General features: G+C 36.2%; 2 pseudogenes; both read left to right on the top strand.

The window, feature by feature from the left end:
* Positions 1 to 15,364: 15,364 nt before the first annotated feature.
* On the top strand, positions 15,365 to 57,323 carry LOC149255145 (2-oxoglutarate and iron-dependent oxygenase domain-containing protein CP2-like; annotated as a pseudogene).
* A 4,476-nt stretch (positions 57,324 to 61,799) lies between these two features.
* LOC149255144 (2-oxoglutarate and iron-dependent oxygenase domain-containing protein CP2-like) overlaps positions 61,800 to 72,089 on the top strand; it is a 42,757-nt pseudogene continuing 32,467 nt past the window's right edge.

The raw sequence follows: 72,089 nt of genomic DNA, 5'->3' as shown, positions 1-72,089 counted from the left end.
TGTATTAGTTTAGGAGAAATTTGTGTGATGTATTAGTTTAGGAATCACACTTGTGGTAATTCATGCATCAAACTTGAATGACCAAATTTGTGTAGATCTTTATTTGTTTAAAGAAATATATATTTAATGTTTTTAAATTAAATTATTAATTACTTGATTTGATTGGGTAATTATTTTTCATATAGCTTAGAAAATAATAAAAATAATGATTTCATCACAAAAATAAAACAAATAATAAAATATTGTTGAATGCTAGCATCAAAAATTTAGAAATATGATTAACTAATATTATTTATATTAATATATATACATTTAGATATATATGTTTATTTTATTTTTATATGTGTCTTTTATTTTTTATTAATATATATAATTTTTTATAATTAAATATATCAAAATATGTTTTCAATATAATAATAAGTCATCTTAAATTGAAAATATAGATAAAAAAACTGGAATTCATGAAATGGAAATAATAGAAAAAAATCAAAAAGTTAAATAAAAAGAAAATAAACTAAACACAAAAAATTAATAACTAATAGAAATAGAAGTTACTAAATAGCTCATAATAAGACGGCAACAAATCACCTTACAAATAAATAAATTTAAATAATAATAAATAAATAAACAAAAATCAAATTCTCAATGTTAAATTATGGATAAGCGGGTAGAAATTTTTGGTCAAAGACAAACTAATATGCACTCAAAGAAAAATTGAATGTGTAATGCCATGGCTACGACACGTATAATAAATAGAAAGATTAAGATATAATGGGCGTGATTTGTTATTCATTTTGAATCCAAAAAGTTTATAAAAACAAATATTATATGTAAATCATTTTCTTAAATATTAGAATAAAAAATTTATTTTATTAATTTTCTATCTCATTATATCAAATGGTATCTCTCATTATATCAAATGGTATCTTAGCAGTTTACTCCTAGCATCTTCAACTACCACATGGGATTTGTTCCCTTCTTCTTCAAGCTTCCATAGCCATTACATGGATTTGTTTTGCGATATCATTTGGAAATCATTAGGAATTCATTCCCTTTATTTACAATGATTTTTTTCTTGCATTTTTGCCTTTTATAGTCAAGGCAAGTAGAGGACCCAACCTCCTTCTTATTAAGAATCTACAACTAAGATAACAGGGACAAACTGCTTTATAGTATTTACAATGGTGGCATTCCCTGTCCTAAAACTTTGGCCACTTTAAATGTTCATTACCATTATAGCTCCTTGGCTTAGAACAACTATAAGATGCAACATGTTATCACTTATTGACTATTTGTTCCTAGTATGAGCTTTCCCTAAAATTATGATCTATATTGTTGAATATTGATAGGGAGGGTGATGATCTAAGTGAATATTAATGGCCATCCACCTACTCTACTAGACCAAAGCACAGTTCTCCATCTCGACCATTTTTCGGGTCCAAAACTTATGGGGCCATTTTAAGGCCCTCAATAATGTTTTTATTTGACGTGGTAGAGACCCAGGATATAGTCATAGTAAAATCCTAGGTCAATCCAAAATGTGTAATTCTTGGCTAGACCTTTCCAACTGGCTACTGAGTGCACAAAGCAAATATTGTATGCAAAATTTATGAACACAGAAAGTTGATGTACCAATTAACCCCAAAGGGGCCCATAACCCTTTCATTGTTTCATCTCCTAGGGTTAGGTTTTTGGATGTTTAGGGTTTCCTCATTGCTTCTATTGTTAAAAAAGGGCCTTTCAGTCTCATTGTAATGAACTTTGGCGAAGGTGAGTAGTCGTCACATCTCTTCTCAAAAATAAGTTATCACCATTCAAGTTGTTTGTTTTCATTATCTATTTTCATAATTCTCTATTTTCCATTTATTAATAGAATTCAGTTTTCATTGTAGCTCTGTGTTTTGGTTATAAAATTATATTTCATTTTGTTTCCTTGTGAAATATGGATCAATGGTATCAGAGCAGTATACTCTTTATATTTTTTTTTTGTTCATGTCCTCAATGAGGTTGTGGTATAAGGATTTGGTACTCGAACTTCTTGAGACTTTACAAGACCATCCTCACGTACCTTGACGAACTCCCATGGTAGAAGAAAAGAAAGACGAGGGATCAGGACATCCTATTAAATTGTTGCTCGAGGAAGCCCTCCTGTGACAAAGGAATGAGATGATGGATATTTTTTCCCAAATATTTTGACAAATTCCAATAGGCAATGCATCTTCATCAAGTGGTGGCTTTGGAGGCACCGCCCCTTTCAACGTAGAATTTAATTTAGATATTCCTATATCTAAAGGAAGATAGATGTAGATGCTCTATACAAATGGTTAAATCTACTAGAAGGGTATTTTTCGATCCTGTTGTACTATTCAACAACCCCCCCCCCCCCCCCCCCCCCCCCCCCCCATTTATTGATTTAATAGTTAATATTCTATTGATAAATGGGGACCCTTTATAAATATTATCCAAAAAACCTAGAACTTAAGCGCTTATTTTTAAATTATTAGAAATAAATTTCTAAATAAACATAAGATATTAAGTCAAAATCCCTTTGTGACTATCTATTCTCACTTTATCGCATATCATTGGACCATGTGTGTCAAAGGTTAATTAACAATCGAGATCTACGAATCACAATAATAGGGACCACCATAATAGACTTATGGTATCATTAAACTTCCCATTAAAACTAAGGTTTAAAGTATTTCTTATTAAATAAAGTACCTATCGCAATCGCATAGCAGCATTCACAAAAGCACAAACAAGCAAAACCTTTAGAATACGCGATTTGCGATATTGCAACATAACAAGCCAAACACTCATTGCATCGTTGCGTTACACAAAGGCCAATCTTGTGAACATGAAAGGTTGCGAAATGTGATATGACCCGGACCTGATGGAAGTATGTGATAATTGTTATAACTTTGGTTAGGTCCGAGGCATAGTAAAAAGTCACGTTATGCAATAAGTATTCATTCAAGCAAAATGTGCTCAAACGCAAAATTCTAAATAACTTCGAAATAACGCATAACCGAAAGTGCAATTTTGTGATTTACGATATTGTGATAATCTTTATCACAATAACATAATTGACATCGCGCACTTCAAACTCATCAACTTGAATTTTTTCTTACACATTTGCAATGTGATGGCTTAAATGAATAATAAATGAAATAATAAAAGATATTAGTGCGTATTTAATGAGTTTTAATGGAATTTATGTTTAAAACGACTCAACATGATTTGATATCTTTCATCTGCATTTTCAAATAAAAGCTTCTTCCTTGTCACCTTTCAGAATTAACTATATCATTGCATTTTCATTGTCATTTTTGCTCTGTATGTTTATTCGATAATCTCCATTTCGCAATTTCAGGAATGCTCTGAAGGAAACAACATTTGAAAAGATGGCGAAGAAGGGAAAAGCTACTGCATCTAAGAAATTGTACATGATACCACTCTTCTCTGATACCACTTGCAACAAAGACGGAGGAACCACATCATGGGAAGCCATGTATAACCTACTGGAAGAAGAGAAACCCATGCCACTAGAAACGAAGGCAACAGCTGATGTCGAAGAATCATCTGACGCTTCCTACTTTGAGGCAGCATTTGCTTTTACACAAAATAGATACAAGACCTAATATATTACCATACACAGATATCGTAAATGGGGTGATTGATAATGTGAATATGTCAGATAGAACTTTCAGGGTTGAAGGACATGAGGTGATGGTGTCTTTCATGCCAAAAAAATTGCATCATATGTAACATCTACCAAAGCCCCAAAAGCTCTATGAAAAAGATTTCCTTGAGCATTTTGCCAAAGAGAACAAGGAACCATTGGACGCTACATAGACTTGGAGGTTAGGATCGAGCAAATTCAAATGGGAGAAATCCAGTATGTACCCAATTGCATCCCTCTCGGCCCCACATAATTTCACGGCTGGGATGATGTGTAGATTATTTGGTAAAGTTGATAATACCAAATTTTCTATAGAATGGCTTTCATTGATTGATGTAGTGGTTAACGCAATGATTATGAATTGGAGTCTGATTTTATCAAACAATTTAGCTATGGCTATTAGGGAATATAGGCAAAAGAAAAGTATTTCCTCAAGAATTATTCCCCCTTTTTATATGAGCGCTTATGTAATGGATGCCATTAATTTTTTCTCTCAATTTCCAAACATGGGTTGGAAGTGGACTATACATAACCTTCTCCCCATTCATGTGTATCATAAAATCTTGTGGGAATCCTAATTCAATTCCAATTTTTACAAAATTTGTCAAGGTATTATGTTTCCTATTTATAAAACCATTTTTTGATAAAACGACCCCCAGGCTTTCTGAAGAAGCCAAGATAGACATCTTTTCAGTCACAAGATGGTTCGATGAAGAAACATTAACTTATATCTGAGTTCTTGGGAGCATTGCAGCTCCACATGTCCTCCCATATTATGTTCCAGACAAGATATTGGCAAGAGAGATAGCTTACGAGATAGTAGCAGATGGTTTAACCAAAGCCTTGAAGGAGTAGAAGAAAGCCATTTGGCCAACCTTCCCATTACAATGTGGCACTTTCACACTACATGACTATGGGCATGTAGTAAAAGAAGTAGAGAATATTACATCTCTAAAATTGGCCACAGTTCCAAGGTGATAGTATGACCCAAATCAAGTTGCTAAAGACTTCACCACCATGGTTAAATTCAAACAGTTTACTCATGAAGAGGATCCATTTGATGACCTCTTTCAAGGAGCTGAATCATTTGCACAGGTCCTACATTTAGCATCATTACAGTTAAGCCCAAATGATATTAATTATTTTCATGTATATAGGAATAAAATATTGTTAAAGGTCCCATTAGACCTATTACAAATTGAACCAATAAGAGAACCTACTCCTAGCGTGAGCTTCGAGGGAAGTTCAAAGGAAAAATCTGATGAGGAAACACAAGAGAAATCAACTCACGAGTCAGAACAATCAGATCAACAATCTAAAAATGAATAAGGGAGTCCTAATAAATATTCTAAGAAAGATACAGAAGGAAATACTGAGGAAACAACCGAACAGGCCTTCGCAAAGAAACAAACATAGGTCAGCTCCACTTTAGCTCAAACAGGGAAGATTCCAGTCATTGACCTAGACAAGGAATGTGAGCAATTCAATCAAAAGCTCCAAATAGGCACAAGTCGTGAGGAAACATTTAGATTTCAGACCCCCAAGTAGACTTAGCACAAAGAAAAACTAGAGACAACGGAGTAAGAGACTACAAGCGCTCAAGATATTAAGGTTATTCAGCTTTTCCCACTTCTAAAATTGTATTAAAAATTGAAGAGATACCTCTACTCGACATATTTTACAGCCCTACACATAAGGCTGTGGTTAAAATACAAAGAAAGAAGAGGAAATTAGACACCACGGCTGTTGCAACTCTAGAGAACGAATCAATGGAAGTTGTGTGGAAAGACACTCATGTTGACCCATCAGAAAACCTTATGAAGTTGTCACAGTTTACAGGTGCCTATGCCACAATGAAAATTGATAAAGCAACAGAACTTTGACTGTTGCTAAAAGAAAAAGAATAGATACTTATTCTACTTGAACAAAAATTAGAATAAAAAAAAACGAATCAGAAAGCAAAACAGCAAGTAGCTCAGCTTCAGAGGGAATTCGAGCAAATGAGTTTACAACACTAGAAAAGCATATTAGAAAAGGACTCACAGATTTTCCAAATGCAGGCCATGGTAGATAGATTTAAAGATAACCCTCAAATAGATGATTGTATCAAAGAAGCAATCAAGATAAATTCCCTATTGATACATCAACAAGAGATGTTCTGCCAAAAAATCTCATAGATCAATCCTTATTGTGAGAAAAGTGATAAATTGACAAACCAAGTGATTGATATAAGGTTTGAATATGAACAAATCCATAAAAACATTTCTGAATTTATTACCTAGAAGGAATCTGATGAGGGAAGAAAAGTTGATCTACCAAAAATAGAAGAATCCAAAAAAGACATTCTATTTGCATATTGGGATACACCGTTAAAGAAGGCAGAAAGGGTAACAACAAAAAGTGCATCAAACAGTATAATCGAGGTTGTTAATGAAAACCTCTGCAGTGCCAACCTTGTCAAAGAATGCATACCAGGGGCTCTCCCAAATATCAAACAATTGGAACAACAGTGGAAACAAAGAGTTCAAACCAAAGAAGAAGCAATCAAACAGCTGACCAAACTGGATTGGGAGACATACTGGCAGTATTTGGTAAAACCACATAGCCAGTGGATGACTTTGCGATGCTTAACTACCTCTGCAAAAAAAATGGTGTCAGCTTTGTCAGATGCCATATTTGCAGGACAGTTAAAATCCACAATCGGCCAGCTGCCCCAAGTCATACCAATGATCGACATTTTCAATCTCAAAGATCATGTTAGTCAACTAAGATAATTCAAGTTGAAAGACGTTTTTCATTAGTTTAATTCTATTTTTAGTTTTATTTTTGCTTACTCTGAGGAAGGTTGTTTGAACATCCTCAGCTTTTTTTGTAATAATCTATTTGTGAGGTATGTATTATAGTATTTAAACCCCTCTCATGCATTCAGAGATCGGTCCAAAATTTTATGAAAAACACTTTACAAGACATTACACTTCTGTATTTTTGTGAAGGTTTTGATGAAATTATTGGAACATGATCTATTTTTCTTTGAATATCGAGTATACTCTACTGAAATTGCATTGTTGTACTCTTAGGGTGTATTTGATTGGAAGAAATTGGATGAATATTGTTGAGCCCATGAGCAGGACCTTTCATGTATGGTACTTTTATCATATGGTCATGTTTTATTTATGCATTAATGATACTCTTTCTTTGATTGTCTTACATATGAAAATCTGAGTTATAGTTCTACATTATTGCACTTTTGTGTGATGTTTTAGCTCTGATTCTATATTGAATACATGAACAATTATTATATGCGATAAAGTTTTCTCAATTGTTTTGTCTAACTATTTATCCAAAGCAATTATCATTAATGATTTCCTTTCTTTTGGCTGTTGAATGATCTTTATTACCAATTTCTTTGAGACATCTCTGTAGATCACATATTTCATTTTATTCCTAAATATATTATAGTCAGATAATGTTAGATTATGATATATGCATGTGTTTATTATTTAGATTAGATTATACTGATTTGAATCATTCTCCATTATATCTTATATCATCCCAACAACATTATCAAATCATTCGTCTCTGGGAAAATGGTCCCATTATCCCCAATCGGAGCCACTATACCAAACGGAAAAGTAGTTGCTTTTAAGGTCCAAACCGGGTGGTTATCCCCCATGTTGTCGCAATGAATTTTGAGGCTTCAACATTTTGGCGCTAGAAGGAGGACCTGACTGTGATTGGCAAGCAAATATAAATCAAAAAGCCATTCTAAGAGTAAAACTCCCTCACCATCACCTCCGACTTCTCAGTCACACTCCAAATCCACAAATCCTAAACATGAAGTTGTGAAGAAATATTTACAATCCACTAGTGTTTCTCCAAGGAAATCAGATCAAACTTCTTCTGCAGAAACTCCCGAAGTTTATTCTTTAATTCACAAGTTAAAAGGGATTTCTTTGTCTCAAGAAGAATATGAAGTATCTCAAGCCAGTGTTTCTTCTTGTTATCCTTCCTCTCGAAGATTACTAGATCACAAAGTGAAAATTTTGGAATTCCTCCATTTGAATTTCCTCTACCTCCTCCTCCTCGAAGGAAAACTAAGAAATCAGACTCTAAAACTCATCGTGAGATTCTTTCGTCATCACCACAAACACCCTCATTCATTTCATCATCTTCATCACAAACTCAATCATCCACCTTACCATCTCAGATCATGATTTACATAGGTACAGGAGCACAATCTTCCTCTACCCAATCACCTTCAACCACTGGTGCATATCCTTCCACATAGATACCCATAATGGCTCAAACACCATGGAAAAATCCAGGAGTTTTTCAAATGGCAGGACCATTGCATCCATTACCTGCTCATCCATTGAAATGGTTTCCAAGATTCAATCCTGATGATGGACTTCCTGCCGAAGAACACATAATAACTTCATGTTATCCAGAAACCTAAATGGAGTTGTAGAAGAAGACTTACTTGTACCATTATTCCCTTATACTTTACAAGGATCAGTAGGATCCTAGTACTTTTCATTACCATATTGTTCTATTGATACTTGGAATGCATTTCAAGAACATATCCTAACCAAGTTTGAGACGACCGCTCAACGACTACTCTTATTAATGATCTCTCCAACTTGAAAGCTGAATCTAAAGAGTTTATTAAGGACATCAAATCCCATTTTAAAAAAATATTAAACAAAATTCCAGTGGCATCCAGGCCAAGCACTGAAGTTCAGAATTAATGGTACATTTCTGCTCTTCCCTCAAATGCATTTATTCTTTCAATAGGGCTACCAAACCAATTTTGGTTGAAAGCATGAAAGAAGCCATAGCTGTGGAGAAACACATTTTAGCTTTAGAAAAGAAGAATGCATTAGAAGAATGAAAATCCAAGAAGAAAGCACCTAAATATCCTTTTGATCTTGAAGGTCTACAAAAGGTACTTAAAACCATGTCCAATGAAATGGTCAACATTAAAAAGCAGGTAGCTAAGACTTCTTCTAGGAAATCTTTTAGACCTTACAAAAGAAATCCCCCCTCTAATCCTAAACCTCCAAATACAATATCAAATGTTGAATCAGATGTGGAGGAAGAAGAAGTATCAACAGCTGAAGAACAAACTGATGACGAAGAGATAGTTGAAGTACAAGGAATGTGGGATTTCATTCTTCCTTTGTTAGATAATGAAGAATTAGAAGAAGCATTACCTGTCGCTACTAGAAGCAAGAGCATTATTGATTTGCCACAAAAAAATCAAAAACAGAAATCGTCAGCTCCTACTCTCAAAGATAAAGTAATAGGTAAGAAATATTCTCCCAAATCCACTCAAATGACTCCTCAACAATCCAATTCTTTACCTCCAGCTAAAACCTGCTAGTATCTGATGAGATGGAATACAGCATCGTCCAAGACATGAAGAAGACTAGAGCTAATATCATGTTCCATGAGTTTAGAAAGCTAAAACATCAACAGAATATATTGCTCAAAGAATTAAAAGCAGTCCCCACTTCCCCTCTTCTTGTTGCTATAATTTCATAGGCTGCTCAAGAAATGGGTAGACCTCTGAGTACTTCATCAGAAAAAATGAGTTCAACCGATGTTGCTTTAATTGGTGGTAGATATAAATCCCATACTCCTCCTTTTCTTTTGACTTTTGAAGTCTTCAATAAAAAAATTCACAATTGTTTAGTAGACTCTGGAGCCTCATCCAACATTTTTCCAAAAACAGTTTGTGCAAAATTAAATGTCAAACCCAAAAAATCTATTGTTCGCATTGTACAGTTAGAACCCCAGAAATCTATTGTTCACATTGAACGTTGAACCCCAGAAATCAATCAGGTTACCATTAGACTATCATCAAACCCGAAAGTATGTCAAGTGATTGACGTGTTTGTGGCCGATATCCCTAAATTCTACGGTTTGATCCTTAGTAGAGATTGGTCTGAAAATATTCATGGCTATTTCGCAACAGACTGGTCCCATATGTGGCTTCCTTATAATGGTAAGCCAAATCAAATAAGGATCTACTATGAGAATTATTTAAAGTATATCATCACAGAACTGGAAGGAGAAAATGAGCCCATCACATACAATAGTAATATCATTGGAAATTATTCGGTCAAATCATTTTTGGGAAATTTTAATGCCCATACATCACCCCTTTTGGAAAATTATGCTACATCACAAAACGAAAATTATTCACAAACATATTCTTCTAAATGTGTTAATTTTGTAGATAAACCTGTAGTCAATTTTTTATTTTGGAAATTATTTTTTGATGGATCTAAATCTAATGATGGAGCTGGGGCAGGTTGCATATTGGTTAGCCCTGAAGGAGAAAAAACTATGTTGGCATGCAGACTTGAATTTGAATGCACGAATAATACTGCAGAATATGAAGCATTAGTTCAAGGGTTGTATAAATCCATTGGCCTAGATATTAAATACCTTCAAGTATTTGGAGATTTGGAAATTGTAATCAAACAGGTGAGGAAAACTATTCACTGTCTTTCTAAACATTTGAAGCATTATCAATCATTAGTCCTGGACCTCACCTCACAATTCCTAGCATTTAACATATCCAATTCCAAGACTTCAAAATGCAAGTGCCAATCTTTTGGCTAACTTTACATCCAAGATCATACCACCAGAAGCTTATAGTCCTGATCGATTTTCTGTAGAATTAATTTTTAGGCCTTCTATTCATGATAACATCACCAATTGGCGAGTTTTTAATAATGATCCGGATATCATAATTTTTATAACATATGAAGGCTCTTATGATGACCAGATAATAGATGAAGACCAACATGATAGCCATCTTAAGCAAGAAACAAGTGTAAATCCCATACCTAAATCTGTGGTTAAGCTGGAAGATCTGTACGATCTTAAAGACAGATTCAAGAAACCAACTAACTCAAAACTTCAAAGTTCTACATTGAGGTTTGAGTTAGTTAATCTTGGAACTGACCTTAAACCTCAAAATATTAATCTGGGTCTTGGTCTTACACCCGATGAGAGATTAGCCTTTATTCATTTGTTGAAGAGATACAAAAATGTTTTTGCTTGGAATTATGAAGATCTTAAGACATATGATACTTCCATCATTCAACATACCATTCCTATGATATTTGATGAAAAGCTTGTACAATAGAAGTTGAGAAAGATTCACCCAAACTTAGAAAATCAAATCAAATCTGAATTGAATAAACTTCTCAAAGCCAAAATAATTTTTCCTGTCAGACATTCAAGGTGGGTTTCTAACCTAGTTCCAGTCAGGAAAAAGAATGGTGATATTCGAATTTGTATAGACTTTCGCAATCTCAACAAAGCTTGTCAGAAGGACAACTTTCCATTGCCTCCTATGGAACAGATACTGCAATCAGTTGCAGGCTCAGAGTTAATGTCTTTTCTGGATGGATTTTCAGGTTATAATCAAATTCTCGTACATCCAGATGATCGACTAAAGACCACATTTAGAACCAAATGGGGAACATACGCTTATCAAAAGATGCCATTTGGATTAATCAATGTTGGTGCAACATTTCAGAGAGCCATGGATATAGATTTCAAAGGTTTGGTGAATAAAACAGTGGTAATTTATTTAGATGATATAACTGTGTATTCAAAAAAGTGCAGTAATCATTTAAAGGACTTAAAACAAATATTTGAACGTTGTCAAAGATATGGAATTTCTCTAAATCCAAAGAAATATTTATTTGCTTTAAGTGAAGGTAAACTTCTTGGATTTATTGTATCTAAAGATGGAATTCACATAGATCCTGATAGGATAAGAGAAATTTCTGAAATCTCTTTGCCTCACAACAAAAAATCCATGCAATCTTTCCTAGGTCAGATAAATTTTGTCAAAAGATTTGTCCCTGACTTTTCACAAATTGTTTTACCCCTCCAATCTATGATCAAGAAAAATTATGTTTTTAAATGGGGACATACCAAGCATGAATCTTTTAATCTTATCAAACAAGAAATTATAAATGCTCCCTCTTTAGTAGCTGCGAATTTTTCCAGTCATTTTATTTTATATAATTTTTCTTCCGAAACATCATATGCAGCTATTTTGACTCAATTCAATAATGAGAAAGTTGAAGCACCAATTTCTTTCTTTAGCTCCAATTTGCAAGGCGTTGAATTGAATTACTCGGATGTTGAAAAACAGGCTTTTGTTGTTTTCAAATCAATAAAACATTTCAGACATTTCCTTCTTAAAACTCACACTAAAGTAATATTTCCATTCTCATCAGTGAGAAATTTACTAATGCAAAGAGAATTAGGTGAGAAAAGAACAAATTGGGTAACAACACTGTAAGAATATGACATCGAGATTAGACCAACTAAAATTGTTAGAGGTCAAGGTTTTTGCAAAATGTTAGTTGGAGCATCCAAACTACCAGCACCAGAAGATTCAGGTGATGATATACAAATATGTGAGGTAAGCCTCAACGATACTGAATCTAAATATGTTGATATCATCTTTTATTTGAAAAATGGATATGCCCCAATGCAGCGCAGTTACAAAAGAAAAAGGGCTTTGAGATTAAAATCTAGCAATATGAAATCATCAATGATGTTTTTCTTAGGAAGAATTATGATTCTATTTTACTTAGGTGCCTTGAAAAATCTAAGGCAGGAAAGGTTTTGCAGGAACTCCATGATGGACTAGATGGTAGACATTTTGGAGGAGACACAACAGCGCATAAAATCTTGCATGTTGGCTATTATTGGCCAACCTTATTCAAAGATGCACATGAATATGTAAGGAAGTGCAAAATTTGTCAAACAACTGCTGGAAGACAAAGGAAACCCGCATTACCATTATAGTCAGTCAACATTGAACAACCATTTAAGCAATGGGGACTAGATATAATAGGTGAGATTGTTCCTCACTCTTTAAAGAAACATAGATATATCCTTACAGCAACTAATTACTTCACTAAGTGGGTGGAAGCAATTCCACTCAAGGTAGCCAATTCTGGAAACATCATTGAATTTATTGATCAATTCATTATTACTAGATTTGGCCTACCAACTGCCCTCATGTTTAATAACGCATCCTATTTCACAGGCAATGTTATCACAATGTTTGCTCTTAAAAGAGGTTTCAAACTTAAATATTCTGGTAACTATTATCCTCAGGGAAATGGTTTACCTAAATCAATGAATAAAAATCTCATAAGAATCATCAAATGAACTATTGATCAGAGTCATAGAAACTGGCATAACTCTTCAAGATTCGCTCTATGAGCAAATCGAATAACACAAAAGGCCTCAATAAGCACTTCTCTTTTTAATTTGGTCTATGGGAAAGAAGTTGTTCTTCCTTCAAATGTAGTTATTCCCTCTCTAACCCCGTTCAATTTATTGAAGAAACTCCTTCCTCTTCTATGCAATTAAGGCAATCACAAATCGTCAAACTCAAAGAAGAAAGAGATAAAGCCAAGATCATACATCCACATCATCAATAGTTAGTCAAATCTTCATTTGATGCAAATTATGCAAGTCTTAAATATTTTCAACTCAGAGACCTTGTATTGAAGTGGGATAAAGCACATGAGGAAAAAGGTAAGCATACCAAATTCCAAAGAATGTGACTTGGCCCATTTCAGATTGCAGAACAAATCAACCCATGAACGTTTCTATTGCAAGATTTATCAAGCAAGAGAGATTCTCTGCCTATGAATGGGCAGATTTTTAAGAAATAGTTTACATATAATATAACCTCTTCTATCCCTTGTACACTATTTCCTTTACTTTTCCTAGGAAAATAAAAGTTAAATAGTATTTACTTTTGGCCTTACAATAAAAAAATATCTTTAGATATTTTGATTTTTCACTTGTATAAGTAGAGATTGTTAAGAAGATAATTATGACATTTGAAAAATAAGCTAAGTTCTATTTATCTAAAGTTTGCTTGTTTCCACCAAAATTATTTATTCTTTGTGAAACCCCAACTTTATAAAGAGACCTTTGTTCTATTATCAATCAAGAAAATTATCTTTAACAAAGCAAAGACTCTTTGCAGATAAGCACCTTTAACTCTATAATTGTCATCTAGAAACTCTTAAGGATTCAATGATTCTCCCCATCTAGTAAACGTTTCTCTTTTTAGAGTGTAATTCTAAAATATACTAAAACTTAAAAGATAAGAGGTCTCATTAAGATCCGGCTTACCATGTTCATAGGGAAATAATAAACCGGCATGACCAATACTTCATGTCAAAGCAGGGTAATAGCTTGAGATTATTTTAATCAAAATACAAGGGGTCTCATCACAAGCCAGCTTGTTTAGTTGAATTAAAACCAGTGAATGGCATTGCCACTTTTTGGCCATCAAACCAAGACAATGACTTTTAAGTAGAAAAAAGGAAAATTTTAGAAGAAAAATAAATTGTTTAAAAAATAAAGAGAAGAAATAATTATATGAGTATGAATTTAGCTCTAAAAACTGCACTTTTTTCTGGATGGGATACTGAATCATTGATGGTTAAAAGGTAACCCTGTCAAGGCTATGGATGCCTATTGGCAGCAGAGGCTCTACCTGCGACAAATGAGTACATCTAAAATCAAATCTGCAAGAGCCCCCTACTATCAAGTGGATGATAATTAGGTGAGTTTTTCTTTCTTATTAAGAGAAATGTTACTTATCTTAAAATTCATGTAATTCCTATTTTCTAAACTATATTTATTTTGGAAGTTTTAGAAGTTTCAAAAAACTATTAGAGATAACTAGTTCTTCCATTGAATCTTCAATTGTTGTACTATTCAAAAACCCCCCCATTTATTGATTTAATAGTTAATATTCTATTGATAAATGGAGACCCTTTATAAATATTTTCCAAAAAACTTAGCGCTTAAGCGCTTATTTTTAAATTATTATAAATAAATTTATAAATAAACATAATATATTAAGTCAAGATCGCTTTGTGACTAGCTATTCTCTCTTTATCTCATATCGCTAGACCATGTGTGTCAAAGGTTAATTAACAATCGGGATCTGATAAAGGGGACCACCGTAATAGACTTTATGGTATCATTAAACTTCCCATTAAAACTAAGTCTTAAAGTATTTCTTACAAAATAAAGTACCTATCACAATCACATAGCGGCATTCACAAAAGCACAAACAAGCAAAACCTTTAGAATACGTGATTTGTGATATTGCGACATAACAAGCCGAACACTCATCGCATCGCAACACTTACACAAAGGCCAATCTTGTGAACCATGAAAGGTTGCGAAATGTGATATGACCCAGAGCCGATGGAAGTATGTGATATCGCATAACTGAAAGTGCGATGTTGCGATTTGTGATATTGCGATAATCTTTATCACAATCGCATAATCGGCATCGCACATTTCAAACTCATCAACTTGAAGTTTTTCTTACACATTTGTGATGCGATGGCTTAAATGAATAATAAAGGAAATAATAAAAGATCTTAGTGCATATTTAATGAGTTTTAATGGAATTTATGTTTAAAACGGCTCGACGTGATTTGATATATTTCATCTGCATTTTCGAATAAAAGCTTCTTCCTTGTCACCTTTCAGAATTAACCGTATCGTTGCATTTTCACTGTCATTTTTTCTCTATGTGTTTATCTGATAATATCCATTGCTCAATTTCGGAAACCTCCGAAGGAAACAACATTTGAAAAGATGGCAAAGAAGGGAAAAGCTACTTCATCTGAGAAATTAGACATGATGCCACTCTTCCCCGATACCACCTACAGCAAAGACGGAGGAACCACATCATGGGAATCCATGTATAACCTACTGGAAGAAGAGAAATCTAGGCCACTGGAAGCGAAGGCAACAACTAATGTTGAAGAATCATCTGACGCTTCCTACTTTGAGGAAACATGTTCTTTTTTACACAGAATAGTTGTAAGACCTAAGATATTACCATACACAGATATCATAAATGGGGTGATTAATAATGTGAATATCTCAGATAGAACTTTCAGGAATGAAGGACATGAGGTCATGGGGTCTTTCATGCCAGAAAATTTGCATGATATGTACCATCTACTAGAGCCCCAAAAGCTCTATGACAAAGATTTCCTTGAGCATTTTTCCAAAAAGACCGAGGACCCATTGGATGTTACACAGACCTCGAGGTTAGGCTCAGGGAAAATTAAACGGGAGAAATCCCGTAAGTACCCAATTGCATCCCTCTCGGCCCCACATAATTTCACAGCTGCGATGATGTGTAGATTATTTGGTAAAGCTGATAGTACCAAATTTTCTAGAGAATGGCTTCCACTGATTGATGCAGCGGTTAATGTAATGATTATGAATAGGAGTTATATTTTATCAAACAATTTAGATATGGCTATTAGGGAATATAGGCAAAAGAGAAGTACTTACTCAAGAATTATTCCCCCTTTTTATATGAGTGCTTATGTAATGGACGCCATTTTATTTTTTCTCTCAATTTCCAGACATGGGTTGGAAGTGGACTATACAAAACCCTCTCCCCATCCATGTGTATCATAAAAGTTTGTGGGAAAACAAATTCAATTCCAAATTTTACAAAATCTTCCATGGTATTATGTTGCATATTTATAAAACCATTTTTGATCAAACGGACCCCAGGCTTTCTGAAGAAGCCAAGATAGACATATTTCTAGTCACAAGATGGTTTGGTGAAGAAACATTCACTTATATCAGAGTTTTTGGGAGCATTGCAGCTCCACATGTCCTCCCATATTATGTTCCAAACAATCTATTGGCAAGAGAGATAGCTTACCAAACAGTAGGGGATGGTTTAACCAAAGCCTTGAAGGAACAAAAGAAAGTCATTTGGCAAACCTTCCCATTACAATGTGGCGCTTTCACACTACATGACTATGGACACACAGTAAAAGAAGTAGAGAATATTACATCTCTAAAATTGGCCACAGTTCCAGGGCGACAAGATGACTCAAATCAAGTTACTAAAGACTTCACCACCATGGTCAAAGTCAAAAAGTTTACTCATGAAGAGGATCCATTTGATGACCTCTTTCGAGGAGCCGAATCATTTGCATGCGTTCTAAATTTTGTATCACTACAGTTAAGCTCAAATGATGTTAATAATTTTCATGCATATAGGAATATAATATTGTTAAAGGTCCCATTAGACCTATTACAAATTGAACCAATAAGAGAACCTACTCCTAGTGTAAGCTTGGAGGGAAGTTCAAAGGAAAATTCTGATGAGGAAACACAAGAGAAATCAACTCACGAGTCGGAACAGTCAGAGCAACAATCTCAGAATGGAGAAGGGAGTCCTAATAAATATTTTGAGAAAGATACAGAAGGAAATATTGAGGAAACAACTAAACAGGCCTTGGCCAAGAAACAGACAGAGGTCGGCTCCACTTCAACTCAAACAGGGAAGATTCAAGTCATTGACCTAGACAAGGAATGGGAGAAATTCAATCATAAGTTCCAAACAGGCACAAGTCTTGAGGAAATTTCTGTATTTCAGACCCCCAAACCGACTCAGCATAGAGAAAATCTAGAGACAATAGAGCACGAGGCTACAAACAGTCAAGATATTGAGGTTATTCTAGCTTTTCCTACTTCTAATATTGTCTTAAAATTGAATAGATATCTCCACTTGACATATTTTACAGTCTTGCACATAAGGTTGTGGTTAAAAGACAAAGAAATAAGAGGAAATTAGACACCATGGCTATTGCAACTCCAGAGAATGAATCAATGCAAGTTGTGTGGAAAGACACTCCTATTGACCCATCAGAAAACCTTGCGAATTTGTCACAGTTTGCAGGCACCTATGCCACAACGACCATTAATAAAGCAACAAAAGTTTGACTACTGATAAAAGAAAAAGAACAGATAAATATTATTCTTGAACAATAATTAGAACAAGAAAAAACCAATCAGCAAGCAGAACAGTAGGTAGCTTGAATTCAGAGGGAATTCGAGCAAATGAGGTTACAACACCAAGCAAGCATATCAGAAAAGGACACACATATTCACCAAATGTAGGCCATGGTAGATAGATCTAAAGATAACCCTCAAACAGATGAGTTCATGAAAGAAGAAATCAAGTTAAATTCCCTATTGATAGAGCAATAAGAGATGTTCTGCCATAAAATCTCACAAATCAATCCTTACTGTAGAAGAATCCCAAAAAGACAATCTATTTATTGATTGGGATACACGGTTAAAGAAGGTAGAAAGGGCAACACCAACAGAAGCAAGTGCACCAAACAATATAGTCGAGGCTGTTAATGAAAACCTCCACAGTGCCAACCTTGTCAAAGAATGCATACCAGGGGCTCTCCCAGATATCAAACAACTGGAACAACAGTGGAAACAAATAGCTCAGACCAAAGAAGAAGCAATCAAACAGCTGACCAAACTGGATTGGGAGACATACTGGTAGTATTTGGTAAAACCACATAGTCAGTGGATGACTCTGCGATGCTTAACTACCTCTGCACAAAAAATGGTGCTAGCTCTGTCAAATGCCATATTTGCAGGACAATTAAAATCCACAATCGGACAGCCACCCCAGATCAAACCAATGATCGACATTTCCAATATAAAAGATCAAGTTATCCGACTAAGATAATTCAAGTTGAAAGAAGCTTGTCATTAGTTTAATTCTATTTTTAGTTTTATTTTTGCTTACTCTGAGGAAGGTTGTTTGAAACCTCCTCAGCCTTTTTTGTAATAATCTATTTTTGAGGCATGTATTATAGTATTTAAACCCCTCTCACGCATTTAGAAAGGGGTCGAGGATTTTATCAAAAACACTTTACAAGACATTACACTTCTGTATTTTTTTGAAGGTTTTGATGAAATTATTGGAACATGATCTATTTTTCTTTAAATATCGAGTACACTCTACTGAAATTGCATTATTGTACTCTTATAATTGTATTTGATTGAATGAAATTGGATCAATATTGCGGAGCCCATGAGCAGGACCTTTCATATATGGTACTTTTATCATATGATCGTGTTTTATTTATGCATTAGAAATACTCTTTCTTTGAATGTCTTATGTATGAAAATTTGAGTTATAGTTCTACATTATTACACTTTTGTATGATGTTTCAGCTCTAGTTTTGTATTCAATACGTGAGCAATTATTATATGTGATCATTTTTTCTCAATTGTTTTGTCTAACTATTTATCCAAAGCAATTATCATTAACGATTTCATTTATTTTGAAAGTTGAATGATCTTTATTACCAATTGCTTTGAGACATCTCTGTAGATCTCATATTTCAGTTTATTCCCTGGTATATTTATAGTCAGATAATGTTAGATTAAGATATATGCATGTTTTTATTATTTAGATTAGATTATACTGAGTTGAATCATTCTCCGTTATATCTTGTATCACCCCAACAATAATATCAAATCAAGCTTCTCTGGGAAACTGGTCCCATTATCCCCGGTTAGAGCCACAATACCAAACGGAAAAGGAGTTGCTTTTAATGTTTGAACCGGGTCATTATTGCCCATGTTGTAGCAACAAATTTTGAAGCTTAAATAGGTCCACAAATTTTCTGATAGAGAAAAGATTACCTTTGAACTCCATAAGGCTTCCCCCCATGTCAAGGATTAGTGGGATACTTATTGTGAGCAAACGACCATAGAGGAATCTGTATTGTTTATAGTTGTGCATACTTGGGACTCTTTTAGGGATGCTATTAGGGAACAATATTGTCTTGTTAGAAGCTACAAAGACCAATACATTATTGAGCATGTTTATATTTTTTGCGTGACTACCCTCATGCATGGTATGTTGTATTGGGTGTAGCAAGGGGGTCATGCGGGGGAGATATACCCCCCTCCCAAGGGGTTTGTAGGGGGATGGTAGCCCCCTACATAGGGCTGGGAGTAGCACCCCGAAAAGAAAAAACAATGGTGAATTTTTGCATCCCTATTTTTTCAAACACATGGTGGTTTTGCACATGGTTTTGTAGATCTCGTCAAAGAAACTATAGTAATATTCTAATCCTGGGTTAATGGATTGGGTTTTATGAATTCTATGGAATGTATATAATGTATTATCACATTGTAAAGGAACATAATGAAAAATCAATATACTTTTCTCAGTTTTCGGTTCTAAGAGAAAATTCTCTGTGTAACGTTTCTATGATTGCCATTCTATATTTTTTGTTTTTTAAGAATTTGTTTGTAGGTATTATCTGTATAGAGTTAAAACATGCATACATGAGATGAACCACACTATGGTAGGAGAGGGACCAAACATTTCCACAGTTCAAAAATATCTTCCATACCTTGCACCCCAAGCTAGGTATCGAAGATTTTGAGCAACATTTGGTGCTCATGTGCTGTGGTTTTTTGTAAAAATACATCCATACAGAAGTTAAGTTCTTAAACATCTCCTTACTTGGCACAACATACCAATATGCTATCAAAATCGAGAAAAAAATTTAAACAAAATAGGTCATACTTTGGATTTGGAAATCCCTCGCAATAGAAGTAGGGTAAGGGCATCCCCAAATCACAAAACAAAGGAAAGAGCTATGGTGGACCACCCCATGAGAACCCATATAATTCATAAACAAATAATGGTAATGGGAAGACAAAGAAAGACACAGGAAAGTGGTGTGAATTCCAAAAGATCCCCTCCCATAACACCAATCAATGTCGTGAAAGGCATTCATTGGTGGTCGAGCTGAAAGGCTCAAATTCGGATGTGGGTTCTGAATGTGAGTCAAACCTAGGAAAGGGGAAGTAGATCATTGATGCATAATCTAGTGCCACTGTTTCCACCACCAAGGTCCAACAAAGTGAGCCCAAAGATCTGAAGGAAGGTGAGCACCTCTTCCACTCACATATGTGGGTGAAGGGTGCTTCACTACATTTCATTGTTGATAGTGGAAGCAAAAATAACCTCATCTCAGAAAAGGTCACCAAGAAGTTAGACTTGTTAACAAAACCACACCCATAACCATACACCATCAAGTGGCTCCGTCAAGGGCGAGATCTCTGTGTCAACCGATAGTTTCACCCACCCTACAACACCAAGCCCTTCAAGGATGAGGTATTGTGTGATATTTCTCCCCTTTAATTTTGTGATGTTATTTTATGCCAACCATTCTTGTGGAAGTGTCATGTTGTATATGAGTCTAGACCTCATATTTTTATTATTATTTTGGGTGGGTAACTATGCAAGATACCGTAGGTAGCTTCACCTATGATCGTTGGTATCTGTTATGAAATAAAATAAGGTCATCTCCTAGATTTGAAAATTTGTCCTCTCCTTCATTTTCTCTCAAATTAAGGAGAAGATTTTGACCACATCTGTGGCCTCCACATGGCAGAAGAAAGTGGACAAGGTCAGGGAAGAATACAAAGACATCTTCTCCTCACCCATTTGGGTACCTCTATGTTGTCAAGTCAAGCATTCAATTGATCCAACCCTAATGCACCTCTACCCAATAGGCCAATATATCGTTGCTCTCTTCTAGAAAATGAGGAAATCAAGTGCCATATCCACGAGCTGCTCCAAAAAGGGAACAACTGACCAAATTCTTCACCTTGTGGAAGCCCAATTGTACTCATACAAAATAAAGATGGACCTGGCAACTTTGAATTGATTACTAGGCCCTAAACAAAATCACACTTAGGAACTAGTAATCAATTACCCATATTGAAAACCTTCTTGACCAGCTCAATGGGACCAAGTACTTCAGTAAGATTGATTTGAAATTTCGCTACCACCAAGTCCCAAGAACCAATTGATATGTGGAAGACTACTTTCAAGTCCAAGGAGACTCTTTTTGAATGGTTTGTCATGCCCTTTGGTTTGAAAAATGCCCCAACAACTTTCATGAGGCTTATGTATGATATTTTGTGTCCTTTCACCAATTCTTTTATGGTTTTATATTTGGATGATATCCTCATCTTCAGCAAGATTTGGGTAGAACACTTGCATCATATGCAATAGGTCCTTCACACACTGTGGTAGCACAAGATATGTGATACTTGGAAAAATGCTCCTTCTACATGAATAAGGTCCAATATAAAGGCTACATTATTTATGAGCAAGGTGTGCATGTGGATCCATCCAAGATCCAAGTAATTTGGGATTGTCAAAACCCTACGACTTTAAGAGATATTAGTAGCTTCTTGGGCCTTGTTAAATTCTACCAAAGGTTCATGATGTGGTTCTCTTATATCACTTGACCCTTAATTCAAGTGACAATGGGAGGATCAAAAGCAAATCTTTTTTGGTTTGGGTCCAAACAAAAGGCATTTGATGATTTGAAACACCACCTTTGCTCTTCATGAATGCTCACCCTTCCAACCCTACAACAACTATTTGGGATTGAGACAGATGCCTCTAACTATGGTATTGGTGTAGTCCTCACTCAAAAAGGACATCTAATATTGTCTGGAGATACCCCATTGATCAAGTGCTCAAAATTAGGCTCAAAACTCAAAATGTCAGAATATTGATAAAATTAGCTTCAGATCGAAGAGCTCATCATTCTGATTCCAACAGTGCGAATGAAACATGAATCTAAGCTCATATGAAGAACTTAGAGCAATTAAAAGTTCAGGTTTGACTTGGACAGATGGCAGGAAAAGATGATGTGGCAAGGCCCTTGAACAAATGGGGAAGCACCAAGTGGCAAGCCACCATTGGCCCTCGCATTTCAAAAATCACATATCACAAGCGGGTCATGTTAAAGAATTGTCCCCAAGCAAGGTCAAGATTGCATTGCGATAAATCACAATCACACTTAGCAACAGAGAAGGCATTGTAGAAATCGGCCCCCAGCATACCCGGGTTGCGATGTGATAATCACAATCGCACACCAGAGAAGGAAGAGTCCCGCATTATGTTACCTATCAATTCTCTATCGATTGTGATTTGCGAAAGGATCCCGGATGTGATGCAACTAAGGGTTACAGTTAATAGTATCGTCGGGTTCGCCATATCGCAATCACACATCACCCCGCTGCATTCACAAACCATAAAACCATCGGTTTTCTACCATTTGTAATTTGCAATGGGAAAGTTGGTGCCAATAGATTATGGACTGCAGCGCGGTGACATTTTCACTCAGTTAGTGCTTTTGGGAGCTAATTTGTAGGATCATATTAGATATCATTTTTTGGGATTCAACTGCGTTAAGTAAGTCATTCAAACGTATGACCATTTCCATGAGAGGTAGTCCTAACTGACTAATTTCTCATGATTTTTGAATAGTTCACTTAGCACTCATTGCATCGGGTGATGCTCACAGGGGTGAAGAAGTGGGATTGAAACTAGTGAAATGTGGAGAACGAATCACATAGCATCAATCATCACTTCCGGGGCTTGCACCCGGTAACCAGGACTTCCCAGGAGATCACCCATCCCAGAACTCCTCTGGCTCAAGCACGCTTAATTGTGGATTTTTTCCCCAGAGTTGTAGGATCATGCTAGATTTGGAGCAATTTGTGGAGCGAATAGTGGGAAAACTAGGAGAGGTCATAACTTCTTCATTTTTCCACCAAATTGGATGCAAAAAGAGGCTAGATGGAAAATTTTGGACATTATGAACTCATTGGAGTAGGTCTCAAAAGCATTTGAGAATTGTAAACACAAATATTTACATTTTTGATCATAATAGAGAGGCCCAAGCCATTGGAAGCTAGACCAAGGAGACGTAGCCCAGGAAGGGTGAACTCCATTATCATGTGCTTGTTGTAATGTGTTTTTGATGATGTTTTGTATATGTTTATGTTTATGCTTCTGTTCACTCTCTTATTTATGTTTAATTGCTCATAAAATTAACATAAAATCTCATCATTTCACTTGCAAAAATTCATGAATCCTTAAGCACAATGGAAGCATTTTGTTTCTAATCTGAGGAGGATCTTAGCACAACAATATAATATTCTAAATAAGATAATTTTGGTATCATAGCTCTAGGTTTGCTTTGTGAAAGAAGGATTTAACTATTTTCAAGTTTATGTCATGCTTACAAGGTTAAAACTGAAAAGAGGGGAAGGGAAACTAGTTGGAAACCTTGAAGTTGGGTCAAGGGGAAGGAGAACAAGGTTGCCACAATCTCCAACACCAGTTTAGCCTTGAGTTGCAGTTAAGGCTCCAAAGATCATGTCTCATGAAGGATAACCTAAAAACATGACAAAAGATGATAAGACCTTCAGAAAGACTTTCTTTGATATGACAAAGATGGTGAAGGTCCTCTATGAAGAGAGGAATACTAGGTTGCAAGGGGAAAGTTCCAAACCTCCAAAAGGAGAAGGTTCTTCAGGAGGAGGTAATGGAAATGGAGACAAACCTCCACCCTCTCCGCCATCTTATAATTCATCTTCTTCTTCACAATAATCTTCACCCTCTTCCACTAACACAACCCTTACTCATACTCATCATCATACTTCAAAAGGAACTTGTAAATCACCTTTTTTAAAACTTGATGTTAAATTTGAGCTGCCCATGTATAATGGTGAAGTGAATGCAGAGATTCTTGGTAATTGGATTCGTCAGTTGGAGGTCTATTGCGGGATTCAAAACCTTCAAGAGGATGACATAATATTCAGTTAGCTTCCTTGAGAATGGAGGGTGCAACACTAGTATGGTGGGGATCAAAGACCCAAGAGGAGATTCAAAAACATGGTAAGATCTCAATTTCTTGGAATGATTTCATTTTTGCAATCAAAATACAATCTTACCCTCTAGCTTATTTGCAATCATAGGAAACATTGCCAAAGCACATAGGGGGTTTACACAGTTACCTTAGGCATACTATCTTAATATTTAATCCAAATCATCTAGATGATGTGTGTGTGAAAGCCACCCATCTTGAGGGAAGAGGGAAAATCACTCCAGAAGAAGGTAGTAAAAATCCATTTAAGAGTAAAGGAAAGGAAAGGGCTTTCAAAGGGAAGGAAAATAAAAATGCATCTATCAAAAAATAAGGAGATAAATTTACATGCAAACATGGTTCCAGAGAGGGTCACAATGAAGCTCATTGTTGGAAGCTTCATCCTGAAATGAGACCAAAGAAAAACAGCAACAAGGGAAAACAAAAAACAACTGCAACCACTCAACAGGATTTGGGATCTGATTCAGGTGATGAAACTAAAATCACATCCATTGAGTTAAGAGGAAAGGAATCCATTGCTAGCACTAATTCTTCAAACTCACAAAATAAAACTCCAAATGAAAAAAAGAGAATAGAACTTTTTCACATAAGGGTGATATCAAAACACAACAAGATTGATACGTTGTTCGATAGCATCTCTCAAGCCAATCTTATCTCTGAAAATTTTGTCAAAAGTTTAAATTTGGAAACTGTTCTACATCATCAACTGTATCCACTTGGATGGGTGTGTGACAATGTGCAATTGTAGGTTACGAGAAAGTGTAAACTGAAATTTTCCGTTACTGCAAATTTCATAGATGAAGTGGAGCTTGACGTTGTGTCGTTATATATCTGTGGCATAGTTTTGGGCAGCCCATACCTGTATGACAGAAAATCTATCTTCCATGGACATGAAAACAAATACCATTTATTCAAAGGTGTATTAAAATATATTGTGAGAGCTCATAGCAAGAAAATTAATCGTTAGCTTGTAAATGCAAGGCAGATGAAAAGACTAGTGAATTCGAGCAAGAATTTTGTGCTTCTAAGGATCAAACCCAAGGATGATGTTTATAATGAAGCTTTTAAAGGTTTTGATTAGAATTTGAAATCTGAATTGGTTGACTTAGCTAACCAATACGACGACATGTTTCAAGAACCAAAGACGTTATCTCCCAAGAGAGGAATCCAACATGAGATACAGTATTGTCCTCTTCCTAACATTGGGATGTACAGGATGTTAGTGATGGAAAGCGTAGAAATTAAGAAGAAAATTCAAGAGTTGTTGAGCAAAGGGATCATCAGACCATCTTCCTCGTTGTGTGGTTCACCTATTACCTTTCTTCCAAAGAATGATGGAACATGGTGCATGTGTGTGGACTTTCGTGCATTGAACAAAATTACCTAAAGAACCATTACCCACTACCCAGAATAGATGATTTACTTAATCAATTGAAAGATGAAAAGTATTTTACTAAGTTGGAATTAAGAAGTGGCCACCATCAAATTAGAATAGCTGAAGGAAAAATTTGGAATACATCATTCAAAACAAAACAGAGTTTATTTGAATGGCTAGTTATGTCATTTGGTTTATGTAATGCTCCTGCTACATTTATACATGTGATGAATGATGTGTTGAGACTATTTCTTGATGAGTTTGTCATAGTCTACTTAGATGACATCTTAATTTTCAGTAAATATTGGGATGAACATGTCATACATGTAATAAAAGTACCCGATGTCTTGAAAAAAGAACAGTTGTATCTTAAGATGTCAAAGTGCGAGTTTGGAAAAACTTCTTTAGTTTACTTGGGTCATATTATTGGAGGAGGTGAGTTGAAAATAGATCCCTCCAATGTTGATTTCATTCTGAATTGGCCAAGACCCAAGATAGTTACAAAGGTAAGAAGATTTTTGGGAGCATCCCAATATTGGAGGAAATTCATTGCTATTTTTTTCTCTTATAGCAGCTCCTTTGCATGCGTTGACAAGCGTGAAAAAGCTTTTTTCAGTAGGGAGGCAAACAAAAAAATTCCTTTGATGCATTGAAGGAAATATCAATACAACTCTAGTACTTTCACTTCCAGACTTGAGATACTCGTTCAAGATTCATATTGATGATAGTGACTACGTTATGGGTGCAGTCCTCATGCAACATGGTAAGCCTATCTGTTTTCATTCGGAAACTTTTAATGGTGTAGTGATTAATTGTCCTACATATGACGAGGAAATATATGCATTGGTGAAAAGTGTGAAAAAATGGAAACACTACTTGATGGGTAAAGAAACAATCATTCACATTTATCATCAATCATTGCAATACTTTCAATCACAATCAAATTTGCAGCAATCAAGGCACTTCCGATGGATGGGTTTTCTTCAACAATTCCACTTGGTAATCAAGTATAAGAAAGGTATCTACGGTAAAGTTGTCGGTATGCTTTCTAGGCCTATTGTTAGTGCAGCTAATTTACTCAAGCATTATTATGTTTTACATGAAATTTATATTGATAAATATGCATCAAATAATGACTTTCAAGAAGTTTATGTAAGCTTGAGTCAAGGTAACCAAGTAGAGGAATTGGATTATCATTTGCATGATAACTTAATTTACCATCTTGCCAAGCTTTATATTCTATAGGGAGAAAGAGTTAACATCATAAGAGAGGCAGATACTTCTCTTATTGCTGGCCATTTCGGTGTAAGTAAGACGGTGGCTCATCTACAGAGGTATTGTTATTGGCCCCGTATGGTTGAAAGTATGTCTCATTTTATTAAAGGATGTTCATTATGTGCAAACAATAAGCCTAGCAATAGGAAGTTAGGATTGTACACACCACTTCTGGTTCCTACATGACCATGGGAGAGTGTTTCTATGGATTTCGTAGGAGGTCTTCCATTGTCAAAAGAGGTCATGATTATTTGTATGTAGTAAGGTTCAGAAAAATGTTTATTTTGATGCCAGGTAAAAGGCAAGTTACAGCTGAAAAAACTGCTCAGTCATTCTTTCATAATGTTTTGGTGCATTTTGGATTTCCCACCTCTATTATTAGTGATCGAGATTCTCACTTTTTTGGGAATTTTTTATCAAGCTTGTGGAGATTCATGGACACCAAATTGAAAAAGATTACATCCTTTCATCCACAAACAGATGGTCAAACAGAAGTGATGAACAAAACAATGATACATCTTCTCCATGGGTATTGCAATAAGCATCCTAAGTTGTGGGATGAATATTTGCACTATATTCAGCATGCTTACAACTGAGCCAAGCACTCTTCAATGCAAACTTCACCATTTCAGGAATGCTTGGGATACTTTCCTAAATATCCTTTGGATTTTATTTTCGTCAAAGATGTTGCTATTGAAGTTCATAGCGACAAAGCAAGATTGAACAATCCAGTTCGTACACCAAAAGGTTCAAGAACAACTTGAGAAAATCCAAGGCAAGTACAAAGAAAGGCATGAAAAGCATCGTCAAGATCACAAGTTCCAAGTTGGTGATGAAGTTTGGCTTCACATTAACAAAGAGAGGCTCCAAGGAGAAGGTAAAAATCTAAAACCAATTAGATATGGTCCATTCAGAATTTTGGAAAAGATTGGTAACAATGTCTTCAAGATTGATTTGCCTTCATATATGCAAATTTATGCTATTGTTAATGTTGAGAATTTAAGGTTGTGTACCTACTTTGATTGAATATCAAGGAGAAATTAATCAAATTCCATCTATTGAAGACTTCTCTCCAGAATTCCTTGATGAGCTTCAACAAGACACTATACTTGACAGAAGAACAAGGACATCAAAAATGGGAAGTATCGATTATCTTTGGGTGGGGCTCAAGGGTACAAATCCTTTAAAATTGAAATGCATAGAGGTTGGAAATGTGAGGGAACTATACCCTCAACTGTTGGACAATTGAGAGTGATCCTTTTGTGGTCCAAAAGGCTTCCAGTGGGGAGGAGTGATCAGGTGCTCAAAATTAGGCTCAAAACTCAAAGTGTCAGAATCTTGATAAACATAGCTTTAGATCGAATATATCATCATTCTAATTCCAACGGTGTGAACGACACTCAAATCAAAGCTCATATGAAGACGTTGGAGAAAGTCAAATTTCAAGTTTAACTTGGACATATGGCAGGAAAAGATGATGTGGCAAGGCCATTCAACGAATGGGGAAGCACCAAGTGGCAGGCCTCCATTGGCCCTCGCATTTCACAAATCGCATATCATAGGCAGGTCGTGTTAAATAATAGGCCCCAATAAAGTTCAGGGTTCCAATGTGATAAATCACAACGCACTTCGCAACAAGGAAGGCATTGTAGAAATCGGCCCTCAACATACCCGAGTTGTGATGCGATAATCGCAATCGCAAATCGCAATCGCACACCATAGAAGGTAGAGTCCCGCATTATGTTACCCATCGGTTCTCCACTAATTGTGATTTGTGAAAGGATCCTAGATGTCGTGCGACTAAGGGTTACAATTAATAGTACCGTCGAGTCCGCCATATCACAATCACACATCGGCCCGAAACACTCATAGATAGTAAGCTTGTTGGTTTTCCCCTGATTATGATTTGCGATATGACAGTCGGTGTCAACAGATTATGGACCACCACGCGGTGAAATTTTCGCTTAGTTAGTGCTTTTGGGAGCTAATTTGTAGGATCATGTCAGATTTGGAGCAATTTGTGGAGCGAATAGTGGTAAAACTAGGAGAGGTCATAATGTCTTCAGTTTTCCACCAAATTGGATGCAAAAATAGGCTAAATGGCCATTTTTGGACATTCTAAACTCGTTGGAGCAAGTTTTAGAAGCATTTGAGCATTGTAAATACATATTTTTACACTTTTGACCATAATAGAGAGGCCCAAGCCATTGGAAGCTGGACCAAGGAGACGTAGCCCAGGAGGGGCGAACTCGTTTATCATGTGCCTGTTGTAATGTTTTTTTAATGAAGTTTTGTACATGTTTATGTTGCTATTTAGTCTCTTATTTATGTTTAATTTCTTATAAAATTAACATAAAAACTCATCATTTCACTTGTAAAAATTCATGAAGCCTTAAGCACAATGAAATCATTTTGTTTCTAATTTCAGGAGGATCTTAGAAAAAAAATATAATATTCTAAATCATATCACCCACCTATGATAAGGAGATGTACTCCATCGTGCAAGATCACCGACAATGGAAGCATTATATTCCAGGGTAGGATAAGATCATTCACATTTATCACATGCCTCTACAATTTATGCAGAAACAAGGGAAGTTATAGAATGAGAGCCATAAAAAATGGTCCACATACCTACAAAAATTCCATTCAAATAATAAATATAAGGAAAGTAGTGCCAATCCTGTTGTAGAATGCCTCAAACAACCCTTAATTGTGACAGTAATCGCAGTTCTTAACTCTTGTGGGCATGATACCTCTGTGTGGCCACAATTATACAACAATGAATCGCAATTCACTACGACATACTAGATGTCTATGGAAGGAAATAAATTTCCATAATTCCACCTCCAGGATGCATTATTGTGCTACCTGGGCCAACTTTATGTTCCTTAAAGTGAGCATGCCAAGATGATTTGGGAAGCAAATTATAATCGAGTGGTAGGGCACTTTAGTGTGGAGAATATTGTAGTAGTACTTGAACAATATTTCTATTGACCAAATATTTGACAAGATGTTTAGTGATATATCATATTATGCACTTCTCATGTCATTTCTAAACCAATCATCAAAAGGTATGGTTTTTACACTCCTCTACCTACCTCAATCAAGCCCCGAGAGTCAGTCTCCATAGATTACATGTCATTTTTTCCATCCACCAAGCATGTTAATGATTGTGTGTTTATGGTGGTCGATCAATTCTCTTAGGTGGACATTGTGGCACCCTGCCAGAAGAGAATCATAGCTAAAGCCACTACTAAACTCCTCTTTGAGTGTGTTTTGGATAATTTTGGGCTACCTTATACCATTATTACAAATAGGAACAACAAGTTCCTCAGCACCTTTTGGTCCAACCTATGGTATCTCATGGATACCAAGCTGACCAAATTGACTACCTTCCATCCCCATTCAGTTGGATAAACATAAGTGGTCAACAAGATTATTATGCATAACTTGTGCATGTAAAGCTCCAAGCACCCATGTACATGGGATGAAAACCTTCCATATGTTTAGCATAGCTATAGCAAATCTCTTCATAACTTTATTGGCCATATTCATTTTAAAGTGTGCTTGGGGTTCCAACCATTGGCCCCAATTGACATAGCTATTCCCATTACATCTACACTGACTAAATCCTCCCATGCTCAGACCAAGGTAGATAGGGCACCCAAATTTGTTGAGTGGATCCAACTCCTCCAACAACAAATCCATGTTATCCTATCGAAATCCAATTCTACGTACAAGCAATGGCATTACCAACACAGGGTTCCACATAAGTTTCAGGTCAGTGATGAAGTCTAGTTACACTTACCAAAAGAGTGCCTAATGAGCCCCAATAGGAAGTTCAAACCTTTCTGATATAGATCAAACACAATCACAAAGGAAATCGGTGAAACTTATTTTGGATTGAGCATTCCCCCATTCATTGGCTTGCACCCAACGTACAATGTGGAGCTAAAGCATATTATCCATCTCTATTGGACATGTCAGAGGAAACCAAGCAATTGGCCCCCACATATCTCAATCTTGACTACATTAAATAGGATACAGTGGATCATATCATCAAGATAAAGACAAATGATACCCATGAGAAACACATCCAACTCTACCAAGTTGTGAAAGCTAGGCAACTTCTTCACTAAGGCAAGTCAAGGATCACCAAGAGCCAAATTCAAAAAATGTTTCCCCATATGATGGGGGCCCTCAATGTAATGGATAAAATTGCTTCTTAAGGGGGGAGAACTGATTCAAGTGGATATCGGTGGTCATCAACCTACTCCACTGGATCAAAGCACAGTTCTCCATCTTGGTAGTTCTTATACAACTTTTTGGGTCCTAAACTTTCGGTTTATTTTGAGGCCATAAATGATGTTTTTTTATGTTGCAGGGACCCATTATATATCCATATGCTTAGCTTTTTTTAGCCTATAATGTTTAATTCTCGGCTAGACCTTTCCAATGGGCTACCAAGTGAGCCAAGAAAATATTGTATGCAAAAGTTATGACCCTAGGAATTTGATGTACCAACTAACCCATAAGCCTTTTGCATTTCATCTCCTAGGGTTATTTTTTTAATGTACCACCATTCGAGCTAATTTGTTTTCATTCTACATTTTTACAGTTTCAATATTTTCCATTTATTAATAGAAAGTCAAGTTACATTGTATTTTTATGTTTTGGTTTAATATTTTTATTTCTTTTCATTCCCTTCATAAATTTGGATCAAGTGAATCAACATTCTTGTTTACAAAACTAAATTTTCACTTTAGTTCTTATTTCTTATTCATTTATGTTAGAAAATTATATATTACAGAGCAATGGAACACATAAAATATTGCAGAAATATAAACACAGAAAACGCATAAAACAAGAGAGACACAGATATACGTGGTTCACCCAGTTTGGGCTACGTCCACGGAGAAACAACCAGTCCTTCTTTTATTATATTATCTAGCAAACTGAAGAGATACAACCTACAGCAGATCCATTGTAACTCCCTCTTCGCTCTCAATCTGCTCTCTTTTCTTCACTCAGAATACAGATATAGATAGACGCAATACAATTCCCTCATATATAGTGAGGGGTTACCTTCTAGGGCAAAAAACCCTAAATTAAACATAACTTCTACCGTCAGATCATCCGCCTAATGAATGGCCCGAATTGACTAGAAATTACTAGACTTTTACAAGGCAATTTTACATCTAATTTTAGCTTCGGGGGCGCTACCCCCGAACCCTGGAGGGGTGTACAGTCTTCCTGGGGTATACATCCGACTAAGACCTTTGAATACAGAAGATAATTAGGCTCCACACCCAACAATTTATGGAATAAAGAGAAAACCATTACATAATTAATTGAACATGTAGAACACCATATCTTTAACATGGAAAACTGTAAATGGAAAAAGCCATAAATATTTCTTCTTTTCTTTAAGTGATTGTTGTAGGCACCCACCTACAATTACAAAATTTTCAAGCACCCACTTGAAAGAGATATTTATACCCTTTATAATTTTGCAGGCTTCAACCCACTCGAAACACCTGTCCCCAAATTTTAGTAGAAACCCACCTACCGAGAACACATATCCCCAATTAGTGTTTTTAAATTATTTAGCCCTTTCCTTCTTCACTCTATATCAACAACTGCAATTTCTAGAAAATGCATTGTCTATATTTCCCACATGAGGTTAATTGGGACCATTGCATGCCATTTTTTCTATGCATCGATGGCTTATGGATGATGAGCCATGTTGTGTCCACATCACTACCACATCACTTATTTACACTTGTCATGCCATGTCACTTCCACATCACTCAAACCTAGTGCTACCTACATGCAACCTATTATGTCATTTGGATACCATGTGGCTTGTCCTCCTACTTCCATGTCATTGATTTACTTGCCACATTACTACCAGCCGCATGGCATATAATCTTGCCATGTCTATACTATGCCACATGCATTACCAAGTCATGATGTGTCCACCTACTACACAAGTGCACTATGCTCAGCTTGTAGCTTCTCGTAATTATTTTGTGAGGCCATATAATGTTCTTCTATGTCCTTGATGATTTCCCTGCTTGTCCCTCTTCCTATCAATTTGATGAAATGTATTATGCTCAATCTATTTTCTTGGATTTCCCATCGATGCATCGAGGTGTGATGATCTTGGAGCCCAATGTATCTGAAACCTTGACTAGGGGGAACTTTTCCAGTAGTGTTACGCTTCAAATATAATTTTCTCCTTATTTCATGGGAGTTTGGAAAAGTTTTATATGTTATTGGGAAGATCTCTGAAAGGGCTATCTACCCAAACACTTCTCATACTCTTTTGATCAAGATAAATCTAGTCAAAATGTCTTCCAAACTATGTTTTCCAACTGATTTGCATTCATGACTTCAACGAAAACAATCTACAACATACATACTTACCAATCAATGACATTAGACACCTTAAATAATAATAGCATCACTAAAATCATAAATATTCAACAATATCCCTAACTCCCCCTCAACTTAACATCACTTGACATCAATGTCTATACTTAATGTCAATGACAACACTAACTTCCAAACCACCAATAGTCTCCCCCTTTTCTAATGATGGAAACTACACTATACAGTGTTGGTCATCAATGACTATATATTTGAATCCTCTTGCCAGGTTGCTATAACTCCCCCTAACTTTTAAATCCATTTTCTACTCACTCTCCCTTTCCATTTTCTACTCATTCACTTTCTTTGACATCAATTGAAAAGGAATACACCTGTTGACTTTCCCAAGTGAGTTGGACACCAAGTATAATCAAATTGCTTGCATTGGAAGCCACTAATGGTTGTTCCAAGGGCCAAGTTCTCCTCCTACTTCAATATATCAGCCTATTGATGCTTCTAACTATTGAAATAAGTAAGAGGAGTCATATAAAGTTGAAAAAATTTCATTTCATCGTCTTGAGTGCAAATTTCTTCTCTTAAACAAATGTTAAATTTGTGGAGCTTGCGGCTCTACCTAGGCTAATTCTATATCCTTCTCTTGAGTTTCTAGCATACAATTATCTTCCTAACATTTGGATATATACCCTCTTTCTAGTGTAAGAAATCTATGGAAGAGGTGAGAAAGGCATCACTCCCAAACTTTGTCTGAGATACTCAAAAGGATTTCTTGGAAGAAGCTTAGTAAATATTTCTACAATCTACTCCTTAGTATATACAAATTCTAACTTAACTATTTTACCCAAAACTTGTTCTCTGAGAAAGTGATATTTAATAGGAATATGCTTTGTCTTGGAGTGCATCACAAGATTCTTTGATGTATTAATTTTGCTCGTGTTATCACAAGATATAGATACAGGCTGAGTCCAATCTACCTTAATGTATTTAATAGTTTGCATCACCCATAGCATCTACATACAACATGATATAGCTACAATGTATTATGCTTCACTAATAGATAATGAGATTGAGCTATGTTTCTTACTGAGCTAGGAGATAAGATAATTTCCTAGAAATAAAGCTCCACCACTGGTACTTTTCTTGTCACCAATATCTCTTACCCAATCAACATCAACAAAAGCTTGTAGAGTAAAGTCTGTATCATCAAGGTACCATAAACCAAGGTCTAAATTTCCATGCAGATATTTAAATATCCGTGTGACTTCCTTGAGATGAGTTTCCTTAGGAGTTGACTAAGAGCATCCCACCAATACAACTGCATGCATAATATTATGTCCTCTAGCTATGATATAGAGTAGACTTGTAAGAATTGATCTATAGACAGATTGATTGACTTATGGGGATTTTTCATCCTTGCCAAGGTTGTAGCATGTTACCATGGGTGTACTTACATGTTTATAGTCTTCCATCCTAAAATTTCTTAGAATTTCTTTGAGGTGTTTAGTTTGAGAAAGAAAAGTTGCTTTTTTTGTTTGTTGAACCTGTAGTCCAAGAAAGGACATTTCTCCAAGCATATATATTTCAATCTATTAATGCATAGCTACTGCAAATTATTGACTCAATGATTCAATATTACTGCAAAAAAATATATCATCAACATACACTACAACTAACATCATATTGTTAATGATGTAAAGATTGTTGCCAATTGTTCCTTTCTTAAAGTCATGTTGTTGCACCAAATATATTTTTAACCTATAACACCATGATATTGGTGCTTTCTTTAATCCATAGAAAGATTTCTTTAGATTACATACATAATCTTTGTTCCTTCTCAATAGAAAACCTTATGGTTGCTCAACATAGACTTCCTCTTACATGTCATCATTTAAAATGTTGACTTAACATTCATTTGATACACTTTGAATTTTCTATAGTAAGAAAATGCTAAAAAAAAAATGCAATTTCTTCAGTTCTTGCTATAGAAGAAAATGTTTCTTCAAAATCTCTTCCTTCTTTCTGAGCATAACCCTTACAGAGAAGTATTTACGTGTTTTTGACAACTTGTCCATATTCATTTAACTAATTTTTGCAAACCAACTTAGTTCCTATCACATTTTTATTTTGTGGTCTTGGGATAAGGACCCATGTTTCATTTTTCTCAATTTGATCCAATTCTTCATTCATTTCCTTAATTTGATGTTCATATTGTCCTTCTTATGAAAAACTATGAGATTCTATCATAGATAACAATGCTAGGTTTTCATGACTAGATGTGCCTATTCTATTTTTCACCCTTGTTTCTTTATCTCCAAGAATCTAACTTTGAGGATGATGTTTTTGTGCATACCTCAATGGAGTATTTTGTTATTAATATTCCTCTGTCTTCTTCCTTTGATTCTTCATTTTCATCCTATTCTCTATGCTCTTTGACCTCATTCTTTAATGACTCATAGTCAATGAAGTTATCATTCTATGGTTGTATTTTAGTGTGAATAGGTCCTTCATCAACTTTTACATATATGCTTTCAAAAATATTACAGAGTCTCTTATTGTAACACTTATAGCCTTTTCTCCTAAAGGAATAGCTAAGAAACATCCCTTAATCTTCTCTTGAATCAAATTTGTTGAGATTGTCCTCATTCCTTTTTATGAATCATTTGTTACTAATGACCTTAAAATCATTTGCATAGGCAAGTCTTCCATATCACAGTTCATAAGGTTTTTTATCGCTATTTACTCTAACATGATCCATTTTGATAATATTAACTATTTTGGGACAATTTCTCTTCGAAGAGTATGTGTCACCTTTGATTCATCGAGTATAGCTCGTGCCATTTCCTAGACTATCATGTTCATTCTTTCAACTACCCCATTCTGTTGAGGGGTTTTAGCTATTGAGAACTGTGTCTTGATCCCTTGTTATTCACAAAAATCATAAAACTCATTGGATGTGTACTCTCCTCCTCTGTCTGATCACAGGTACTTAATTTTATGATCCATTTCATTTTCCACCATTGCTTTGAATATTTTGAATTTTTCAAAAGCTTCATATTTATATTTCAACAAACTAACCCAACGCATTCTTGTGTAATAATTAATCAAAAAACATAAAAGTATTGCTCACCTCATGGATATCTCATTCTTGTGGGCCTACATATGTCTATATGGATTAGTTCCAAATGCCTTTTGTAGAATATTCCTTTACTTTGGACTATACTCTTGACTATTTTCCAAATTGACATGACTTGCAAACATTATTTTTAGGTTTGGTGATTTCATTAGGGGAATTTTGAGGTCTAAAAAGGGCCTCCTAAGGAAAACAATAAAACAATATTTAAAATAATAAAATAAGACAAATTTTTAAAGAAAAATAAAGGAAACTACTTTTTTATTGTATTTTTATCTTATCTCCTTGTAGGTTCACTCAAATTTTAAGAGTAGGCATCTATTGGATGTGTAATTTAATTCCACATCCAACAATTACCTACTTTGCATACTTCTAAGTAGATCCACATCAAAAAATAGTAAAAATACATGAAAAAATGCGTTGAACATATTTTTTTCATGTATTTTCATTTTTCCGATGTGGGTCTACTCAAAAGTATGAATAGTGGGTACTTGTTGGATGTGGAATTTAATTATCCATCCAATAGATGTCTACTCTTGAAATTTGAGTGAATGTACAAGAAGATAAGTAAAAAATACAATTAAAAATAGTAGTTTTCTTCTTTTCCTCCAAAACATTTTCCCTTGGGGACGAAATCACCATCTTGAATCCTATTGGTTCTTTTAAACTCAATTTTGTTAGTAATTTTTTATATTTTTTTTTTTTTTTAGGCCCATTTTTTACCTCAAAACTCCCCTAATGTGGGCATGTCTTGGACATCACCATTTTTACCTAATTTAACAAATTGATGAAAATTGGGGTATCCTATTCTTGTGTGCCATAACCAAATCTCATCGATCTTACCCAAAAATTAGCTTTCTTTGTATCCTTCTAGCACATATACATTAATTGGAGTCCTAAACACTTTAATTATAGTTTCTCTTGTGTCCAAATCTTTAACCACACATTCATTTGACTTGAAAGTTACCTCATGTCCTTGGTCACACATCTGACTAACACTTAAAAGGTTATGCTTAATACCATCTACATACAACACATTTTGAGCCTTGGTCTTTCCCTTTTCCAAGAAAATTGTCCCTTTACCCATTATTCTTGTTAGTGCATTATTACTAGAGAAAATATTTCCACCTATGTCGTCATCGAAGAAATAAATCTACTTTTGTCAACTATCATGTGCTTTGAACATCCACTATCAATGTGTCATTAATTTCCTTGATTCTTGGAAAATCATTCCACACTCTTTTGGATGTGTAGTCTTCTTATTTTTCCAAATTTTGGTAAATTATTCCTTTTTTTCTTACTGATAGGATGACATCAACTTGATTTTGCATTCATCATCCTTATGCCCAAAGTTGTTGCAAATGGAACACTCAATTTCATCCATAAGTAGAGAAAATGCATTGTTGAATGATTTTCTAGTTCTTGTCATTTCATGTAAATTTGGCTTAACCTTTGTATTTCAAGTCCTTATAATTCTGTAAGTCATTCAATGAACTTCTTAGTGACCAAAATTATGCTAGATAAAAAAAATGACCATAGAAAATATATGGGTACCTCAGAGTGAAAAATATTCTTGATAGGATTTGTCGTTAGCTATTGATCAGATGAAACTTTGACCTTTGTTTCTTTCTTACTCCCTTGTTACTTGTGTGAATCAGCTTATTTTGTTTCTATAGATCATTGCTTCATCTGTTGAATTTCTTGGGTTGGCTACTTATTCCCCTAAGAGCGTTAACATAGATTTTTAAATCCTCATATTTTGATGCTTTAGGGCTTGAATCTCCTTTGATGTATTCAAGTTTTTCCTTGTACCTGAGCCCTGTTTCCCATGTCAACAATTACTTCACATTCTTTTAAATCAAGTTATCCAAACCATACATTTCAATTTCAAGTTCCTTAAGGATATTCTCATCAAGTTTTGTGTCAAATTCATAATTTTCTTCATCTTCTGATGAATTGTAGCCATCTTCATGTGAATGGAAAATTTTCCTTCTAGCAAACTTCTTCCTAAAAATTTCCTCAGATGTTTTCTTTCGTTGTTCTTTCATTTCAACATTATTATTTTCTCTATAAGGACATTTGGAAGAAAAGTTACCTATTCTACCACATTGAAAACATTTGAATGTTAACATACATTTATATTTTCCAGTGCCCTTTTGTAGCCTTCTAACAAAATTAGCTTCGTCTTTGTCTGAAATGTGGCTAGAGAAGTCTTGGTCATGATATTTTTTTGACTTTCTTGATAATTTAAAAGAAGATTCTCCATGGTAACCTGATATAATTCATGCATTTCGTTTATTACTGAGACTTTAGCACCAAATCTAGGGGTAAGTGATGTCAACACCTTTTGGACTAATTTGGCATCATCAATTTTATCACCTAGTCCTTTCATTATGTTTAAAACCTAGTCCATTATGAGGAAGAATTGTTAGGTCCTTTGTTTTGGGGACAATTTGTTGTCACGTTTTGGTGTTTTGACCATACTGACCAAAAATGATTGATGGAAAGTCTCAGAGAAGGCAGTGGAGGAAGGAGAAGGAATCCACTAAAATCTGGCAGTTACGGAAGATCGAGTAGAGAAATCAGGGCACATGCACTCATAGTCGAGTCGATATGTTTGTTAAACAGCAGAGGAAGTAGTCACATTCGAGCAATAGAGGAAGCTGAAAAGGAATGGGCAGAGCATTTGAGGAGAGAAAGAAACAGCCCATTCGAGTGGAGTGCTTAAAAAGGCTAAAAGAAAAGCCAGAAAGAGAGAGAGAAGAGAGTGCACTGAAATGTTGTCATGGAGCCTATTGAGCCCGTATGATTCTGTAACCACCTGGCCATATAATAGACTATATTCTCTAGTCCTATCATGTAGAGAAGGATTCTGGGCTTCAATGTAATAATGTAATGCTGGCTGAACCTAATGAAAGAGTAAGTTGCAGGGATGTTTGATGGTCTACTTGTGTTGGTTTTATGTGTCCCCTTTTAAAATTTTATTATGAATGCATGTGTGTATTCTATGTTCATTTGGATTCTTTAGTTGTCTTATGCAATGATTACTTGTTTGATGCCTTGGTTCTGAGTTTAACAAGTATTGGTAGCCTTGTGCAATTTCTCTTGATGCCTGGTTCCAATCCCTTAACCAAGTAAGTTCATGGTGTGATCCGGTTGAGATTCCTTATTCCTCTTTAGTAAGATGAAAATTAAAGTGCTGCGTTAGACTACGGTGGACCCTTTGTTGGCCCCTATGCCTGAACCCAGGGTCTCAACTTGGCCACCATTTTTTCCCAACAAATGGTTCCATTGCTGAGGCTCGAAATTTTCAAAAGTAATTATGAATATGGTGTCAAGAATAATTAAGAAAGACATGCAAGACTGGTAGCAAGAAAAAATAGAGCGGTTTACCTCACAGCAAGCGCAACTCCATCATTAGAGTGTGAAGAAGCTAAAGGAATAAATTTTGTACCTAGAGCCTGTAAGTGGCGAGTTCGATATTTTCTGGTGAAAATTTCCAAAGAATATCTACAATTGGTTGTGTATTCTACAAATCAAAGAAAATGAAGACAACCAAACTTTATATCCTCGTACCTGGACTCCGGTTGATCTTCTTGAATTACATCAACTCAACTCATACCTGACTCATGCTGTCAACTTCTAGGTGCAAACTACTCTAGAGGGGTATATTATCGAGTTTGTTGCGAAGGGCCATCAGTCCTTTTATAAGGTTGAGTTTGTATTCAAGTTAGGGTTGCGAGGGAGATTGCTAAAGTAAATCCCATCATGGATTAAAGTTTTAATGGTATAAGAGAACTTATTGGTGTTCCAAAGCCTACCCATGACATCTTAGAGCCCTGGTACTGTGGGAGGTGCCTAAGGGGAGGAATATTGGAGAAATGGATACGGATGACTTCTAAAAGGCTAGAGATCTAAGAGCATAAAGGAGAGAACAAATAGTTGAGGAATGGTGGGAGAAATATTTGCAAGAGATTTATAAATGAAAAATGGAACTACACCAAGTAGGAGCGATGTTAAGCAATCCAGAAGTACGAGAAGGAGAAAGAATTCGGTTGAAGTTGCGGAGCGATGAGGATGAAACTATATTGAAACCTTTTCCAATAGGAGAGGTCGAGACTTCCATGGTGACATAGGTTGAGAGAAGTAGTAGAGATTTTTCTCCACTAGTAGAGATGGGGACGCCAGATGGATCGGGCCCTAAAGGTCCCGAGGAGGGCCTGAATGATGACATGCACTTCACTATGAGAAGATTTTTTTCCAATAATGATGTGTCTCCTACGAGTAGCAATTCATTGCCCAACAGTTTAGGTAGTTCCTCCCCAACCTTCCACTAGTACTTTATCACAATAGTGGTCAATTTTTATCTAAGCTAGTTAAAGTTATAAAGGTCAAAAATGTACACACTATCTACAAGGTTGGTCCTGCTAGTGGTAGAAATAGTAATTGCAATTTGGGTCCCAAGGACTATCACAATTGGGTTCCCAAGGATTCATACTTATTCCTCTAGTTCAAACGTGTATGGATAGTAACATGGTGAGATCCTTTACTCGATATGAATATGTCGAACAACATTGGCATCTGTGCGAGGCCATCTAAAGAGCTTTCCAAACTCTAGATGCCATGAAGCTTATTGAATTTCAGACAACTCTTTGAGACAGGGCACTAAGATGGTTTATCAAGTGGTATACATTATAGTAGAATCCAATAATAGATGAAGTCTAGAGGGAGTTCGTTCAAGAATTTAAACTTCCCCATAATAACCAGTGAGGGATATCATAACTATGGGAAATTAAGCAGAGGGAAGGATAAACTACCTAGGAGATGATGAAAATATTTAAGGATGCCATTGGAAACTAAGTTACCCTATCAACCCCAAACATCAGTAGGATTGTTTTAGGAAAGCGCTATTGCCAGTTAACCACACGTCGCTGACTCAACAAAAGATGGATACTTTGCAGGACACGCTAAAATAGGCAACCCAAATTGAGGCAATGACATGATACCCTAAAGAACATCAAGGAGGAATGGTCTCCCACGACCCCTCTCTCATTGGACTGCATCATCAAATTGTTGATCTAACTGAGAAACTAAGGGACATGTAGCTGGTGCGACCTTCATGACCGCATATATGGTGTACCAACTTCCATATTGAGGGGAATCATGCCACGGAGTGCCATGGCTGAGAGGTTCGAGCACTCCCTCAATACCGATGGGGCCCTTCACATATTCACCTACCAACGTAGTTACACAGGTTTGGACACAAGGGTTATATATAGGGCGCACATAGTTCCACACCTTCCCTAGTCAACCAAGTGCAACTCCTACTGAATATTGTGAAATATGCAGGACCTATGGGAATCTCCCTTTCCTTTTCCCAATTTTATAGAAGTATTCAAGTTTCCCAAACAATGTTTTATGAGAGTTATGTGGTTCAGCTACTCACCACATTGATTATTGTAGAGCACGCAATGCCTTATTTGAACGGTTAGATCATTCTACTTATAGAATCAACAAAGTTCCTCGAGGAGGAGGAGGTGGAGGAACAAGGGGGGGAAGAATAGGAGGTAGAGTTCCAATCCGTTATTACAACTGTGATCAAGAGGGTCATGTTGTAATATATTGTCCGCTACCTAGAAGACCCTAGTGCTCTCAGTGTAGGGTCAACACACATGCAACAAAAGATTGTCTGGATCTAATCACCAAATGGGAAGAGCGCAAATAACAATGGGGAGCAAATATAATTAATGTTGAACCAAGAGAACGTGAGACAACACCCCATTCAAACATTAATATTGTCACTTGGGGAGGGAAGAAGACCGAAACTAAATTTGGAGCCACTAAAAATTTGAGAATCATAAATTCGGCCTCACCAAAGCACTCGTATGATTCCAACCAGAAAAAACAGTACTACAAGGAGGCCATGAAGATTTTTAACAAATTGTCCCCAGCTGTTGAACTCCAAGGAGAGAAACCAGAACCTTAAAAGGTCAAAATCCCAAACCTATCGCAATTTAATTCCCAACCTATAGCAGAATGGTTCAGGTAGTTTCTACATGTGAACGACTAGCAAATGCTCAGAAAATTGCAGGAAAATCATAAAATTGTTGTCAAAGATGGGGAAGCTGGGGAAGAACTCATTTCCACCAATTTACCTAACATACACTCCAGATGGGTGCATAGGAACAAGAAAAGTATAGGGAGAGAATTTTGGATTGACACCCATATTGCAGGATTTCATATCAAGGATACAATGGTAGACCTAGGTTCAAATGTGAATATCCTGCCGAGTAAAACATAGGAAGTCTTGGGAAGGCCTAAGTTGGCATTTTCTCTGATTTGGTTATGCATGGTGAATCAATATTTTATCCTCCCAATTGGATGCCTGTAGGATATGGAGGTCGATATAGTAGGGGTAAATACTTATGTTGACTTCGAGGTAATAGATATTATGGGAGACAAAGACCCTTATCCAACATTGTTAGGAATATACCGACCCTTTGAAAAATATGTAGTAATTAATCTGAAGAGGGAAAAAATGACCTTGAAGTGGAAAGAATTATGGTGATCCAGCCCCTGGACCCCTATCAAGGGTCGAGGTTAACCAAGCCAACAAATTACAGAGAAGAACCTAAGTTGTTGTACCAGTTGACGAGGGGACAAAGGAAAGAATACATTAACCCTACAATAGGAAGATTGATCAGATGGAGAAGTGTTCAGAGATCTGAAGTTGGATCTGAGGCTGCATGGGATGACTGAAATCATGGTAGACATGAGATTAACACCAAGCGATGTTCCACGAACCACCATATCCACTAGGTTGGTACCAAGGCATGAGATTTTCCTATTTTTAACGGTATGAGTTTTGTTACTGATTTTATTAATGAAATTGATTCAACCATCTCAAAAATACAAAAAATGCCCTTACTGGACGTCGCCCTCCAAGTGACGCCAGCAAGGTGGTGGGGCTCTCACTGCAACCATCTTAAAGAGTGGCAGAAGGTTAATACAACACTGGTGACCAGATTCAGGTATTTAGAGGAATGGTCACCCAATTTTGCTAAGTATCAAGGGAATATTGATACTTAACAACACCTACAAGACTGTAAGGCCAAATTTATTAGAGAAGGACTTCTAGAAAATTTATGGGTGCGTAGTTTTTTCCACACTTTCCGGATATTTCCGCGGGTGTGGTATGTGAAGGAAAAGATAAGAAGACAAACCGGTGAATGGGACTATATGGCAGTTCAGTCTATCAATGATTTTTCCTTCACCGATAATGACGAGAGGATAACAAATTCTTTGCAAGGTGTCAAAAGGGTCTTCCTCTTGGTAGGATAGCTTACCAAGAGCTACCTAGATCATAACACTTTCGATCACATATATGAGTCAAGGTTCCATGAAGTTGTGGCTTGTGGAAATATAAACCTGGAACCTGATGGGGATGATTTAGAGGAATTAAGGAATTTGACATTTAAGTAATATGAAGGGGAGCAGAGTGTCGAAGATAGACTTGTAATCGTTGGTCTACAACTATTACCCCTGAAGTTGCGGAAACACAATATAGGTACTAAGGAGAAATTAAAATTAGCTTCGATTGGGGATTATTGGGATGAGAATACTACCAAGGAAATATTTGATCTCCTAAGAGAATATGAAGACTTGTTCCCTTCATCTATTGTGAATCTTAAGGGGATTAAAGGGGAACTAGGTGAAATGAATATTGTGCTTAAACCATATGAAAAGCCAGTGAAATTTCAGCCATATAGATTGAACTAGAGGGTCAAATAGAAGGTGAAGAGAGAAACAGATAAAATGTTGGCAATAGGGCTTATCTTCCAAGTTGAGGAAGTTGAGTGGGTCAGTCCAATTGTCATATAGAACAAAAAATACTCCAAATAAATCTAGGTCTATGTGGATTACAAGAGTCTGAATAATGCCTATGTCCATGACCCTTTCCCTACCCATTTCAGCAATGAAGTCCTAGACAATGTGGCAAGTAACGAAGCCTACTATTTCACAGACAGATTCTTTGGTTACCACCAAGTCCATATTGCAGAGGAGGATAAGAAGAAAACCAAATTCATGACCAAGTGGGGGTCATATGCCTACTATGTCATGCCTTTCGAACTCAAGAAGGCGGCGGCAATGTTCTCGAGGATTGTAATCGTTGACTTTTGAGGCTATACTCACAAGTTTATATAGGTTTATATGGATGATTGGACAATCTCCAATCTATTAAAAAGGCACTCCAGTTTTCTTCGGGTGATGTTTGACCACTGTAGACAGATACAGATCTCCTCAAACTTGAAAAAGTGCATTCTTGTCTTCCCTTTTGGAACACTTCTGGGGCATATAGTCTGTAAAGAGGGAGTATGTGTCTTTCTCTCTAAGGTGGTGCTAATCCTAAATATGCCCCTGCCAACATGTGTTAAGCAGTTTAGGTCCAACCACATAGGATATTACCACGGGTTCATCTGCAACTATGCCTAAATCACTGCACCCTTGGAAAAGTTGTTGAAGGAATCTAAAAGTTATGCATGGTCCGATAAATGAGAAGTTACTTTCAATGTGTTAAAGAAAAAGTTGGCAAGCACACCAATCCTGGTTTATCCAGATTGGAACAAGAAATTTCATGTCCATATCGATGCATCAGGAATCGCCTTGGGAGTTGTTTTAGCTCACCCAGGAGATGGCAACCTAGATCACCCGATCTACTTTGCTTGTAGAAAATTATCCATGACAGAGAGGAACTATACCACAATTAAGCTCGAAGCGCTTATGTTAGTGTACTCACTACAAGATTTCCAACACAATCTTCTAGGGGGGTCGTTCAAGTTCTTTACTAACCTCTCTTCCCTAAAGTACCTAGTGAATAAGCATGTACTCGAAGGAAGGATTTGCAGATGAATTTTTTTGTTACAAGAGTTCACATTTGAAGTAATCGTCAAGATAAGAAGGTTCAACATGGGTCATGATCATCTTTCCCAGCTAAATTCATGTGAATTTGGGCGAGATCAATGGATGATCAACTGCCAGACACTGACCTGTTCCAAGTTGAGACCATACCATACTACTTTTAGGACATTGCATTATTCCTAGCCATAGGCAAATGTACAGAGGAGTACAAGGCAACACAATAAAGGCACATGGTGGTTAGAGCTATAGACTACCAATTGATTGTAAGAAAACTATACAAAATAAGCCTTGACCAGATATTTCGATAGTGTGTTCTTGATCATGAGAAGCAGGATATACTTTGAGAATTCCATTCGGGAGTTGCGGGTGGACATATGGGCGAGAAGGCCATCGTGAGAAAATTGTTGCGGGCAGGACTCTGGTGGCCCACACTTTTATGAGATGCAAAGGAATACACTCGGAAATGTGACGTTTTCCAAAGCGTGGGAAAGCCATCACATCAAGATGAAATTCCCTTGTAGATAGTTAACAGCTTCAAGCATTTAAGAAATGGGCAGTCGACTTTTTGGGGCCCATTAACCCATCGAAGCATCATTCCCATGACAGGTACATTATCACTACCACATATTACCTTACCCGATGGGTTGAAGCTGCACCAACTAAACATTGCATTGCAGACACTACCTCCAAGTTCATTTTCAAAATATTATCACTCAGTTTGGGTAGCCTTGAAGCCTCACCAGTGACTAGGGAACCCACTTAATTAATGATACAATCACCTTATTATTGCATAACTTTATGATATGACACCATAACAACAGCCCATACATCTCCCAGGAAAATGCCAATGTGGAAGACTTCAACAATATCCTAGAGAGAGGCCTCACCAAGATATGCCCTGCTAACCGAGATGACTATGACGAGTGGCATCCAGCCACATTATGGGCTTATCATACAACACTCAAGTTCCTACAAAATTATATACCCTTCTAGCTTATCTATGGATGAGAAGTTGTAGTACTTGTCGAGTTTATCATCCTCAATCTTTTCATTGCACAGGCCACTCACATGAAAGAAGATGAATCAATTACAAAACAATTGGATGAACTATGGGAGTTGGATGAAGCCAGATTCTTGACAGATTTACACCAAGCTATCGAGAAGGAGAGTTAGAAAGCATGGCACGACCAACACATAAAGAGGAAGTCCTTTGCACTTGGAGATCAGGTACTTCTATATGACATCAAGTTCCTAAAACATCTTGGAAAGCTAAGAATGCATTGTTTAGGACCACTCAGCGGAAGTACAATAATCAAGAATTGTCAAACTTGCACAAATGGATGGAGTCCTATTGCCTAGTTGGGTGAATGGTGCACACCTAAATCCCTTCCATGGCACAACTAGTTCCACATCAAACTGACTTAATCTTTGAAAGGGGATCGTAGCTAGGTCTAGGTAGAGTCAGTTAGTTATCTTAGTGTGTCAATCTCTTCAGTTGCATCAGTTATTTTATTTTCGTCAACTATTTCAGTCATGTCAGTTGTAAATAAATGTCCTTTAGTTATTTTAGTTGTGTCAGTCGAGTGCCTCCCTTCACAGCTGATTTTGGTCAGGGAGTCTCATGTGGGAATCATCTTGTTCGTAATAATTAGTAATAATTCCCTCCATCATTTCGAATTTGGGAAAAATATCTCCCATAATGTCCCTGACACGATACAATGACCACCTTCAAGGAACCTGACATCATATCGCCATAATTAACCATCATTCCCACCCTTTCTTTTAGTTTTCGCGCCATCTGGGTTAGGTCTAGGTCACAGTCACCATTACTTCCACAAATTTAAATGAATATATAAATTTTCCATATTAATTAGTTAAACGGTCTAAAAAAATGTCATGTCAAGTGTTTCTATTTAGTTTTCATGGAAAAGATAAGTTTTTCAGTAGCAAACCCTAGGTGGTCGAATTGCCTAGTCTCGATTCTATGTCAAATTTCCTCGGTCCTCGGCCCAAATTCAAGCCCCTGTGCCTGTTTTATATAATTTTCAAATTAGAACCATGACTAAGGTAGCCATAATATTTTTCTCACCCTTGAATCTGGCTCTAGAGTCTCTAAAACTGAGCCTTTCTATGGCAAATAGGACAAGGCTTCACTTGTGGAAAATGACCTCTCGGACTCTTTCCATTTCCCAATGCTCAAGTGCAAAGTTTTTTTGAATTTTGTAGCAAAATAAAATGGAAGCCATTCGTCCATAATCAAAGAGGATTTCAAAGGCCTACAAAGGTCGACACTGCTAAATTTGTCCAATTTGCTAGTGTTCGACACTACTAGAGAAACAATGCAATGTATTAACTTCCTCATCATCCAAATGCATGGAGGTTCTCTATGGATTAATAATGAATACCCCATACATGCCAATGACATTCAGAGACTTACGGGACTATCTCCTAGAGGAGCCACCATGTCATATGTGTTCTATAATACTTCAAAGTGGGGAAATAAGGTCGGCGATGACAACTACTACAAAAAGTATGAGACTTAACATGGTGGTAAGGGAGCCCTTATTGAACCAATTAAAAGACCTACCATCAAATTCACTTGCTATACAATTTTTGGAAAGTTTATGCACCATTACTCAAGGGGTGAGTGCACCCTGGACACCATTTAAGTAGCGGAAGCTTGTGCGCAAGGCACATAATTAAATTGGTGCAGTTTCATGTTGAATGATCTCTTTGAAGCTTGTGAGGATGTATATAAGAGGGTAACGCATGTCATATATGGATTTATTGTCTTTTCCTTAGCTATGATGAAGTGGTGCCATCGGAAGGCATATAAATAACACCAGTTGCTTAGAATCAACCCTTTGCACTCAGATACTTACCATGGCGGACTTGTAGGTACCCCAATGGTAAGGAAATTAATGAGGCTTCTTTCGCAGGATGGTATCAAAAGATGCCAGTTGTCACCAAAGCCAGCCTGAGGATCCCACTGTTGCTCCTAGATGAATATTTGCATGAAATATGGTTTGGTATAATCCATGGCAACACCTGGATTTAGCTTAAGTGTGCCAACCCAAACACATTCTAGATGCACGCTCTGCCCTTCCTTCTCTCAAAGGAGACATTCCATACCAAAGTAACATCCTGGTCAGCGGTTGTTGGAGAAATTAGGGAAGGCAATATGAGATATTCATTCGAAGAGATGTTTCTCAAGTCAGTGCCTAGCGAAACCCCTTTTGTCTCCAAGAAACGAATTGAAAACGAAACACTCAATCCAGTGATAAAGAAGCTTCAAACAAAGATGATGTATTTTTTCAATACTCTGGAAGATATCGAAGCGTCAGTAAGACCTTTCCCCTCATTTTCTTAATTTATCAATGCTAGTCCAATTGTTAATTTAACCTGCATCCCATCCATTTCTTTAATTCCCTTCTTGGGACCTCATTCTCATACTGTGCCCACCATGTGAAGCACTCACCCACTCGCCACTAGGCCACCATCAATTCCAAAGAAATCGATTAAAGTTACCTCTACGCAAGTGGTTGATCTCACTAGAAAGGAACCACAATCCAATGCCATCACACCAATCACTGAGGAAAACCCATAGTCAACATCCAATGTGTCCCCAATGTTGCGCAATCCATCACCCAGAACAACCTCCTCCTCAGGCACCATCTATAACATTCCTCCATTCGGGAATATTCTAAGTACTAAGACGGAAATGGAAGTAGAATTTGTAATATAATACATTACAGACACTACAAATGAAGCACTTATAATTCCCCCTACAAACACGAAGTTCGATAATATATCTTTGTTGTCTTTATTTCTAGCACCAGGTGCACTAATGGAAAATGGTCAGTGTATCACCTTTGAAAACCAGGACACATAAACTATACGCGCCTTTACCCTAACACCCAACCTTGCCCCCCTTCCACCACAGCATTTCAGCCCATACCCTATCAACACTCACACCCCCAAGCCCTCGCAGCTGAAGACCTCACCCCAAGGGTGGTATGAGAAGTTAGTTTCCAGTAGCAAACCACTTCAAAGTCAGTGCCCTACACTTGCTACCATGACGCCTAATGAACTCCAGATTTGGTCGTCATCTCAATTGTTTAATTGTATTCAACTAGTTTCACACCAAGAAGAGGCATTGCACAATAATATGATAATCGAGCACAAGCAACAACAACAACAAATTATTTCCATTATAGCTAAAAGAGATAAGATTCTTCAGGAGAAGTGGGTGCTACAGAAACAGATTGATGACATCAAGGCAAAATTCTAGGATCTTTGGCTCTCAGTTTCCGAAATAGTAACAAATGCACCAGAATACTTTTCAACCCTCACTCTTTCGGAATGTTGCGACCATATCAAAATTTCCTACACCTACCTTGTCTCAACAAACAAAGAGCTCAAAAGAACTATTACCGCCATTCCAAGGGCACTACCAGATCCAAAAACCCAGTATGTTAGCGAGATGGAGTAGAAAATCATTAAAGTGGATTGCGTGAAAGCCTTTCTTATCCAGGCTACGAGGGAAGCTAAAGAACTCTTAACTCAAGTTCGAGACTGTTTAGGCTACCTTGCGAAGAAAAATACACCAGTTTACCCCTACACCAACATGATAATTATCTCTTCAACCAAGCCATGGAAACTCAAGACCTCAACTGGCAAAAGGATCTCTTAGCAGAGGCGAATGTCCTTGAAAATCAAATCCAATAGATTGAGGACGAATCGCGTGAGACAAATACTCTACTTTGTGACCTTAAGCCACCAGAACAGGGCCACTTCCATAAGCTATATTATATTAGCATAGAGGCATAAACTCAAGGGAATGCCCTATTGATGACACAGTATGCTCAACCAACAACTAAACTCATAGGACAATTCATCGATCAAGCAAGCACTCTCACAGGACCATGGAAGTCGACACTTGTAAGCACATAGTTTAAAATTGCAAGCATCCAGTCTGTCCTAGAGTTGGGTCCTTCTTTTGAAGAAACAGGCCAAGGAGGAGAAATACCGGTAGGAGCACCGCAACAACAAGAAGCACCAGCAAATGATTGACCCGGGGATAGTCAATGAACTGTGGTTGGGGCCTGTTGCGTCCTTCGTTTTGGGGACAAATTTTTGTCACCTTTTGGTGTTTTTACCATATTTTGACCAAAAGTAACTGATGGAAATTTTCGGAGAAGGAAGTTGAGGAAGGAGAATTAATCTATTAAAATCCAACAGTTGTAGAAGATCAGTAGCAAAATCAGGGCACATGCAATCAAATTCGAGTCGAAAATTTTATTAAATAGTAGAGGAAGTAGTTGCATCTTAGCAACAAAGGCAACCAAAAAGGAATATGTGAAGCATCCAAGGAGAGAAAGTAGCAGTCCAGGCGAGAAGAGTGCTTAAAAGGCCAAAGGAAAAACCAGAAAGAAGAGAGAAGAGAGTGTACTAAAATGTTGTCACGAATCTTATTGAGCCTACATGATTTTGTAACCACATAGACATATGCTAGACTATATTCTCTAGTCCTATCCCATAGTGAAGGCTTTTGGGCCTAAATGTAATGATATAATGCTAGTTGAACCTAATAAAAGAGTAATTTGCAGGGATGTCTGGTGCTCTACTTGTGTTGGTTTTATGTGTCCCATCTTAAAATTTTATTATGAATGCATGTATTTATTTTATGTTCTTTTGGATTCTTTAGTTGTTTTATTTTGAAAATATTAATTTTCTGATGCCTTGGTTTTGAGTTTAATGAGTATTGGTAGCCTTATGCAATTTCTCTTGATGCTGGGTTCCAATCCCTTAACCAAGTAAGGTCGTAGCGTGCTTCGGGTGAGATGCCTTATTCTTCTTGACTAAGGTGAAAATGCCAGTGCTATGCTAAACTATGGTGGGTCCTTTTTTACCCCATGTGCATGAACCTAGGGTCTTAACTTCACCATTTTTCGCCAACAAGAAACTACCTATTATTTTATCCTCATTCATTTTCAGGTTTTCATATTATATCATGTAGTTCTCTAGTTTTGCATTTTTGACTTTGGTGTCCCCCTCATAATTGCTTACAAGTTTAACCCACATTTCCGTGATTGTCTCATACTACATTACTTTGACAAATTTTGATGGTGAAATTCCATGGGAAATTGTATTCATAGCCTTAACATTTCTTTCATACCTTTTCTTACCAACCGTGTTAGTTGGAGTTTCTTGGTTTTGATACCCACTAACTACAATTTTCCAAATGTCTATGCCAAGTGACATCAAATAAGTCTTCATTCTAATTTTCCAAAAGGTAAAGTTTGTCCCATTCAATAGTGGAGATCTGCTTGAGAAAGCGTCATCTTAAATTTCCATTTCATGAAATATTCCTTCCAACGGTTAGGTTGTTAGTGAAGGAAACTGCTCTAATACTAATTGTTGAATATTAAGAGTGGGGGAACGAATCAGTATTTTTATTTCCCAAACTAAACTTTCACTTCAATTCTTATTTCTTGTTAATTTATGGAATAAATAGAAAATCATCACTTAATTAAACACACACAGAACACCAAAGATTTAACATGGAAACCAATATATGGAGAAAACTACAAACAAAATTTATTTTCTTTTGAGTGATAGTTGTAGGCTACATTTACAAAAATTGCAAGCACCCACTTGCATGATATATTTATCCCCTTTCTAATTTTGCAGCCCTTGACCCACTAGATACACCTATCCCCAAATTTTAGTAGGAAAACACCTATCAAGAACACAGATCCCCAATTAGTGTTGTTTAATTGTTTAGCTCTTTCCTTTCTTCACTATGTATTAGCAACTGCAATTTTTTGCAAATGCATGGTTTATATTACCCACCTTACTCTTCCCTTTTATTCTATGATCTTTTTGTTAATATTTTTTCTTCACCGCACCATCAACCCACTTTTATACTCATTTCCCTTTTGTTTGTATGGTTTAGATCCTTCGTTTATCATGGGTATAGGTCCATGGGTTTACCCATGGAAATCCTCACCTGATTATATCAACACATAACAACTTATCAAATTTATCTCCTTTTATTTTGTCTCTTTTCTCCATGTGATCACATGTTGAAGCTGAGGGCTAGTCTTGTCATTATTTTTAGTACCAGGTGCCAAGCTCTTGGCTTCTTCTGATTGACAGTAGGAACCACAACCTTAATTCCTCCAACTGAATTTGGTGTCTGAAACACAAAAAACCAAAATTTTTAAATACCCACCAATTTCTAACAAGTTCTAGGTGATCCGATCAAATCGTAACAAAGATGTCACTTCGCCCCTCACCCTCCTCGAGTATATCTGAAATTTGACAGGTGGGGGTTGGGGGGGTGGGGGGCGCTCTGCAATTTATCCTATATGTAATTAGAAATCCCCAAAATCTTTAAAGTGTGCCCTGTTGATCTAAATGGGAAAGTTAGTGTTTGTTGTGCTAAATTCCAATTCAGAATAGTAAACAAATTGCTTGAGGATTATGAGGTAAATTGCAAGTTTTACATGAGTTTTTATGTCTTTATATGTAATTCATGAGCTTAAAACATGAATTAAAAAAACACTAAACAACAGCATAACAATAATAGCCTTAGCAATTGATAAAGGAGTTCACCCCTCTTGGGCTACGTCTCCTTGGTCCAGCTTCCAATGGCTTGACCCAATCTCATTATACTCAAAATATTTGAGTGATAAAGAGTGCATTAAGTGTGCTGACCAAAAGAGTGCCTAGTTTACCCTTCAAGGAAACATTCTCTTGAAAATAATTCTCACTCTAGACATAGGAAAACCTATAGTTAGTCATGAAACAATCAGCAAGAAATTGGTTCTCAAATCAAGACCCCGTACTCCATCTGACAATGAGCATAACAAGTACAACAATTCACTTGAAGTACTAAAAGAGAACTTTCCTCAAAGGCATATTGAGAAAAGAGAAACATGAGCTACACCATAGATGTCTCAGCTGGTGCAAGAAAAATATGAAGGCTAGAAAACCCCTACAAGGTCCTCTTCATTCTCAAAATCCTTCAAAAACTTATTCAACCCCTTGGTTGATACTAGCACCCATAGACTTAAACCTACAAAAAGTCTCTTCATAAGTGCTCCAATGGCTCTGAAACTTGTTCCATTTGCTTCAAAAGACCAAAAAATGCATTTCTAGCCTCCTCCTACTCCTGAAAAGACCAAAAAATGAAGAAGATATGAGATTTCCTAGCCTTTCTGCTAGTCACTCTACAATTTCCCCAAAATCCAGCACGTCCTACAATTTCACCCTAAAATCCGCTAACGGAGTGCCGATTCTGCCAAGCTCCAAGCAAAATTGTCAGAGCGTTTAAATGGCCTTAACTCCAAAAATCATGGCCACATTTCCGCCACACGTCCTGGGGCTGGCCCCTTAACGTTGGTGGTCATCTTGGTGGTTTAGTAATGAGGTCACATGGGCGGTCTTGGTGGAGGTTGGGCTAGTGGTTAGGAATTGGAGGTTTCAAGCGCAATTAAGAGGCCAATCATTAAGGTTTTCACATGTGGATGGCATGGTGTTAGGCACGGTGGTTAAGGTATGGTTAGTGGAGTTAACATCACAGTAAAACCATGTTCACATGCTAGGCGCCAGTGGTTGGGGTTGTGGTTTCCACCACGGGGACGGTGGTTATGGTAACTGCCGCGATATGGTCATATGCGGTGGTAACGGTTAATGTTAACAGTTTTTTAGGGCCGTGGTTAGCCCCTAGCCATGGTTCGTGGATCGAGGTCAAAGGTTAACCATGGTACCCACCCCCCAATATATGTGAACTACACGTTAAATAAAATATCTTTGCCACCATATAACAAGTCCTACCATTGGCGCATTGGTGAATGCGGTGTTTAGTTTGTAACACGTTCAATGACTGAACCTCACAGAGTCTAGTCCAACCTACCCACAAGTTTTTAGTGGCCACCGAGGTGCCACGTGGCAACCTCTGGCTGGGCCATGTGGCAACCTCTGGTTGGTCCATGTTTCAAACCAACAACTAATCATATACAACCCAATCAGTGCCTCCAGAACCTACCACATGGTGAGCTTCCATTGTCTATTTAAAGCCCAGTCAACCTTTCACAGTCAACAGGCCTAGTCAGTTGTACGGACTGTTGACTAGGCAACTTGTACCTTTTTTGTCCAAATTTTCCTGTTTGGGAAAATGAACATAACTTGTTTCCAGGAGCATATGTTACCTGTTTCTCGCACAACAAGTTGCTCTGAATTCAGGACGACAAGCACTACATGGTCGTTCAAGTTCCACATTGATTCAACAACTTTGAATTTTGAGCAATGTTTTGAGCTCCGAATCACCTATGATGTCATTTATGCTCAAATTCAATAATTGACAAGTAACTTTAGGACCCCCCAACTTATCCAAACTTTAACAGGGGGGTTTGAAGTTTTTTTGTCCTAAGCAATTTATTGTCATGCAACGTTCCACATGAGGTTAATCAGTTTCACTACATGCCATTTCCACTATGTACTGGTGGCTTATGGGTGTGTTGTAGCAACTACAACACCCCCCAAAATTTTTTAACCTGTATACCTACATTTTGGGTCCCCCTTGATTTTACAAGTATATCTCTATTGCATTGCTTTAACATGCCATTTATATAGTCTAATCATCTCAGAATGTAATCCTTGAACCAATTTTCATCATGGCTTGCTTAAGCATTAACTCCACCACCATATCCCAATTCACATAATATAGAGTTTATTGAACATGACATTTATGCACCCTTGGAAGTTTGCTTGGTTTGGATTTTGTTTCGGCTAATGTTCAAAGTAATCTTGATGCATGGTTGCAGAAACTCTATCATATTTTCTAAGGAACAATGTTTCATGCAAATATTGAATTATTTACATCACATTACAGATATATGGCACTTGCTTCCCTACTTACATACGAGAAAGGGGATAAATTATCAAAAGAAGGGACCAAGGCATTTCTACCATGGAAAAGGAGGACATACCTTTCACCATTCCTCCACAATCAACTTATGTTTCTTTTGGCATGCCACCTACCATGCCTCTCAATGCCACTTTTAATTTGATGTGGAATTATTGTCCTGACTTATATGGTTGAGGAAAACTAGAGTGATGGCATTCTCAAGAAAATGTATCTCAAGTAGAGGACTGAATTTCTACTCAGATGATCATAAAAAAATAAAAGACTAACTCATTGAATTCCAATTATACGAATGCAGAGCTTTTTATCATAAGAAGTGATTCAGATTATCAACTAGAAAACAATCTAAAGTGTGGATTATCTCAAAATATTTTGAAAATATTAGGACACAGTAATCAATAATTAAGCAATCGTAATGAAGCTATAATTAAACAATTTCTAGTAGAGGAATTGCAGGGATATAGTAATTCTACAATCACCCCTAAAAAATAAATGGAAGCAGCTCGTCTCGCTAGAGAATCAAGAAGTAAGTATTATATTGGACTAAAGAATGATGGTTCTCGTATGATACTATTATAAGGTGGAAGTTTGAATGAAGTAAATTGTGAATGAATTAAACGTTTAGGTAAAAAGGAAGGAAAAGGAATGTGGCAATTGGGGTGTCAGTTTAAAGTATGACAAACTTATCCAAGTCAATTAATAAGTATACCTTGAACTATGACTTTTCTCCATCTCATCATGATTTCTTACCCCAATCACAAATCCCATCTATAACTTTTATTCATTCCTTCATTCTAAATTATGTTAATTGCATCACCAAAATGCAATCCCCTTAGTTGCATTTTCATTGACAACTAAATTCAATCACATTTTCATTGGCGACTGATTTCAATCACATTATCATTTGTGGTTGGTTTTAATCACATTTTCAATTTGTTTTATCACATCACACTCATTTAATTAAAATGTGATTTTCCTCATCATTAACACTTTGTCTTCTTTGCAATGATTAAGGGGAGGTTTTTCAAGTCGCACCCATCACCAAGGATTGAAAGAGGGAATTCAAACCACTTGGTTGCATAGTCAAATTATAGTCCTTTGGTTGCATAGTCAAATTACAACATATGTCGACACAAAAGAAGATAGTGTGCTAAGTATGGACACTGTATGGTATTATGATGATGGCACGAACCTTGTCATGGAGAGGGACTATGGTGTTGATTGGAATCTGGCAAAGTAGCTACATCAAGAATTATACGCGTTGAATCCTAATCAATTGTTTTTTCAATATTTTATCAATGCCATTAAAGGTAATATTGAGGAGATTTTTAGAAGAATTATTTCAAAACCATCCCCTGGGATTTATACATTTAGAAAGCTTCGTCATAATTTTATTAAATGATTTTTTTTCTGAGGTGGATAACTTTCAAAAGTGGGTTCATGCAACAAAGTTAAAAATAATGAGATAAAATATAATACTTGATAAATTGATGGTAGAGTGTACAACTCCTTTGGCTTCAATTTTCTTTCCTAATCTTTGTGGTTCATACCTTGATTCCCATCGTGGCCTCGTTGTTGTGTATAGAAAGGATAAAGATTTAGAGCTAGGTTCTCATGTATATGACTATGAAGTAACATTAAATGTTTGCATGGGTAAACAATTTACTAGTGGGAATATCCTTTTTAGGGGAATACTATGTTAGAATTATGTTAATGGTAATACTTATAAGGAGGAAATTTTTAAATATTCTCATGTTCCTGGCCAAGTTATGCTAGATGTTGGTCATCATTTTCATCGAGCAAAGATCATTACCTCCGGTTATAGGGTGAATTTGATTCTTTGTTGTAGAATTTCATTGTTCAGAGAGCTAAATATGTATCAAACTGAATTTTCTAGTTGGTGTGGTGAATGCCTTCACTACAAGCAAGAACGACAAAAGAAATATTTGTTGCAAGGAAGCAGGAATTAATTCAAATATATTAGGGTTAATTCATTCAACTAGACTATGAATTGTACCATATTCACTGCTATCAACATTCACCTCCAATCATATTATCTGTACATAGCGTGAAGGGTTCATGGTGGCAAAGTTTCTTACTATTATTTTCACCATGGGTTGAATACTAGTTATTTAGGTACAAAATTGTCAACTTACCCCTTTTTGGGGTATCAATTTAACCATAAACACCAATATTTCAATAAGTTTTTCCTGAAATTTAAGAAAAAAAATTGGATTGAATAAAACATATTTGTCCTTGCATGTCACATAAATTTATCACAGTACTTCGAGTTCAAAGAGAAAAACTTATACATATGCAGTTTTACCTACTTTTCCTATACCATCATATAGCAGCATGATAACTATTGTATCATTTAGGGAACATAAGGGGAAGGAAAGAAATTTGGTAACCTCATCCATCATGGAGAGGTGTCATAAATTGCAACTCATTATCATATGGAAAATATTATTTGTCATATTCATGAAACTAATAATGTAAAGGTCAACCAAAAGTCATAAGGAATTTAAAGAGTCATGGGGGAAGGTGAAAGGTCACCTCCTAATTTCTATAAATGTCTCCCCATGCCTCTATAGAGGGCACTTTTAGCACTTGAAATTTATTAGCATTTAGATAGTTTTTTTTTGCTTAGGGAGATGAAAAAATTCTCGCTCTTGGAAACTTTTAGGATGAGTGGTGGCGAGGCTAGGGTTTTTTTCTTATAGTTGATATGAGCAACCCTCATTCCACTATTGTATTTTGACATTATTGTAGCATACGTACTTGGATTTGCAACATAATTATTGGGAATTTATTTATGTTTTTGGCATAAATTGCCATGCATTTCTTTGTTGGGAGTAATGGCTAACCAATACTCCAATCAAGTCTACATATGTGCTTTCATATTAGCTTTATGTTGATGAACTAATTCATGGATATTTCTTATATGTTTGCTTCAAATCTTTTCTTTCTTATTCCATGTAGATAGTAACTAACTATGAACAAATGTGTGGTTGACCTATATTGCTTTCTTATTGGTATGTTTCAGATGGTCTTAGCTAATTGATTCCCCTTGAGGCATACTTTTCTTATTTTTTTGTTGTTATGTCCTTTACATTTTTTTGAAAGGTTGTCAATTATGGGTTGACTTCGTCCTAATTCTCTAGGAATTTAACACTTATCATCACTCTAACATATCTACATTTGACAACCAAGAGAAAACGCACACAGTGGCAATGAGGCCCACATGTCATATGGGTCTCCTATGCCAAATGGTTTGAGGTCTAATTGGGACTTCACACTGGGGAGACCCCCTTATTGTTGGCGGTACATTTTTCCTCATCAATAGGGAGATGGGTCATTTCATGTCCACACCATTGCCACATCAATCCAACCTTGCACTACCTGGATGCCTTTTGTTCTATCATCTGGATATCATGAGTCCTATCCTCCTGCTACCATGTAGTTAACCTATTTGCCACGTTACTGTCACCTTCATGCCATATCATCTTGTCATGTTAGTATTATGCCATGTGTGTTGCCAAGTTATGTCGGGTCCACTTGTTGCATGAATGCAATATTCTCAACCTATAGCTTCCTGTAATTATTCTGCTAGATCATGTGATTTTCTTCTATTCCCTTGGCAGTTGTGTTTCTCAACCCTCTGCCCATATATCTAATAAAAATGTACTTTGGTTGATATATTTTCTTGGCTTTCCTGTCGAATTATCAAGGTGTGATGGTCTTGGAGTCTAATATTTCCATAACCTTAACTAGGGGAAACTTGTCCTGTACTGTTACACTTCAAATCATTTTTCTCCTTAGTATGTGGGAGTTAGGAAAACTGTTATATATTTTTTGAAACCTCTCTTAAAGGGATATCTACCCAAACACTTCTCATACTCTTTTGATTAAGATAAATCTAGGAAAAATGTTTGTTAATCTAGGTTTACCAACTAATTTGAATTCATGACGTAAAGGAAAACAATCTGCAACATATATACTCAACAATAAATGACAGTGGGCATCTTAAATGGTAATGAAATCACTAGCATCATGAATATTCAACAACCACTCCCTGAGCTTAACATCACTTGAAAACAATGACTAAACTTGACACCGATGACAACAAAAAACTACCAAACTACCAATACTCTCCCCCTTTGTCACTAATTTCAATTACACTAGAGATTATTGGTCATTGTTGGGCCTAGAAAAAATTTGAAACTATAATAGGCTCAATAGAATAAATATATTCATAGACAATTGGTATAAATCCAAACATCAAAGGAAATACTAGTAATGCTCCTCAAATGATCTTGGTTGTATAAGAAACAAAATGAAGTGCAAGAAAATGGTGGTGGTTTATCTCTTAATATAGAGAGATGGAAACTATGCTCATTCAACAACGCTATTACAATAAGCCAAGAGAGTGGCCTTTTAATGTAAAGAAAGAACCATAAAGGTCCAAAAACTGAACCTTAGGGAGGGGAAGTGCCAAAAGGTTTGTAAGCCCCCAAGGTGGTTAGTTGATACATCAAATTCCTAGGGGAGGGGCATAAGTTTTGCATGAAAATTCCATTTAGGAAACAAAATAACTCATTAGAAATATCTAAATAAGAAGTGAAAATATTTCTAGTGCTAAGGCATGCCATGGTAACTCTAAGCCCCGGAATTGCTAAAAAAGATAATTTAGGGACCTCAAAATCACCCTAGAAGTTTAGGATTAAAAGAATAACAAAAATGCGAAGGTAGAGAACCATGTTGATTCAATGGAAGAGGTCGATGACCACCAATATCCACCATGATCATAAAAATTAGGGAGTAAAATCTGTTTCTAGTAACCCAACCAATGGAGGAGGGGAGGAGTGGGCGGGTTGGAGAAGCCAATCTTTCTAAAAACCAACCACATCTAAAAATATTCAATGAAAGGAGTGTGTTGTAGGGAAACCCAACAACCCCCATTTTTCATTCATTTACTTTAAATAATGGGGACCCTTTCCATTAATTTTTGGCTAAAACACATTTTTATGATTTTCATTAAGTTAATTGTCCTACAATTTTTCCATTTTTTCATTTTCGTCGGATTTCTATTTTGATTGTTTCATTGAATTCGACTTTTAGCAAGATTTCCATCGATACTTGTTTCACCTCATTTGGTCAACCAGTTTGTAAATGACACTCCTTTGAAGTTTGATCATTTTGTCGCCAGGGTTAAAAAAATGTATAAAATGTATAATATTTCAATTTTTGCAATTAAAATAGTCATTCATTGTAAATATTAACTCTTAGTTAATTTTTACTAATTTTTTCATTTTTCACTAACGGTCCTACAAAATGAGCTAGTCAAATTGTAGAATGGTCAAAAAACACGTTTTGGGGATCTCAGGGAATTTATTCCAATTTCTTATTTTAAAACAAATTGTCAAACCCGAAATCTCAAAATTGCAAAGTGGTTGTAGTTAATTTTGTAGATTTTTTAATTCCATGTGCGCCTCACTTGACATCACCTCCTTCCTTCTAAAACCCCGAAATAAAAATCTTGGTCCGATATAAAAACTTCGATATCGCAATATTGCGTATCGTAGTTTTTGTGCTCATAATAAAACTTGTGGTATTACAAAACTTTGATCGTTGATTGGTTTTATTTGGTGCCTATTTGATTTTAATATAAAATTTGTTCTAACTCCTTATGACTCCCGTCCTCCTCACCACCTCACACTCACATCACCTTATTCCTGTGTCATACTCTACCTCACCTCCTTATCACTCCACCTTACTCCATCTCACCATCCTCCATTAACTCCCATGGCATGTATTATGATATTTGTTTGAAGTTTTGATTTATATGGTATGAAAAATATATATATTATATTATATTAATGATATAATTTAATTATATTTTAATTTTAATGTAATATCATAATTTTCATTCCCGGATCCAGGTGGAACCATCGACCTTACTGTTTCCCATGCAAGGAATTAATGTCTGGTACTGCCAGCTGCAGAGAAGCGTGGCCTCCCGGGACTTAAACTCATGCGAGCTGGGGAAGGTTATTAATGCTGGATCGGTTGGCGGATTTGCATTTATGCTCTGCGTTGATCGACGCAACATTCCTACTGTTATAATCATGCCGCTCCATAGCTCTTTCACCATGCCTTGTGCTCAGTCGCGCGGCAACGGAACCTAGTTTGCGGAGGCTGTTGGTGATGGACTAATTCTAGTTCACTGCCACGAGCTCCAAGCCAACTCTATCAAGGGTAATTTCTCCCCTATTCTGGATTCATGCATTGTGTTGTTGTCTGCAAGTTCTGTGGTCGTCTGTAAGTTCTATTATATTGTTTTTTCGGTTGCAAGCTCTGTTGGGCATCCCTCTCGCCTCAATCGACTTTGTCCTGTTGGTTCTCCCGTCCATAATCCATTTGCGCCCTACCTCCTATCTATCATCATGGTTCGCTCGGGCAAGAGGCAACGTTCAGGGGGGCGTCGTGACAGTCGCTTGCATCCCCCAGTTGGTCATGCCATGGAAACTGCGCCGGAACCCTTCAATCCCTCCCCCGTCCATGAAGCTGGGCCTTCTATAAGTTCTGGTCGTAAGCCTATTCCGAACAGTGCCTTCCAAACCACGCACTTTAAATTTCAAAGTAATTTGCATAGGCCCCTTATCACTGCTCACATCACCATTATTCTTTCGGAAGAGGAAAACCAAGTCTCCCCTTTGGCCTGCATCGCCCCTGATCCTTCCCAAAGCAGTGAGCATTCCTCGGACAAAGACAGCATGGAGAATTGGAAAAATGAGAAGTCTGAACAGGAGGAATTTCTCAAAAATCTTCCTCCCCTTGAAGATACAGGACCTGCGGCTGAGGCCGGGACTCATGGCGAGGCAGGCCATGCCATGGCAATCCCTGACAGTGACTTGAGCGGCAATGAAGGTCTGAAGACTGGTGATATAGGTCTGGCTGAGAAGAAGAACCATGGCCCGGCAAAGGAGAAGTAGCGCCACTTGGGACTGCCTCTTTTTTGTTTCGGCTACTGTTTCAGGCTCGCGGTCAAGGTTCAGTGCTAATGTCCTACTGTTTTTGGCTTCCAGATGGGAATTTGGTGACACATTATGTGCTGGTTTGCAATGTTTTTGTGTTTCTGTGCTGGCTCAGTTCTCCTTCTCGGCAAAACATGTCTCTCTTTATGTCTGTTATCTGGTTTCTTGATCTTTGTAACTGGTTTCCCCAGCTTATGTCTGTAAAGGGGCAGTTCTGTTCTGTCGAGTGCTTCCAAGCCTCGATACTATGTAAAAATATTTTGCCTTACAGTTAATAGAAGTTAGTATTTGCAGAGAAAAAAAAATATCATAATTTTCATATAATTTAATTATAATATAATTATTTTTAATTAACTTTCTAATTAGTTTTAATTTTTAATTAAAAATTATTATTTGTGATAATTAAATTGTAATTAATTAAGTTTAATAACATAATTATAATTAAATTAGTATTAATTAATTAATAATTATAATTTAAATTTAGGATTTAATTTTAATTAAAAATTCCATTTTTAGCCTAGGCAACAGATTTTTCAGAATTCTGGCAGTTTTAATTCTTCAACTTTGGAAGATCATAAATTAAGCTTTACTTTGCCAGATGTGGTTCACGACGACTCGTTGGATAGATAAAATCATGGAGAATATTTCTGAAGTGGTTTCATAACCAGATTTGATCATTTAATGGGTCTAAAATTCAGTAGAAGATCAAGCTCCAAATTTTTAAACAAAACTAATTTTCTGAGTTTAATTTTCTACATTTTCATTTGCTCACAGCTTCTACTGAGTGCATATCCATTCGTCTATGTTCACCTTGACCAATTAGATCTTCACAGGAATCAATAGAAATCTCATATTTCTTTTTATTTAATTATGTAATTGAGTTTTGATTGGATATGTTTTATAGTCTAGAATTAGTACTTTGATTTTAATTAAATTTTGATTTATTTTTTGCAGGGAAACAGTTAAAGAGATGAGGAGAAAAAAATTTAAATCAATGAGAATTCTCCAACAATAGAAAAATATGATTTTGGGCCAATGAAAATTGATTGAGCAAAACTACTCTTCAACAACTTTCCTATTGAGAATTCTTTTTGTAAAATTATAAATAGTAGATTGTAGAATGTAGAACGTATTAGGGGTTTCCCTTCTCTGAAATTTTGGAATTTTTAAAAGCACTATTGTAATGAGGATTTAGAGTTGTAGGTGAGAGGAGAGAAAATCTCAGATATGGGGGATTATTGAGGATTTTTCTTTTGCATCATGAATTATGTATAAAGGGCGAATCTTGCATTATTACAACTCTTGTTTTAACAGCAGAAGTTCAAAGCATTGTAAAGGACCATTGGAGACCAAAGCCAAAGAAACAGATTCATGGTATTTATAATGCTATTGTTTTAAATACTTGTTTCATTTTATAATGATAGAAATGTGTCATTTTATTCATATTTGTGCACTATTGTCAAGGTGAGTATTTTGCCTCAATAATCTGTTGTTATTTATCTCTGCTCTTATGTGCTGAACTACATTTCTGAGTAACTATTTACTCAAAAATCAGTCTTTTAATTCTGATTTAACAAACAATAATATTTTATGAACTATTTCCTTATATTATTGTTTAATCATTCAAATTATTGATTTAATAATCATCATCATTTTGTGAACTACTTCCTAAATGTTATTGATTAATTATTTCTGTTAATAAATCTCTGAACATAATGTGTTTTGGTATTCATGATATCAGTTAATTGAACTATTTCGTTAGCTTGATATTTATTATAAAGCCATATATATTTTAATCTCAATCATTTAAATATTATTCTCTCGGTTAGGTTAGATCTATATCTGCCTAATTGAGATAGGCTTAGGATCTTTTCCCTTTGTTTTCATTTTAGGATTAATTAGCATTTAGATTTAATTCTACATTTCTAGAAGTCCTCTTCCCAAAGAGGAAAATTTTAGTTGTGGCTTGCCCAATCCCCATATCAGCTTAAGGATCACTTGCTTACCTAATCAGCAAGAGGGTTTATCTGATGTCTCTTCTCTATTTTTAGATGAAAGTCATATTTTAAGCCATTGGAGATAGAGAGAAGATAACTGGACCTAGTTTAACCAGTCATAACCACCATTTCAACGGAAAAGGAGTTGTTTCAAGGTCCGGACCAATTGGTCGCCCTTATAATGTTGTAGATAGAGAATTTTGAGCCTTCAACATTTTTGGCGCTAGAAAGAGGGCCTAAAGACTTATTGTCTATTGGAGTTTTTATATTCTAAAGTTTTATTTTTCACAATGACTCCTCTTAAACTTCCAATTTGGAGTTGTATTTCTAGACGTGCATATGCGAATACTCCACCAGAAGTAGTAAGACTCTTGTCTCAGGTAAATTTTAATGGTAAGAGGAATTCTTCTGCTTTTGATCATGCCTTTCAATTTATTAAAAAATTTACAAATTCTGATTTTCAAGGAATTGATGAAGGTATTTTATGCAAGATTTTTACTCTTACATTCTTGGGAAAAGCCAGAAGTTGGTGTCAATCTCTTCCAATTGCCTCTATTCACAATTGGGATCAATTTATCACAATTTTCCTTTGTAAATTTGATGGCTATGACTACGAACAAGTATGTGATGAAATTGAAGGTATACGAAAGTTCGAAAATGAGTCTTTTATTGATTTTACCATTAGATTTTGTTTAAATTGTTTGAGATTTAAAATTGAAGATAAACCTTCAGAAGATGAATTATTAGATTGGTTTGAATATATTTACTCTCTTCCTCCCATTCACAATCCATGTGGGATTATTACAAGCTTTGATCAATCCTCTTCAAATTTTATTAACATAATTGAGAATTTCAATATGGAGGTGCAAACTAATGATGAAGTGGCCTCTACTATGTACAATCAATTCCTTCATTTAGTGCACACTTCCTACAATGTTAATAATGATCAGGATGCACCTTCACATGTTAGTGAATCTCAATCACAAAGCTTGGAAAATTTTACTATTCAAATGCAAGAAGATACTAGCAACAATCTTGGAGAAAAAACTGCCTTGAAATCTGAAAATCACTGTGCATTAAATTCAGAAAATCAGATTATAGATCAGCAAGTACAAGCAGAAATTCAAACTTCCAATAATATGCAATTTGTTGTACAAATTTCTGAATCTGATCATGTTGATCAAATGCCAAATTCAGGGCAGCCAAACAGTCTTCAAGAAAGCATTAGTAGACAAATGAATGATCATAAATCTGAAATTTGCAATGAAGAAAATGCACAAGAATCTGCAAATATGGATATTTTTAAATTCATTGTTTTTGATTCTCATTTTCACCTCTATCCTGATATTTTTGCTGATAGCAATTTATCCCCTCTCCTCTTTAATGTTATTCCAGAAAACAGAGAGGCTAATATAAATAAATTTCCTATTAGTTTTTTCTCAACATAGAGAAACAATTATTGATCATTCTTCTAGCATTGATGAACATGTGTGCCATATTCCTTCTTGTTTTCATACATCAGATGAGAATGAAGGCAATTCTAAAGAATGTCATGAAGTTCTTTGTGATAATTATTCTGACATTGAGGATATTGATTTGTCTTATTCTCAATTGAATCCTCATGATCAGAGATCAATTAAATGTGGAAATGAAAAACACTCTAATTCAGAAATTGTTCCAATTAATTATCATTCTCAAGCAAAAAATTATCTTCACGATTTCAGCATTCAAGAATCAATCCCAATTTATAATTCATACGATCATCAAGATCTTATACTTGTTCGTGGTTTAGAATTGTTTCATCTTCAACAAGTCAATGCCAATGGCCCTTCTTATTTTACGGTTAATGCTTATGAGGAGGAAGTTGTTTTAAATCTATTCTAGTTGTGTTGTAACAATAATGTAAATTATGATTTGATTTTATTAGTTGTACTTCATCTATTTTTATTGTGTTCAGATTTTTTTTGTTAACATTTTTCAGTTTTTAGATGTCTTTTGCTGGCATATCGAACAACTAAGTGTTGAAAATTCGCAATATGTATTGCTAGAATGTGAAGAAGAATCACAAAATCTAAATTATAACCATCAAGAGCTTTTGATCTTTCAATTCTATTTGATGGTTGTATATTATCAACTTACTTTTCTTTCTAGTATGCATTCTCAATATGAAACAACACTTGGAAATAAATTGGTCCAATATGACCAACAATCTAATTTAATTAATAATCTTCCATCAAATCTATTAGATTTCTATCCATATTTCATAGACCCATTTGAAATACATTTGGAAAGTGTTATGAAACCAGCTCACAAAAAGATAAAAAGGATATATCAACGCCTTAGAAATAAGCCTCTTCGAGGGGGCAACCTCCTTTACATTACACGAATGAACAATTCTTAGATGATACAAACGAAAAGACCCCATTTCTATATATAGGAGTCTAAGGGGTCATAATACAATCAGAGCCGACATAACAATAATAATGTAACTGCGCAGTAATAACAATAGTGGGCTTCTGTGGGGCACAATAATAACAATATGAGGACTACATGGACACAAAAATATAATAAGGGGGTTGCAATAATAACAATAAGGGGTTACACTAATAGTATAGGGACCTAACATGCCCCTCTACTTCAAAAAGTGTTGTCCTCAACGTTTGAGTAATTCTTGATGCTTCTGTATAAAATTCTTGTCCTCCCATGTGGAATATTTAGCGGGTAAGTTCTTCCACTTGATGATATACTCTGAAATTGATTAATTTTATAGCTGTCGGGTTCTTGTTTCTGTGAGTGCTCCAGGTTCCAATATGATTTTTCCTTCCTCGTCAAGTTTTGGCAATATTGTTTGAACTGGGATCTTCTGCAACTTTTGAATGAGTGGCCACACTTCTTCGTCCTTCTTCCATTCATCCCTAGCTTTTTTTATCCAATCTGGTGGAATAATAGAAATAGCACAAAAGAATGCTTCCACATCCTCATCCTTTCTTGAGAGTGCATCTGCAACAACATTTTGCTTCCCTTTTTTTGAAAATGATTTCAAAGTCATAACCCAACATATTTCTGACCCATTTTTTTTGTTCTTCTAAAGATAATATTTGTTCTAAAAAGTATTTAAGATTATCATGATCCATTTTTACCTTGAAGTGTCTTCCCATTAGGCAAGGTCACCATTTCTTAAGTGCATGTAGTATTTCCAACATTTCCTTCTCATAAATAGCTTTCTTGAGATGTAGTTGTAAAAATACCCAATCGCTTCCATCAAAACATATGTCACTATGACGTTGATCTGCCTATTGCTTCATTTGATTCTGCACCAAAGTGGCATTATCCTTTAAAATTTGGAGAACTTGTTGTTGATGCTCGATGTGATTTTTCACTGCTTGAATCTTTTTCTTCTTGATATGTTCTTCTATATTGAGAGTTTGAGGAGTGGTAATTTCTTCCAATACATTACAAGATATGGTCGGATTCATTTCTTGATGCTCGATGTGATCTTTCACTTCTTGAACATTTTTATTCTTGATATGTCTTATATTCATAGTTTGAGGAGTGGTAATTCCGGCCAATGCATTACAAGATATGGTCGGATTCATTTCTTCTTTCTCAATGTGGTCTTTCACTTCTTGAACCTTTTTCTTCTTGATATGTCCATTGATCTTGAGAGTTTGATGAGTGGTAATTATTTCCAATGCTTTACAAGATATGGCTGGATTCATTTCTTGATGCTCGATGTGATCTTTCACTTCTTGAACATTTTTCTTCTTGATATGTCCTTTTATATTGAGAGTTTGAGGAGTGGTAATTCTTGTCAATGATTTACAAGATATGGTCGGATTCATTTCTTCTTTCTCTAGGGTTGGTTCCTAGTGTATATCCTCTTATTTTGATGGTTCTTGATCCTTTTCTTCCTCCTCTTCACACTCAATGTAAAATAATTTATTCTCAGCACACTTATGACCTTTAATGTATTTGTTATCACAATTGTAACAAAGCCCTTTTGCTCTTTTTTCTTCCAATTGTTGTGGTGTCAACCTTGTAGGTTGTGGAAGGCTAGGAGAAACAACACTTCCATATTTATAGTTGTGAGGGGTAGACTTCCTTGTTGCCATAATTTTGCTTTCCACTTTTCTTGCCAATCTAAATGGATTCTCCAACGAATTAGGTTCTCAAAGACAAACCTCATGTTGAATGCTATCCTTTAAAGTCCATATGGAGACCTCAATCCTCTGCTTCTATGGAATATAATTTTCCCTTATATTCGATTTTTGAAAGTCCTCAATGTGCCCCGCCATTGAACACTTTTGTTTGAGATTTATCAATTGGCTAAAGAAGGTGTTGCTCTTTGTATCCTCATAATGTGCTATCATTTCCTCCATGACAATTGACCACGTAACAAGTGGTTTACGAGAACAAAGCCCTTTATAACATAAAAATTGATTCAGTTCTAAATAATTCGATGCAGTACGTACCTTTTGTAACAGTGGTACACCATGTAGATCAAAATATTTCTCCATCTATAGTATCCAATTTACCAAATCCTTGCCATCAAACTTCCTCATCTCGCTTTTTCTTGATTTTAGGAGTTCGATCTTGAAACAATTGTAACTCTGTACTTTCAGATCTTTAAGTTCTGACATTATGACCTATGGTATCCCTCTGCATCCTCTTTCTAATGCCACCCGTTTGATCGAAATTGGATTCTCCAAGAAATATTTATGCACAATCTCCCAAGATAACCTAATCATATGCCTTTTCAGATGAGATAACTTGTACAAAGTACCACGTTTCATGGTTTTGACCTACGACCTTGAAATTGATACACACAAATCTACAGGATGTCCTCTTTCTGTAACTTCTTATGAAACTGCAATCTGATGCTCAGATAGAACGTTATGACGATTTTCCCAAGGTCACCTGTTTGGGATGTAATTCGGGAGCCTGCAGAAACCTTAAATTTCTTGGACTATATCTCCACAAATATAGCGAAAAAAGATCTGAAATTATGGACCGAGCTTCAAAAAGTTTTCTGCTCAAATGGGTTTTAATTTCAGAGTCTAAAATTTTGTATAAGAATAATTATAGAGAAAACTCCATGATGACCTATTTGAGATGGAATTCTGGAGCTTGCAAAAAACCCAAACTTCCTCAGAACATATCTCTGAAAATATAGTGAGTCAAGATCTAAAATTCGGACGCGAGCTTCAGTACAATTTTGGCTCAAATGGGTTTTTTTTAGCTTTTGAAATTTCGCAGAAAAAAAGATATAGAGAAAATTCCACGATGACATGTTTGGAGCAGCAAAAACCCTAGAATCCAAAGCTTTGATACCAAATGTTATGAAACCAACTCACATAAAGATAGAAAAGATAGATCAACGCCTTAGAAATAAGCCACTTCGAGGTGGAAACCTCCTTTACATTACACAAATGAAAAATTCTTAGATGATACAAATGAAAAGACCTCCTTTCTATATATAGGAGTCTAAGGGGTCATAATAAAATCATAGCCGACATAACAATAATAATGTAACTGCACAACAATAACAATAGTGAGATTTTATGGGGCACAATAATAAAAATATGGGGACTACATGGACACAAAAATATAATAAGGGGGTTGCACTAATAACAATAATGGGTTACACTAGTAGTATAGGGACCTAACAGAACGTTTTCATACACAAAATATTATTAATAATTTAACGTATGCACATAAGACTGACAAATTTTTGCAGGCCATTGTATCTAAAAGTTCATTTCCACAATCTCGCATATTATCCTCTCTTTTGAATCTCTTCCAATCATTAATGGAAATCCATCCATATTTCTATGATCCAATTGATTTAGTTCTCTATAAATATGTACATTTTGCATACAGATTTAGTTCTCTTAGTTTAACCGCATGATAAACCATCCAGTAGAAAAAAAATACTGAGTCTATCTATCCAAGCTATATAAGTTTGATTATCATGTCCACATACATACTCTATTTGCCTATACATATATATGACTGTAAACTAGAAATTAAAAGCTATCCACATAAAGACTAATAAAAAATAACTAAAAGCAAGCATTCTATTCATCCTTCTTGGTGGAGGAAAATGCAACTAGGGTCAAATCTTTAGCACTGGAGCCTAGCAGCTCTATCTACGAAAGCAGACAAGGGAAGTGTCTCTCCATGCGGCCAAGGCATCCTTCTTGTTTTTGCATTTGAAATTGCAGCTTCTGAAAATCCTGTTTATAATTTGGGAAATCTTGAACAGCAGTCACCATGCTCACCAAGATTTTCTCCATGGCCTTGCCCAAGAGACTTTTCATCAACCAGTATAGATACAGGGTCTATTTAAATTGAGTCACTCGCCCTCTAGTGTGACCAAGATCCAGAACTAGGAGTCTCCAATCCTCCATTTCAACTTCATTCGTGCTCGCTTGTCAGTTTAATTCCTCCTCCCATTCTTCTATCAACCTTCTGATCTCGTCGTTGGTGCCTTCCTTGTATGTTGTGGCCACTTCATTTATCAGGTTAGCCACTGGCTTTCTACCACGTCGCTTGCCTGAGGAGCTTGGTTCCTCCTCCGCCTCAGCCACCTGAGGTCTCTTGCCTCGACCCTTACCTTTCGTCATTCTGCCCATTGCCACACCATCTCGGTGCCTGCCTACCAAATCTTGTGGAAATGGGGAGACTAGCCTCGATGCTCTTCGCGCCCGAGACTGCTTACCGTGTTGAGGACCTAATATGGAAACAAAACACCAGAATTTCCAAAACATTATATTTTGTTTTTCTGTTTCCTGCAAGCTCTGCTATTCCACAAAATCTACCACCCCTGGTCCAATTACATAACGATAGAATTTAAGCATCCCATACCAATCATACCCATTACCCGCACCCTGGTACAGGTTTCTTTGCCCCAACTAATGCCTCACCATAACCATTGCCTTGCAGATGCTTCGACCCCAACCTTGGGTACGAGGCCCCAACAACTAGCCAACCACAGACCCTATAGTAGGGTGACCAAGCCCACTAATGCCAAGCCCCTCGCCTCCACTGCCAACATTTGTATGACTAGTCCCCCAACCCAAGTGACTCAGCACCGTCTCAGCAGTACCCTTACCGACATTGCAACACGAGCTTTGAGCATCTAGCCCCAAGAAACAACCATCCAAAACTTCGTTTTCCACCCAAATTCCACTGAACGATCCAAAACTGGTATGTCTAGTGCCAGATTCATTCCCAATCCCAGACCCTAGATGACCCTTCCCCTCGAAAACAACCCCACAACATTTTCGACTCAACTGATGGGTGCCTACCTTCAGGAGCTAACCTTTCAAAACCTCCACAACAACCTCAATGAAGAAAGTATGACATGCGATGATAGTATCACAAACATTGACAACATCCCAACCCCCGACCCCCTAGTTTAAAAGACAAGTTAGACAGAAGCATACCTCCGGGCTGACACCCTTTCCCCCAAGCCAGATTAGCCCCATGTGAGAGGAAAATCCCATAGCGGATTGACACTAGGGAGGTGCCATTGAAGTTGGGGTTCTTCCAACGGACTCTTGATGTCATGCACTTCCCCCATCCCGTCTTATTCCTGCCCACCAGCCAATTTCCACCATACATATCCCAATTATCAAACCAGACATAGGGAAGCATGATGGAAGGAAAGAAGAACCAAGTTACATACCTGGTACCTAGC

The sequence above is a fragment of the Pinus tabuliformis genome, chromosome 7, assembly GCF_031772625.1.
Source record: "Pinus tabuliformis cultivar Carrire ecotype Pingquan chromosome 7, CPIR1, whole genome shotgun sequence".
NCBI lineage: Eukaryota > Viridiplantae > Streptophyta > Pinopsida > Pinales > Pinaceae > Pinus > Pinus tabuliformis.
This window is presented reverse-complemented; position numbering and strand designations above follow the sequence as displayed.